The sequence below is a fragment of the Rutidosis leptorrhynchoides genome, chromosome 4, assembly GCF_046630445.1.
Source record: "Rutidosis leptorrhynchoides isolate AG116_Rl617_1_P2 chromosome 4, CSIRO_AGI_Rlap_v1, whole genome shotgun sequence".
In the NCBI taxonomy this organism is placed as follows: Eukaryota; Viridiplantae; Streptophyta; class Magnoliopsida; order Asterales; family Asteraceae; genus Rutidosis; species Rutidosis leptorrhynchoides.
Window position 1 is genome coordinate 602155214 of NC_092336.1, and position 72089 is coordinate 602227302.

General features: G+C 32.5%; 1 protein-coding gene and 1 non-coding gene across 3 annotated transcripts; one reads left to right on the forward strand and one right to left on the reverse strand.

Annotated features, from left to right (window-relative positions):
* Window positions 1-31324: 31324 nt before the first annotated feature.
* TRNAG-GCC (transfer RNA glycine (anticodon GCC)) lies at window positions 31325-31395 on the reverse strand. The gene has a single exon. It is a non-coding gene; the product is annotated as a tRNA-Gly (tRNA).
* A 36121-nt stretch (window positions 31396-67516) lies between these two features.
* LOC139839502 (26S proteasome regulatory subunit 7 homolog A-like) lies at window positions 67517-69292 on the forward strand. 2 transcript variants are annotated; one of them, XM_071829576.1, is made up of 3 exons: window positions 67517-67681; window positions 68320-68484; window positions 69206-69292. In XM_071829576.1, the coding sequence occupies exons 1-3, from the start codon at window positions 67580-67582 to the stop codon at window positions 69266-69268; spliced, it is 330 nt and encodes a 109-aa protein (XP_071685677.1). In that variant the 5' UTR covers window positions 67517-67579; the 3' UTR covers window positions 69269-69292. The 2 variants fall into 2 exon arrangements, with proteins under 2 accessions (XP_071685677.1, XP_071685678.1); XM_071829577.1 differs by having other exon boundaries at window positions 67517-67666.
* The last annotated feature ends 2797 nt before the right edge of the window (window positions 69293-72089 follow it).

The following is a 72089-nucleotide window of genomic DNA, read 5'->3' on the forward strand; positions in this document are numbered from 1 at the left end:
AGCAGGTGTTCACCATATGAATGATTTTTATCTCTATGTATGGGATGTGTATTGAAATATGAAATCTTGTGGTCTATTGTTACGATTTGATGTATATAGGTTAAACCTATAACTCACCAACATTTTTGTTGACGTTTAAAGCATGTTTATTCTCAGGTAAATACTAAGAGCTTCCGCTATTGCATACTAAAATAAGGACAAGATTTGGAGTCCATGTTTGTATGATATTTTGTAAAAACTGTATTCAAGAAACATATGTCGATGTAATATATTTCTATTGTAAACCATTATGTAATGGTCATGTGTAAACAATATATTTTAGGTTATCATTATTTAATAATCTACGTAATGCTTTTAAAACCTTTATTGATAAAATAAAGGTTATGGTTGTTTTAAAAATGAATGCAGTCTTTGAAAAACGTCTCATATAGAGGTCGAGAATTCGCAACGAAATCAATTAATATGAAACGTTTATAATCAATATGAACAGGACATTTCACAAAAGCCATCTGGGTTACTTCAACAACCCGAGATCCCACAATGGAAATGGGAAGGGATGACGATGGATTTCATCCCGAAGCTACCGAAAACAATAGACAGTTATGACACTATCTGGATCATCGTTGATCGCCTCACTAAATCTGCTCACTTTCTAACCATGAAAGAAACCGATACAATGGACAATGATACATAAAGGAAATTATATCCCGTCACTTCAGCAATTCAAATTCTATACTACCCAAGAATCTTATTTGATGCTCATTCTTATGCGACTCTGAATCCTAACTTATTCTGAGAGAATTCTTAATCGATGATAATCACACCATCACCCTTCTTACGTCGATATTAGTCATACCAGTTCGAGATTTCCAAAATCAATAGGTAGTTAATTCCCATCCTCATACTCTCCCTTTCGTAACTCACTTATAAGCAACAACTTTACATTTAAGCATTTTTGGTCGAAAGACTTATGCTCTACCAATAGTCATCAACCACTTTTAAACTCAATGGTTTTTATTACCTCAAAGATCACACGAAATTTTCAAAATCTTTTACTCAATCCTCATCAATTCTTTTCCAACTTGTAACCTCCGAAATATGAAAATTTTGTTTGCCAAAAATTTTTCACACACCATTTTACGGTACGATCCTTTCAAAGTTTTATAAAAGTAAATTTATTTTATTTGCCATTCGTGCAAATTTTTGAAATCGTATATGTTATATAAAATAAAGTAAATGATTACTTACTTTTGACAAATACATATGAAATTTTACTTTCACTTTTACAAACCAAATCTTTTATTTAAAAGATATTTTACTTTGAATGGTACGGGTTGTACGTAACCCTAGATTACTAAGAAGTTCGTTTCTTTTCTTACATTGTCACCCTAACGATTTCTATATAATTTTTATTGTTTATTATATAAAATTATTCATTGCTTATTCGTATCCAAGTCATCATGAAGACTTTACAACCGTCGAAATCTAGAGATTCATGTGTGTGTGTGTGTATGTGATGAACGCACTTACTACCACGTCATACAGAGCCTTCGGGCATCCACTAACACTTAAACCATTCAAAATTTTTGCGTTACCCCAGGGATCTTATTTGCCACACCTGTCAGAGCAATGATCTTTCTTACATAATTCTAAGTCCTGACTTATTCCAAGGGATTCTCATCTAGCGATATTAACATCATCAGTACTCCGATTTTAATATTGGCCATAACCTGTTTTGCATTTTGCAAAGTCAAGAAGTGATTAACTTCTCGTCCTCATGCTCTATCCTTCATACCTCACTTTTTAGCAACGACTTCACACGTGAACATTTTTGGTCCAAAGACTTATGTCCTTATAATAACGAAAACTACATTTAATTCATTAGTTTTCATTACCTAGTAACATGTCACCCGATGATTCAAAGATTTTCACTCGATCCTTTTCAACTCATAACCTCTGAAATACGAAAAACTATGTTTATCAAAATTTTTACACGTTGCTTATTTGTGCGGTCCTCACGAGATTTATGGACAAATGAAAGTACTAAAAACTTTTCGGCCACTTATGCGATTTATAAAATCACATATGTATGTATATGATTAAGTTAACAATTTACCCTTACTTATTTCGGTTAGTAAATACTAAGTTATACCTTTAAATTTATTTAAAAATCGCTCCTTTATTGAGCTGTTTAACTTAAGTCAAATAGTTTTGTACAAAATGGCACACGTTGTACATACTTCTAAATTTACTAGGAACTTCGTTCCGTTTATGTTCTCACATCAAACGTTTAAAGGTTTTTCAAAACTTCATTGGTTGATTTTATTAAAGGTTTTCGTATTAGACTACACCACGTATGGATCACACTTCTTCTCGCCCTCCGTTAGGGATAAGAGCTTACCATTAAGATCTTTGTTAAAAACTCTTGAGCCACTTTAGATGGCGGTTTTATAAAATTTATTAGGAAGTCTTTGCGCTCATAAAATGTTCCTTTTAAGGTTAGACATGGCAAAAATGCGGGTCGATAAATCAGTTTTCTGGGGTATACTTAGTGGTCACCCTATCGTAGGAAAGGCACTAGGCGGGTTTCTACTCTCAATGTTTCAAGACTAATCGCAACACCCTCTTAAACGTCATCTCTAGGATTCATTATTTTGAGGTACAAGAAATCATTTTTGGGGATTCTTTCCACTTGGAGTAAACCATTCTTTATGACCTAGGGTTCACATATCTTCTAATCCACGCATCCTTTAAGTATAAGGACAAATTCAGGATGAACCGCTTGGAGAGTTCACTCTCGTTCAAGGACCACACCTTTCGTGCGATTTTCTTTCAAAATTATAGTGTAATATACTTTAGGAATCTATAAATCTTGTTATCCTCTTGGAGGGGACTGCTTAAAACATCTACGACACTTATGTGGTTACTCTACATATTCCTTCCTTCATTGGTTACAACTATATGTTGTTCTAGATTAACGTTAACCCTAACTTCAACATGTAACTGAAAGGATAAAGTTACATTATGGAATTGTGCTTTCATTCCATCTAAGGATAAGTTCACCTGCAGTATGGTAAACTGGGTGATATCCTTCATTGTTCGTTCAGACTGTCCTGAAGACACTATAAATAATTATGGGTTGCATTGCATAAAAGTCCGATTAGTCACTTTCAGCTAAAATTTCAATTCATTTAGTCAAATAAAACGTTCTTAAATATCAGGTTTTTTATGCCTATGGTCTCCTTCCGAAATCTAGGGGTTAGTAAAATCTGTGGCTAACACTATCTAGACATCAAATCACATAGTTGTGATCACCATGTTTTCCATTCTACCTGTCAGCCTTGTATTGCGACATAAGCGCTCAATGTTTTAGATGAGTTTAATAACATTCATGATGTATCTCCTGCATCCAGCTTACTGAAGATGCCTATAGGGCTAAAAACGTCATCTTTCCTTTTGTGGGTATATATTCGGATGATATATTTGTGTTAACAAGAAACGAAATCAATTTGTTGATCTCTTAGGATAAGAAACTTAGTTAATGGCATATACCTATTCTTACTTTTATACGCCCAAGTACCTTTCAAGGTAAATAGTACACTTCTGAGCCCACGAGTCCCTCGAAACTTTGATACGCTCCTTCTTATTCAAACACGATACCACTATTGGTCACTCCTCAAAATTTCGGGACGAAATTTTCATTAACAGGTGGGTAATGTAATGACCCGACTTTTTCGACTTGCTTTTGTGCCTTGTGTTTTTGCGAAACTGCGTATTTTTGCGTACTGTGCTATTTTATACTCTGGAATCTTACTACACGTGGATTACTTTCATTTATATGTTAAAATGTGCCTTTAAGTACGTAGGTTACTTAACTTGGTCACCGGATGCCTTTATGACCGTTAGTGTCACTTGACGTTTCGAACAAACTGCGTACTGCGTACACGTTCAACTTTTGTCGTAAACAGAATATTATGACTATGAAATATTAATTGTTATTTTATAATAACAATTACTTGGGTTTTTAGATGCTTAATTACGCTTAGTAATTTACTTATGCTTACTAGTTAGTCTTGTTGGACTTTCTACCTTGTTGAACTTTAGCCCACCCTACACTAGTTAGTGGACTATTTAATTAGCCCAATTATAAGTAACTAATGACCCATTAATAAGTAAGACAAATGCCCATTTATTAGAGGGAACATGCTAGCATTTTTGTCAAGTATTATCCTTAATGTTGCATGGGATCCTAACATAAGCACCAACTTTAGACAACCATTAACCATAAAGCAAAAAGGTGTCCCCTTGTCCCCCTCCCCATGCCAACGGTTTTGAGAGCCTCCCCACACCCCATTCTCCTATAAATACAAGCCTTATTCAATCTATTTTACACTTGCTCTCATTTATATTTCACACACACTTACTCTCTTATTTCATCTCTAGTCTTTCTCACTCTAAAACTTGTAAGTTTTTGAATTTCTTCTTCTTCTTCTCTTATCATTTTTGTGTTCATCATCATCAATAAAGGATCAAGCTTTTTAGCTTTGATCTTGATTACATCTTGTAGATTCAAACTTGGATTTGAATCCTTCAAGAACATGGAAGATTCAAGCTTTCTAGCTTTGAATCTTCACCTACTTTGTAGATCTATATCTTTTAACTTTAATCTTGTTATTTTGTTATAAAGATTCAAACTTGTGTTTGTAATCTTCATGTAACTTAAAGATCCAAGCTTTATGCTTCAAGATCTTCAAGAACAACCAAGATGCAAGCTTTCTAGCTTGAATCTTCATATCTTTTGTTAGATCTAAGTTTCCTAACTTATAATCTCATTATTTTGTTATAAAGATCAAAACTTGTGTTTATGGTCTTCATGTAACTTAAAGATCTAAGCTTTATGCTTCAAGGTCTTCAAGAACACTAAAGGTTCAAGCTTTCTAGCTTTGTGACCTTATAACTTGTGTGAAAAGGATCCAAGCTCTCTAGCTTAGGGTTCCATCATTTCATTTGACTTAGATTATGTTCATACTTGTTTGATTGAAGTAAAGTTTGTAGCCTTAGTTGAAAATGTAACTTGTAATTGTGTTAAGACTAAGGATATGATGTAACCTTGGTTCATCATCCATCTAAGACTCTTAAATGAGTTGTGTTCTTACTTGGTCTTAACATATTGTGTGTTGATGGTAGAATCTTGGTGAAGGTGATGCTAACCCATCAACGAGTTGTACACTTGAAGCTACAAGCATCAAGAATGAGAACCGTGATGAGCATCAAGCACTAAGAACCCCACCGGAGCACCTTGCTTACTGTTTTCGAATCTGATCAGACCACCTAGGCTACTGGAAAGTTGATTTCCAGTTAGTTCGGTTCGAGTAGATGATTTTCCGTTTAGACCTCGTTTTAATTCGATTACGGTTTGGGATTTATGGCCTTCCGAAAGTCACTACACCCTATTAACGTTGTGCTGAAATTTCTGACCTACTCGCACTTAAACCGCCACCACGGTCAAACAAAGACGAGTTAGGTTCTAAAAATTTGTCAGAGGTTAGGGGACTCATATACGGAGCCATAGCCACTGACTACGCCTCTTTTCATTTTGTATAGAGGTCGTAGCAGCTGACCGAAGTCAGCCTATTGTTTCGATCTCTATTCTTGTCAAACTTACTTAGCTTTTATTATGATGAATGATGATGATGATGACACTTAAAGTTATTTTATGCACTATTAGAACTTATGAGGATAACATACTGACCTAGTAACCTTTAACTTAGGTTGACGACCTTTCGGACCGACTTACTACTTGCATACTTTCATTATCGACTTTACCGCTCTTATCACTGTGAGTTATAGCATCTCTTTTTACTTTAACTATTTTGGGACTGAGAATACATGCGCTTTTTACGTTTTACATACTAGGCACGAGTACTTAAACTTTATATATGTGTGGGTTATACAACGGCATAAACTTTCCCCTTAGCTCGGTAATGTTTAGTCATTGGTTTTTAAACCGGTGAACGCGAATCTTAGATATGGATCCATAGGGTTTGACATCCCCACTCGGGCTAGTCGCGCTAGCATTTAACGGGTGTTTAATACTTCGTAAACATACGCACTCGTCAAGTGTACTTTTAGGGGGTTATAAACGTTAAGTTAGTTACCAAGTGCCCACGGTTAAACATATACTTTATCATACTTGTGACGACCCGGAAATTTCCGACCAAATTTAAACTTAATCTTAATATGAAATTGACACGATAAGCAAAGTCTGTAATGTTGAGTCTCAAAATTTTTGAACTGTGTTCATAAATACAATTAACCTGTGACTATTCCCGACGATTCACGAACAATTAATTGTAAATAGATATGTGTCTATGTATATATAAATAATAATTCGAAATATAATTTGAAGTAATATATGTTGTTGTTATTAGAAATTAATAAAATAAAAATAGGATTTTATAATTATTAGTATTTAAAATATATCTCTATATATAAATAAAGTATATTAAAAATAAATATTAAATGATTGTAATACTCGTTTGATGTTTCGATTGATATTAAGCAAGATAAATTCAAACTTATGTAATTTTAAAAATAAACAGTGTTACGAAAATGAAATCTATAAATTTTAGGCTTGTTAAAAATATGTTTAGAAACTATTTGTTAAGTTTCAACAATTTTTATATTTTACCCAGAAATGAGAGGGACAGTTGATGTAAATTTTATTTAACAAATTTAGGATCGAATTTTATACCATAATGACCAAAATAAATATTTTTAATTAATCTGAAATTTTGGGATTTTTCTGAAAACATTTATCCGCCACCGAGTAAACAACGGGGCACGATATAATAGTCTGTTAAAACTGTCAGTAAGATATTGACAATTGACATTCACGAAATATAATCTAGATTACTATTAGGCACTGTTTTCTTTTTCAAATGATTCCCACTGACAACTTCTTTATGATATTTAGTAATTATATGTATATATATCTCGATGTCTTTCTATAAAACACAAAAACCCACTTGATCAATCATCACCCACTACTTCTATTTCCTATTTTCTATTTGGTTTCTTCTCTAAAAGTCACATGCATACTTGATTATATTATTGCTTTTAGGTACAATAAGTTGATAGTGATATATAAAAAAAAAACGCATGCATACAGAGATAGAGGATGAATCATATTGGATTCTTTCTTTTGTTATCCACTCATCAACCATTTTTACTACTTCTATTAATACACTAAAATGCAATTACATATCATCCAAAAGAATCCCTATATTTGCTCATCTTCATCGAAAACCATCTTGTCCAATGATCACCATTACCATCGACACTCTCAAACTACCTCCATCCGCCAATACAACCTTATACCGCCACCCTCACCAAATTGATCACCATATTGTGAGCCAAAGAAATCACCCATCTCCAAACTGTTTATACACATACATATTATTACATGAACAAAAATATATATATCATTATTTTTCCCCATCAAACCATCGGCCATCAACCACCGGCCACCACGCTAAACCGTTTCACCTCACCACTATATTTTTTTTCAGATGGATCGTTGCTATATGTTTTCTGTTTCTTCGATCGTTGCAGACAACCACCAAACGAAACCCAAGTTATTTCTTGTTTCTCCTTCGTGAACTCACAACACAACAAGACAAAAACACCTCCTTCTTCCTCATCTTTTCTTCCTCTCACTTCTGTTTTATGAATTGCAGTTTAACCATCACGAACCCACTCAATGAATGAAACCCTTTGCTACAGCTGCTACTATTTAATTTTCATTTAATCTGCAAACCGAAGCAAACACCATCACCTAATTACTACACCCATTTGTTGTTTCTCTTCGCTGATCACATCACCACCATCATCTTACAACCTCTACTGCTACTCTCATATTCCTGTTACAATGATGAAGTGATGAGAATGAAGAGTTCAAGATATAAATAATGATTCGATTGATTTCAATGAATATATGAAGATGAAATTGATACAGACAATTCTTGTCTTATTTTTTTTTCTCTTTTGATGTCTGACAAGCTTGGAACATAACCCACTAGCTTTTTATTAAAAGCTATTAAAATAAAAACCTCATAGCTGTACCACTATCTGTTATATATCGAATTATATATATCAAAAGCAATTAATTCAGTTCTATATTAAACCGTTAAAATTGGGATGGGATCCCTTTTGTGCTTGGGCCGAGAGTTTTTAATGGCTATTGGTCCTTGCTTGTTAATGGATTGCAAGAATTGGGCCAAAAGGTTTCCATCTGTTACTCCTATTTTTATTGTATCTGTTTTCACTCGATTGATACTGCTGGACGGTGATGATGTTTATGTCGAGATATGATGTTTATGCCGAGACATGATGATGATGATGTTTATGCCGAGACATGATGATGATGATGATGCCGAGAGGTGATGATGTTTATGTCGAGATATAATGTTTATACAGAGACATGATGAGGAAGATGGTGCTGTGGTGTTTAATGATAATGATAAAACATGGAAATGATAATGATAATGGTATACCTTTTATCATATTATTACTATGATTATTATTATTATTATTATTTTATAATATCTACTATTTATATTTTTTTTAATTATTTTATGATTATGGATTGAGTATGATGATGACGATAATGAAGATCATGATGATCATGGACGATGGTGATGATGAATGACGATTATGCTCTAATGACGTTTAGGAGGGTATAACTCTCATTATCAAATTTTATTATTGTTTAGTGGTATTATTATTATTTATATTAATTTTATTATTGTTATTATTAAGATTATTATTAATTGTGTTATTATTGGTGTATTAAGTATTATTATTTAGTATTATTATTGTTAATATTATGATAAGAGTTATTGTAAGGATTATAATTATATATGCATATAAACTATGAATTATGAATACAAATATGAAAATGGGTAAAACTATAATTAAGTCATGATCCAAATTAGATATTATCACTGATATTACTATTAGAAGTATTATTATTAGTAAAATCATTATTAATATCATTATTAGTAAGAGTATTATTATATTAGACATTATATTTATTAGTATTACTAATATTGTTCTTACTAAAAATATTAAAAATTATCATTTAAGTAAAGTTATCACTATTATTATTATTATTAATATTAGTCAAAGTATTATTTAATTTATTATTTTTCTATTATTATTATTAAAAGTATCATTTTTATTATTATTATGTATCATAACTATAATTATTATTAAAGACATTAGTATTAACATTAAGATTATTTTTATTTTTATTACAAATATTATTATAAGTATTATTATTACCATTTAGGATTAGTATTAAGTATTATTATCAAAATTATTATTTTCATTACCATTATTATTAAATTATCCATTTTATTAAAAACTACTATTATTATCATTATTGTGAAAATTATTATAAAAACTATTGTTAATAACATCATCAATAGAATTATTAATACTATGGTCATTATTATTAATATTAGTACTATCATTAATGCTATCCATTCAAATATTATATTGAATTATTAAAATACTGATTAAACAAACAAATGATATATATTTATATATATATATATATATATATATATATATATATATATATATATATACTAATTATATATATAACATAACAGAAATTAATATTTTTGCTTTATAAAATGAATATAAGTTATTGATATAAAAACGATTTCACTAATAATAATATTTAAATTGTCTGATTATGAATATACGTTTTAATATATATATATATATATACAAATGATATAGGTTCGTGAATCCGAGGCCAACCCTATACTTGTTCAATATCGTTCTATGTATTTTTACTACAAAATACATTAGGTGAGTTTCATTTGCCCTTTTTCTCTCTTTACATTTTTGGGCTGAGAATACATGCAAATGCTTTATTAACTGTTTTACCATATTTACATGTGTGAGTTTCATTTGCCCTTTTTCTCTCTTTACATTTTTGGGCTGAGAATACATGCAAATGTTTTATTAACTGTTTTACCATATTTACATGCGTGAGTTTCATTTGCCTTTTTACCCTTTATATTTTTGGGCTGAGAATACATGCGCAATTTTTATAAATGTTTTACGAAATAGACACAAGTAATCAAAACTACATTATATGGTTGAATTATCGAAATCGAATATGCCCCTTTTTATTAAGTCTGGTAATCTAAGAATTAGGGAACAGACACCCTAATTGACGCGAATCCTAAAGATAGATCTATCGGGCCCAACAAGCCCCATCCAAAGTACCGGATGCTTTAGTACTTCGAAATTTATATCATGTCCGAAGGAGGATCCCGGAATGATGGGGATATTCTTATATGCATATTGTGAATGTCGGTTACCAGGTGTTCAATCCATATGAATGATATTTTTGTCTCTATGCATGGGACGTATGTTTATAAGAAATGGAAATATGAAATCTTGTGGTCTATTAAAATTTATGAAATGATTATTTATGTTAAACTAATGAACTCACCAACCTTTTGGTTGACACTTTAAAGCATGTTTATTCTCAGGTATGAAAGAAATATTCCGCTGTGCATTTGCTCACTTTAAAGATATTACTTGGAGTCATTCATGACATATTTCAAAAGACGTTGCATTCGAGTCGTCGAGTTCATCAAGATTATTATTTAGCTAATTATAATTAGATATGTTATGAAATGGTATGCATATCGTCAATTTTTGATGTAAGGAAGTTTGTCTTTTCAAAACGAATGCAATGTTTCTAAAATCTATCATATAGAGGTCAAGTACCTCGCGATGTAACCAACTATTGTGAATCGTTTGTAATCGATGTGGACTTTGTCCGGATGGATTAGGACGGGTCCTTTCAGTTGGTATCAGAGCGGTGGTCTTAGCGAACCATGTCTGCATTAGTGTGTCTATCTGATAAGTCGTTAGGATGCATTAGTGAGTCTGGACTTCGACCGTGTCTGCATGTCAAAAGTTTTGCTTAGCATTTTGTGTCGAAAATTTCCTGCTTATCATTCTTAGAGAATCACTTGCTTATCATTCTTAGTCTAGACACATCTTATTGCATTAATTGCATGATTAGTGTATAGACAAAAATTTATATCTTAGCATATCTGCTAATTCATACCATAGCGTACCTGTTATTGTCACCGATGCCTGACAGCTTCCGTAGATTCCTCCGTAACTTATGGGATTTTAGTATTATATATGCATATGCAAATTATGTATTGCAGGGTACTAATCTACATCCTATAATCTATTTCTTATCGAAAAATCCTTCATTTGATCGTACGAGATGAATTCTTCCACTAATTCGAGTCCCTCGGATTTCGACAACTATTCCGATAGTTATCCCGACAGTTATTCCGAATGGATAGTCATCTAAGCTCCGGAAGCAACGTCAGCAGAATGAATCAACCAATCATCCATCCCCAATTCATCTGATGGATTCGTAGTCGACTTAATCAATGGAGACGCGTAGAAGGCGATCCCTTCCACTAACCGAATTCACCTCTTGACAATGAACCTGAAGCGTTTACCGGCGAACCTGTTCGAGACACCATTTTCAGTCTCATTTCCAGGGTAACTCGACAAGATCATATTCTATCCACAATTCTAAACGCTATTCATCTGCTCGTTCCGACCGACAATCATCCTGGAGTAATAAGTCAACGAACTTCGCGCTCGAGTAATCAATCTGGAGAATATGGTACAAAATGTACCAGCTTCAGCAACATCACCAGCACCAACAGTACAATCAGTAACAGCACCAGTACCATCAACAATCCATGCCTCAACATCTCATTATATACCTCGAGTATAATCATCGTTCTACATCAATTATCTTCGTTCTTCATGGAGATTATGTAATCTCTAATGTTTTAGAGATTATATATTCTTGCTCTAACGGTAAATCAAATGAGTTTAATATCATATTGACTCATTAAATCCATGATTACATCTGAAGAAAATATATATGTAAATATGTTTTCATAAAGGTTGTAATTTAAAATTCTTTTGTACAAACTGCTAATGGTGAAAATATTTTAACGGGTAGGTAATACCCGAGGAATATTTAAATTTCACATTAATAAGTTACACTGTATATTCTTCGAATCTGATTCCACAGTTATTCACTATCCTACTTACATCCACCGGTATCCGTATCCGTTCACCGCAGAGTAACCATTTTCATTAAATTTTAAATTTGGATTTTGACCTATCAGAATCCAGCAAGTGGCATAATGAAGAAAACATTTGACGGAATAAAATCTGTTAGAAACAAACAAATTAACTATGAGGAATTTTGTTAAGAATCCACGCTAACAAAATCCTAGCTAACTGTTCCTAGCTAACTGAACACATTTTAATTTATCGCAATTTTATTTATAGTCATTTAATTTCTATTATTTATTTTACGCACTTTAAATATCGGGACACGTATACAATGTTTTGACATATCATATCGACCCAACTATATATATATTTCGGAACAACCATAGGCACTCTATATGCAAATGTTGGAGTTAGCTATACAGGGTTGAGGTTGATTCCAAAATATATATATACTTTGAGTTATGATCGAGTCTGAGACGTATACGGGTCACATTACATATTAATTAATTCGAATATTATATATTAAATTATATATGAATTATTGGACTGTTAACTGTGGACTATCGACTGTAGACTAATAACATTCGACAATTAAAATGAATTAAAATATTGACTATAACATATGAAACTAAACAATTCTTCAAATTTGCCACTTGAGTTCATCCTAAACTTCATTTGTATCTTGACGATTACAATCTGCGTTCAAACCTTTTGTAATTCTTGAAAACACCTCAATCGAGAGGATGAACCAACCGCACTTCATCTACGGAAGAAAAGATTTATGTATATAGTATTGCACCTGAGAAACTCTCAACAACTGAGTAAAAGCTTAACACATAGCCGCGTCAGATCCTTTGGCATTTATTAGCAAAAATAACTTTGCGATCCCTTTTCAAAGTAGCAAATTTTGTCACAGCTCTAATAAGTCAACTTCGATTTTTCGTTCGAAACAACCTTATTATAACCTTGATATATATGCGTGCTCTTTTATTGTTACCGGGGAACCTTTCATATTCCATCATATTACCATCAGCGTTTAATCATCTAAAAACACAATTCTCCTGAAACCACCTCGAATTAATAACCGATGATTCAGATATCGCAGCATTAAATGCAGAGGAAACAGAAAAATGGTAGATGGTGTAAACGGCCAAAAGTTTGATGATAAAGAAGGGAGTGTTAGGAACGCTCGATAGAAAATTTGGTACTGAAAAACAGATTGAGCAAACCATGAAAGAGACCAAGGCCAAATACAAGGACCATACCATATATTCAAAGAATTCTGGTAATTCTGGATCTGATGAAACCTTCAACGAATATCTTGCTCCGTACTCATGTTAAAATCTTACGAAAAATCTTTCTTCATCAACCATCGAACTTAGAAATTCCAAATTATCATCATAAATGTCTTCGATATTTCTGACGATATTTTCATAAATATTCTCGTTCGAAATTATTTGTCTCTTCGTTCTATTTATATTACATAATAAAGGAAACTACTTTAGTTTCTAAGTATCTTTAAAATTCGAGTTTGAATTATGAATGATTTTGAAGTAGTTTTGGAAATTGATGCATGAGTTAGTACAATATAATGACACTTGATCAACGTGATTATATTACAGTAAGTCATGCTGAGTTTCTAATGGAACGTGATGATTCACAGACCTTACCGTCATCATGTGCCATGTTACACGACTCTTGCATTCTAATTGATCTTTAATTATATCAATAACATATTGCTTGATAGTTCTATCCTTTCCCTTGAATTCTGGTAATTTAACCAATCAAGATCGTGCTATTATGATTTATTTTTTTATAATATTAGTCATGTTCATTTGAAACTTCATACCTACAAATTCTGAACCATTATCCGCTTGACTTAAAGTCGAGAAGAGAAAACAAAAGTATGGAACTTCAAAATATAAAGGAAATGAAGAGGGTGGATTTATAGTGAAATATCAGACAGAGCAATCAAAACAGATTATCGCATTTAATTAAAGAGGATCCTAATTTCCTTAATTTCCGAAGAATCAAATCTTATTACGAAGATTTTCTTTAAATCCCTTAAGTTCCGAAAACTCACTGTGACTACGTCAAAAGTCAAATCTTATCTCAATCTTTTGTGACAGCTTCACTCGTACGCTTCACATAAACAAATTGTTTTATCCATAGTACTCACTGCTGAAAAAAAAACTCTAATTTCCAACTCGTATGCGTTATGAAAACATATTTATTGTCAGCCATGATAATCCCAATCAAATTTCGGGACGAAATTTCTTTAACGGGTAGGTACTGTGACGACCCGGAAATTTCCGACCAAATTTAAACTTAATCTTAATATGAAATTGACACGATAAGCAAAGTCTGTAATGTTGAGTCTCAAAATTTTTGAACTGTGTTCATAAATACAATTAACCTGTGACTATTCCCGACGATTCACGAACAATTAATTGTAAATAGATATGTGTCTATGTATATATAAATAATAATTCGAAATATAATTTGAAGTAATATATGTTGTTGTTATTAGAAATTAATAAAATAAAAATAGGATTTTATAATTATTAGTATTTAAAATATATCTCTATATATAAATAAAGTATATTAAAAATAAATATTAAATGACTGTAATACTCGTTTGATGTTTCGATTGATATTAAGCAAGATAAATTCAAACTTATGTAATTTTAAAAATAAACAGTGTTACGAAAATGAAATCTATAAATTTTAGGCTTGTTAAAAATATATTTAGAAACTATTTGTTAAGTTTCAACACTTTTTATATTTTACCCAGAAATGAGAGGGACAGTTGATGTAAATTTTATTTAACAAATTTAGGATCGAATTTTATACCATAATGACCAAAATAAATATTTTTAATTAATCTGAAATTTTGGGATTTTTCTGAAAACATTTATCCGCCACCGAGTAAACAACGGGGCACGATATAATAGTCTGTTAAAACTGTCGGTAAGATATTGACAATTGACATTCACGAAATATAATCTAGATTACTATTAGGCACTATTTTCTTTTTCAAATGATTCCCACTGTCAACTTCTTTATGATATTTAGTAATTATATGTATATATATCTCGATGTCTTTCTACAAAACACAAAAACCCACTTGATCAATCATCACCCACTACTTCTATTTCCTATTTTCTATTTGGTTTCTTCTCTAAAAGTCACATGCATACTTGATTATATTATTGCTTTTAGGTACAATAAGTTGATAGTGATATATAAAAAAAAAATGCATGCATACAGAGATAGAGGATGAATCATATTGGATTCTTTCTTTTGTTATCCACTCATCAACCATTTTTACTACTTCTATTAATACACTAAAATGCAATTACATATCATCCAAAAGAATCCCTATATTTGCTCATCTTCATCGAAAACCATCTTGTCCAATGATCACCATTACCATCGACACTCTCAAACTACCTCCATCCGCCAATACAACCTTATACCGCCACCCTCACCAAAATTGATCACCATATTGTGAGCCAAAGAAATCACCCATCTCCAAACTGTTTATACACATACATATTATTACATGAACAAAAATATATATATCATTATTTTTCCCCATCAAACCATCGGCCATCAACCACCGGCCACCACGCTAAACCGTTTCACCTCACCACTATATTTTTTTTCAGATGGATCGTTGCTATATGTTTTCTGTTTCTTCGACCGTTGTAGACAACCACCAAACGAAACCCAAGTTATTTCTTGTTTCTCCTTCGTGAACTCACAACACAACAAGACCAAAACACCTCCTTCTTCCTCATCTTTTCTTCCTCTCACTTCTGTTTTATGAATTGCAGTTTAACCATCACGAACCCACTCAATGAATGAAACCCTTTGCTACAGCTGCTACTATTTAATTTTCATTTAATCTGCAAACCGAAGCAAACACCATCACCTAATTACTACACCCATTTGTTGTTTCTCTTCGCTGATCACATCACCACCATCATCTTACAACCTCTACTGCTACTCTCATATTCCTGTTACAATGATGAAGTGATGAGAATGAAGAGTTCAAGATATAAATAATGATTCGATTGATTTCAATGAATATATGAAGATGAAATTGATACAGACAATTCTTGTCTTATTTTTTTTTCTCTTTTGATGTCTGACAAGCTTGGAACATAACCCACTAGCTTTTTATTAAAAGCTATTAAAATAAAAAACTCATAGTTGTACCACTATCTGTTATATATCGAATTATATATATCAAAAGCAATTAATTCAGTTCTATATTAAACCGTTAAAATTGGGATGGGATCCCTTTTGTGCTTGGGCCGAGAGTTTTAATGGCTATTGGTCCTTGCTTGTTAATGGATTGCAAGAATTGGGCCAAAAGGTTTCCATCTGTTACTCCTATTTTTATTGTATCTGTTTTCACTCGATTGATACTGCTGGACGGTGATGATGTTTACGTTGAGATATGATGTTTATGCCGAGACATGATGATGATGATGTTTATGCCAAGACATGATGATGATGATGATGCCGAGACATGATGATGATGATGATGCCGAGAGGTGATGATGTTTATGTCGAGATATAATGTTTATACAGAGACATGATGAGGAAGATGGTGCTGTGGTGTTTAATGATAATGATAAAACATGGAAATGATAATGATAATGGTATACCTTTTATCATATTATTACTATGATTATTATTATTATTATTATTTTATCATATCTACTATTTATATTTTTTTTAATTATTTTATGATTATGGATTGAGTATGATGATGACGATAATGAAGATCATGATGATCATGGACGATGGTGATGATGAATGACGATTATGCTCTAATGACGTTTAGGAGGGTATAACTCTCATTATCAAATTTTATTATTGTTTAGTGTTATTATTATTATTTATATTAATTTTATTATTGTTATTATTAAGATTATTATTAATTGTGTTATTATTGGTGTATTAAGTATTATTATTTAGTATTATTATTGTTAATATTATGATAAGAGTTATTGTAAGGATTATAATTATATATGCATATAAACTATGAATTATGAATACAAATATGAAAATGGGTAAAACTATAATTAAGTCATGATCCAAATTAGATATTATCACTGATATTACTATTAGAAGTATTATTATTAGTAAAATCATTATTAATATCATTATTAGTAAGAGTATTATTATATTAGACATTATATTTATTAGTATTACTAATATTGTTCTTACTAAAAATATTAAAAATTATCATTTAAGTAAAGTTATCACTATTATTATTATTATTAATATTAGTCAAAGTATTATTTAATTTATTATTTTTCTATTATTATTATTAAAAGTATCATTTTTATTATTATTATGTATCATAACTATAATTATTATTAAAGACATTAGTATTAACATTAAGATTATTATTATTTTTATTACAAATATTATTATAAGTATTATTATTACCATTTAGGATTAGTATTAAGTATTATTATCAAAATTATTATTTTCATTACCATTATTATTAAATTATCCATTTTATTAAAAACTACTGTTATTATCATTATTGTGAAAATTATTGTAAAAACTATTGTTAATAACATCATCAATAGAATTATTAATACTATGGTCATTATTATTAATATTAGTACTATCATTAATGCTATCCATTCAAATATTATATTGAATTATTAAAATACTGATTAAACAAACAAATGATATATATTTATATATATATATATACTAATTAAATATATAACATAACAGAAATTAATATTTTTGCTTTATAAAATGAATATAAGTTATTGATATAAAAACGATTTCACTAATAATAATATTTAAATTGTCTGATTATGAATATACGTTTTAATATATATATATATATATACAAATGATATAGGTTCGTGAATCCGAGGCCAACCCTATACTTGTTCAATATCGTTCTATGTATTTTTACTACAAAATACATTAGGTGAGTTTCATTTGCCCTTTTTCTCTCTTTACATTTTTGGGCTGAGAATACATGCAAATGCTTTATTAACTGTTTTACCATATTTACATGTGTGAGTTTCATTTGCCCTTTTTCTCTCTTTACATTTTTGGGCTGAGAATACATGCAAATGCTTTATTAACTGTTTTACCATATTTACATGCGTGAGTTTCATTTGCCTTTTTACACTTTATATTTTTGGGCTGAGAATACATGCGCAATTTTTATAAATGTTTTACGAAATAGACACAAGTAATCGAAACTACATTATATGGTTGAATTATCGAAATCGAATATGCCCCTTTTTATTAAGTCTGGTAATCTAAGAATTAGGGAACAGACACCCTAATTGACGCGAATCCTAAAGATAGATCTATCGGGCCCAACAAGCCCCATCCAAAGTACCGGATGCTTTAGTACTTCAAAATTTATATCATGTCCGAAGGAGGATCCCGGAATGATGGGGATATTCTTATATGCATATTGTGAATGTCGGTTACCAGGTGTTCAATCCATATGAATGATATTTTTGTCTCTATGCATGGGACGTATGTTTATAAGAAATGGAAATATGAAATCTTGTGGTCTATTGAAATTTATGAAATGATTATTTATGTTAAACTAATGAACTCACCAACCTTTTGGTTGACACTTTAAAGCATGTTTATTCTCAGGTATGAAAGAAATATTCCGCTGTGCATTTGCTCACTTTAAAGATATTACTTGGAGTCATTCATGACATATTTCAAAAGACGTTGCATTCGAGTCGTCGAGTTCATCAAGATTATTATTTAGCTAATTATAATTAGATATGTTATGAAATGGTATGCATATCGTCAATTTTCGATGTAAGGAAGTTTGTCTTTTCAAAACGAATGCAATGTTTGTAAAATCTATCATATAGAGGTCAAGTACCTCGCGATGTAACCAACTATTGTGAATCGTTTGTAATCGATGTGGAATTTGTCCGGATGGATTAGGACGGGTCCTTTCAATACTGATTTGAATTACTGATTTAAACTGCTGGTTGAATCACCGAAATCTCGTGGCCTACATTACATTACTGATTACAAACAAACTATAGCTCACCAACATTATTGTTGACGTTTTTAAGCATGTTTTCTCAGGTGTTTAGAGGTTTGTTGCTTCCGCTGTTTAGACTTGCTGTCTTGGTGTTTAAACTTGCTGTTAAGGACCTGCTGTGCTAGAATTCTGCTGCATTACTTAGAGATGTCTCAATCATGAAATTTTTCTTTTGCATTCGTAGTTTATGTTATTTTCAAATAATGACTTTGTAACGACCTTTGTGTCACGTTATCTTTTGTAAACGCTATCTTTTTATGAATGCAAAACTGGTTTTCAAACAGCATATAGTGTTTGACCTTGTAATGATCCTGTTGTTGATGATCCATACACGATGGTTTTGTACGGGGCGTCACAATTAATGATTGATCTTCATCGTCAATTTTCACACCAATATTATTCAAGTCTAAAATTATTTTATTGAACTCATCGATGTGATCATTTAATGAACATTCTTTCATCCGAAGAGTATACAACCGTTGTTTCATATACAACCAGTTCATGAGACTCTTAGTCATATATAGAGATTCTAGCTGTTTCCAAAGTCCAGCCGGTGTGGTTTCTGCCGCAACTTCTCTAAGCACACAATCGGCAAGATTTAGAATAATCATGCCATGTGCCTTTTTCAGAAGTTCATCATTCTCTTCATCTATCAACTTTTCGGGTAGATGTTCTCTCCCTTTCAAAGCTAACAAATTAACCTTGTTGGCTCAGTAGAGCCCGCATCTTCATTCGCCAAAGGCCAAAATCGTTCTGGCCATTAAATTTCTCTACGTCGGACCTTATTATTGTCATCTTGAATATTTAATCACAGCTACGCTCTGATACCAGTTTGTTATGATTTACGTACTTTCAAGACCCGAGAAATTAATAGAACAATTAAGCAATAAATAAAGACACAAGGATTTACGTGGTTCGGCGTGAGGCCTAGTCCACGGGCGGAAGCAGAGATGGATTTTACTAGCAAATATGGCAAACCCGAGGTTACAATGTATCACTCAATCTAGGCTCCGAAAATACTAACAAAGTATTTGGACCACTCACTAGATTATTACACTTCCCTCATAACTCACTCGTATAGAATTTTATTTAACAATTCTATACTCTCTCTATTTCTTACAATACTCCTTACAAGAGTTATTAGTAAACTCTTTCAAGTATTTTTATATGAGATTTTAGATGTGAAGAATGGGATGATTCAAATGAGGCAAATCTCATTTCCTTATATAGGAGAAAATGGTTGGTGAATACTTGTGTGAATTAGGGACTTTCCATGCATGAGCTCCTTCAATTACCATGTGATGAAGAACCAAGTTTCAACCAATATTGTAGGCTACCATTGAATTCCATGCATCCCTTTGTTGAATAAGAATTTTGCCAACCAAAAAACATGGGGTAAATAACCTTTTGGTAGGTGGCCTAACATTACAACTCAAAATGGAATTGAGTTATATCCTTTACTGTCCAACACAATATAAATCATATTTGAACCAAATACGTAGGGGTATTTTCGGTTTGGTTTTATTTAGTTTCAGTAATTTTTGAGAATTTTTAGATCAAAACTGAAATTCAACTGGAAAATCAAAGTCGGGATTTGAACTGAACCGAAAATGTAATCGAAAATTGCATTCAAATTCGGTTTGGTTTCGATTAAGTAATAGTAATTTAATATATTATTACGGTATATAAATATTATTACTAGTTGAATTCAATTTTAGTTTTACTTTTTTTTTTAATTCGATTTAACCAAAAATCGAATCGCATTCTATTTTAAAACCAAATCAAACAAATTAAATTCAGTTTGATTTTCTTATTCCAAATCAAATACCGAACAACTTTGGAAATATGATCATGAAATACAATTGTGCGAACCAAAATGGAGAGTTGTAAGAAAACGTACATTAACGTACTTTGCTAGATGTTAAAGTTGAGCTCGGTGGTTTGCGTGTTGTAAGTTTGTTTAGGGTTCATTCTTCCGATGTGTAACGACCCGGAAATTTCCGATCAAATTTAAACTTTACTCTTTATATGTTTCCGACACGATAAGCAAAATCTGTAATGTGGAGTCTAGAAAAGTTGAAATCTATATTCATGAAATCTGTTACCCTTTAACCATGCTCGATGATTCACGAACAACTATTTGTAAATAGATACATGTATATTTAAATATATAAATATATATATAATAGTTTGAAATATTATTTGATTAAGTTGTTATTATTACTTTCATTATTATAAATATTGGTACTAATATCAGTATTAGTAATATTATTAATTTTTAAAATGTAATATATAGATATAAAATTTGATACATAAGATTTGTTATTACTACTTTATAATTATTATTATCTCTAAAATTATTTTTATTACAATTAAAGTTAACAAATATTATTAAACTTAAAATTTTATCAACTTTTGTTATTATTAAATATCTTTGTTATTATTATTATTATTTTTATAATATTAAAGGTATTATTATATTAATTGTTATTATTATTATTATTATTAATTAAATACAAATCAATACGTATTCTGTTGCATGTTGTTTTCAAACTGTAGTGACTGGTTTGTTGTCTAGTTAAATCGTACCAATTTAGTATTGTGGTTACATGAACGAATCCAAAATTTGATTACCAAACTCTGCAGCTTTTAATTATTTTATTTATTTTCTGTACGAGAAGATTCCTGCTGTCTTGCTAGAAAACAATCAATTGTCCTGTTATTCCTACCACAATCATTCAGAAACCAACAAGAAAACACTCGATACATTTTATCTACTGCAATAAAAGAGGGAAACAGAAACTAAAGAAGAAAAAGGCTCGACACTCTATATATACAACACAACACATACACAAAACTGAATTAGAAAACTCCACTGCATCTTTCATCTCCAATTGTGATTAACCAACACCAATGAAAATGAAACCAAACCCATTTGACCAATATCGAAATCACTCTTCTCTCTTTATACCTCTTTCTTACACTATAACCACACACCACCTTCTTCATCACCACTTCCATCACCCTACCACCACTTAAAACCCGCCACCATCACCCACGAATTTCTGCAACTGCAGTTCTCATACTTCTATTATGTTTCTGTACCGACACCATATTCAAAAACCCACGCACTATTCGAGCCAAGCTACTACACAATGAAATATTTTTCAACTACAATTGTCTTCGCTGCTATCTTTACTCCTTTGAATACTTCTCGAACAAGAATCATCATCACTATCTTGATTGCTTCTTTGCTATATTATTCAATCACCCTAATCAACAATCCGTTTCACCACTTTTATGATCGAAACCCATCAACCCATTTCATCTTCACTTCTGTTTCTGGTTATTGTTGCCGAAATTAACTTTATCAAACCAAGATGATTAACGTATTTTTTTTCCTTTTGGCCGATATATATACAAGCAATATTATAAATCTAGTTGTCAAGTTATTATTGTTGTTTGTCCCCTACAGCGTTTTTTTAAAACAAGTGGGACTAAAAGATTTCTTTTATGGCCGACCAAGTTGTTTCCCATGTGTGTTTTATATACCTTTAAAAAAAATAGACATCGAAATATATATTTTTTTCTCTTTCGCTATTTGTATCAAACGGGACCAACAACCATCTTTAATGGGTCTTAAAATACTTTTGGGCTGTATAAAATTTAAATGGAGTTTTTGGCAGTTGGGCCGTTTTTTTTTTTTTTTTTTTGACTTAGACTGCTAGTTGGGCCGAAAAATGAGAGAAGGAAACTGATATCATACGGGTTACATAACTTTTATGTGAGATATAAAACGCAAAAATGGTAACAGAAGGATGGTGATGAGTGTTGATGGATTTTCGAGAGGTCACGGGTCCAAGTCCCGTCTTGGACAGTTTAAATCTTGTTTTTAATGATACAAAGGTATAACATAATATTATCATTATTTTATTTTTATTATTATTATTATCATTATTATTATTATTATTATTTTCTTTAAAAAAAATATATTATTTTGTTATCATTAAAATTATTATGATTATTATCAAGAAATATCTATATCATTATTATTAAGCTAATATTATTTATGAAAATAAAAGTTTTTAGATGATGTTGTTAAGATTATAAATATTAAAATAAAGGGTATAGATATAGAGTCATAACTAAAATGCATAACTTAACTATATTAATAAATATATATTTTTAAATGAAATTCTAGGAATAATTAATAAAACCTATAAAACATTACATATAGCAGGTACATCACTAAAAATTAATATATAAACTTATTCGATTACAAATACGTGTATTAATTTATCCACAATTGATATAGGTTCGTGAATCCGAGGCCAACCTTATACTTGTTCAATGATGTTATATGTATTTTTACTACAAAATACATTGTGGTGAGTATATAGTCCCACTTTTAAACTCTAAATATTTCGGGATGAGAATACATGTATTTTATGTTTTACGTTATGGACACAAGTAACTGAAAAATATATTCTACGTTGAGTTGTACCACTGGCATACTTCCCTGTAGCTTGGTAACTAATATTTACAGCGGTATTGTAAACGCGAATCCTGTTGATAGATCTATCGGGCCTGACAACCCCAACCGGACTGGACGACCAGTATTCAACGGTTGCACAGTACTTCGTTTCGTGATTACACTTGGTACAGTGTAGTAAGATTTCATAATAAAGGGAATATGCGACGTGATTAATTGTTAAGTATGGTTACCAAGTGCTCAACCACTTAGAATATTTTTATTAAATGTTTATATATTAAATCTTGTGGTCCATTGTTATTACGCTGCTAGCATTAAACCTATATATCTCACCAACTTTATGTTGACGTTTTAAAGCATGTTATTCTCAGGTACGAATTAAGTCTTCCGCTGTGCATAAGCTCATGTTAAGGACATTATTAGGATTCGATCAACGCAATGGGACCAACTACTGAAGATTCCGTCCGGGAGGATTAGTCGCGGATATTTCAGTTGGTATCAGAGCGTTGGTCTTAGTGAACCAGGTCTCCTATTAGTGTGTCTAACTGATAGTTGTTAAGATACATTAGTGAGTCTGGACTTCGACCGTGTCTGCATGTCAAAAAGTTTTGCTTATCATTCTAGTCGGAAATCATCTGCTTATTATCCTTAGGAATTGTCTGCTTAGTATTCTTAAGTCTAGACACGTCTTACTGCATTTAGTGCATCGATAGTGTATAGACAAAATTTGTATCCTAGCGTATCTGTTGCTATAGACATTGCCTGACGAATTTCAAAGATTCTCCGCAAATCACGGGATTTTGAGTATTATAAATACATATGTAAGTTATGTATTGAAGAATATCAAACCCAACTCCTATAATTTATCCCAAACCAAAAATTCATTCCTCGACTATACAAGATGAACTCCGCGTCCAGTTCAAATTCCTCCGACTCCGACAGCTACGCTGATATGGATTTTCATTCGGGCTCCGAAGGCAGCGTCACTGGAATGGATCAACCAATTTCCCATCATCTATTCTGGATGAATTGGGGATGGGTTCGTAGTGTGCTAAATTATTGGAGACAAGAAGAAGGTGATCCCTTTCACCCACCGAATTGCCCTATTGATGACGAACCTGAAGCACTTACCGGCGAACCTGTTCGAGAAACCATTTTCTCTCTCATATCTCGAGTATCTCGTCACGATTATATCCTATCCCATATTTCGGATCTTGTTCATTCGCTCACCCCAACCGCCAATCATCCTGGTGTACTAGCAGAAATTAACGAACTTCGCGCTCGTATGACGACTTTGGAGAACACGGTGCGAAGGTTACAAACATCAGTAGCAGCACCAGCAGCATAATCTGTATCATCATCATCAACGCCGACAATACTCTTGTAAATCTCAACATCACGATCTGTATCTTGGATATCAACATCACGCGCCTCAATATCATCATCTGTACTTCAAGTATAATCTTCGCTCTATATATCGTTTTACATCGATTACCTTCTCTTTATGTAACGTTCTACCTCATACATTTTCGTTCGACTTGGTGATTATGAAATCTCTAATATTTTAGAGATCATGTAATCTAGTATTAACGATAAATCAAATGAGTTTAATATTTAATCGACTCATTAAATCCATGATTACATTCGATGAAAATATATATGCAAGTATATTTTCATAAAGATTGTAATTAAAAATTCTTTCGTACAAACTGTTAATGATGAAAATATTTTAACGGGTGGGTAGTACCCGAGAAATATTCAGGTTTCACATTAATAAGTTACACTGTACATTCTTCGAATCTGATTCAACGATCATTTACTATCCTACTTACAACTACCGATATACGTATCCGTTCACCACAGAATAACCATTTCTATTCAAATTTCATATTTGGATTTTGACCTATCCGAATCCAACAAGTGGCATAAATAAGAAACATTGGACAGATTAAAAATTGTTAGAAACACACGAATTAACTAATTGAAAATCTGTTAAGGATTCCACGCTAACTGTTCCAGCTAACTGTTCCCAGCTAACTATTAATTCCGTATTACATTTTATCGCAATTTAATCTATTGTCATTTAGGTTCTGTTATTTATTTTACGCACTTTAAATAACGGGACACGTATACAAGGTTTCGACCTATCATATCGACCCATCTATATATATATTTCGGAACAACCATAGACACTCTATATGTGAATGTTGGAGTTGGCTATACAGGGTTGAGGTTGATTTCAGAATATATATATGGTTTGAGTTGTGATCAATACTGAGACTGGTACACGGGTCACGATACGTATTAATTAATTCGAATATTATATATTAAATTATATATGAATATATTGGACTAGTGGACAACTGGACTATTGGACTGCTAACTTTAGACAATTAAAATGAATTAAAATATTGATTATAACATATGAAACTAAACAATTCTTCAAGTTTGCCACTTGATTTCATCCTAAACCTCATTTGTATCTCGACGTTTACAATCCGCGTACAAACCTATCAGGATTCTTGAAAATACCTCAATCGAGAAGTTGAACCGACCGCACTTCATCTACAGAAGAAAAGATCTATACACATGAAAAACTCTTGAACCCAAAGTCATAGTTTAACACGTACCGCGACGAATTCTTTAGCATTTATTAGCAAAAACAACCTTACGATTCCTTTTCAAAGTAGCCAATTTTGTCACAGCTTCAGCAGAACAACTTCGACCTTTCATTCGAAAAAGTCTTATTATAACTTTGATATATACGATTGGTTTTCCTCATCGTTACCGGAGAACCTTTCATACTCCGCCATTTTATCATCAGCATTTAATCATCTAAAAACACAATTCGCCCAAAAACACCTCGGATTGATAATCGACGATTCAGATATGACTGCATTAAATGCAGAGGAAACAGTAAAATTTTAGATGGCCTAAATGGCCAAAAGTTTGATGATAAAGAAGGGAATGTTAGGAACACTCGATAGAAAATTTAGTGCTGAAAAATGGATTGAGCTAACCGTGAAGGAAACAAAGAACAAATACAAGGAAAGAACCTGCCTTCAAATAATGCAAATGATTCAGTGTCTGTTGAAACCGTCAGTATGAACCCTACTCCTTATTCTAAACTTTTTCAGATGATATTATTCATCATCATCTTATCTTAGATATTATAAGATATCTTCATATTTTCCGCTATACATATTCTCCATATTTCTAAAGATATTTTCACAACTATTCCTATCTGCAATCATCTATCTCCCCGTAATATCTGCGTTACAACATAAAAGAAACTGTGGTAGTTTCTAAATTCTGAAATCTTCAAGTTTAAAATATGAATGTTTTGAAGCAGTGTTGGGAACTGATGCGTGAATTAGTATAATATAATGAAACTTGATCAACTTCATTATATTACAGTAAGTCATGTTGCGTTTCTAATGGAATGTGATGATTCACAGTACCATCATCATGTGCCATGTTACACGGCTCTTACAATCTATCCAATCTCTAAACATATCAAGAAAATATTCTCTTGATGATTCGGTCTTTTCCAGGATATTCTGGTAATTTGACAAATCAAAAATCGTGCCATTACCAATTCTCTCTTAGGACATTAACTATATTCATTTCGAATTTTATACCTACGAATTCCGGACCATTACAAAAGATGCTTAGTTGAAAAGGAGGAAAAGAAAAAGAATGAAGCTCCGAAATAGAAATTGGAGTATAAATCGCAGTAAATGGAAGAGAGTATTAACTGTGGATGATAATGATTATAGAAAACAAAAGCAAGGACATCGAAGTATAAGGGAAGATATAAAACCCAATAATCACCCAGAAACTACAAACCGTGTATATCAATACGTATTGCGACGTAAAGACACGGGAGAATAAGAAACATTATAATTCCAAGAAAATCATAAAAGTAAATAGATTCTTCTGGCGGCAAATGAAAAAGAAGAATGAAAGATATGAAGGTTAGAAGTATAATAAGAATCAGGATTGGATGGAACATATTAAGAATGAGTAGAGGAAGAAAGAATAAAAGGTGTGGAGAATAAGGAAAACGAAGGGGGTGGATTTATAGCAATATATCCGACAGAGAAATCAGGAACAGATTATTGCATTAATTAAAGAAGATTTTGATTTTCTAAATCGCCGAAGAACCAAATCTTATTACGTAAGATTTTCTTTAAATCCCTTAAATCCCGGAAATCAACAGTAACTACGTCATCGGTTGAAACGAATATATTTATTTACACATTTCGCTCTTTTGTGATAGCTTCACTCGTGCGCTTCACATGATCGAATCGTTTAATCCATATCTTTCAATAATGATAAAACTCTATTATTACCTCATATTCGTCATGAAAACATTCCTATTGTTATTTATGACAACCTCTACCAAATTTCGGGGACGAAATTTCTTTAACGGGTGGGTACTGTAACGACCCGGAAATTTCCGATCAAATTTAAACTTTACTCTTTATATGTTTCCGACACGATAAGCAAAATCTGTAATGTGGAGTCTAGAAAAGTTGAAATCTATATTCATGAAATCTGTTACCCTTTAACCATGCTCGATGATTCACGAACAACTATTTGTAAATAGATACATGTATATTTAAATATATAAATATATATATAATAGTTTGAAATATTATTTGATTAAGTTGTTATTATTACTTTCATTATTATAAATATTGGTACTAATATCAGTATTAGTAATATTATTAATTTTTAAAATGTAATATATAGATATAAAATTTGATACATAAGATTTGTTATTACTACTTTATAATTATTATTATCTCTAAAATTATTTTTATTACAATTAAAGTTAACAAATATTATTAAACTTAAAATTTTATCAACTTTTGTTATTATTAAATATCTTTGTTATTATTATTATTATTTTTATAATATTAAAGGTATTATTATATTAATTGTTATTATTATTATTATTATTAATTAAATACAAATCAATACGTATTCTGTTGCATGTTGTTTTCAAACTGTAGTGACTGGTTTGTTGTCTAGTTAAATCGTACCAATTTAGTATTGTGGTTACATGAACGAATCCAAAATTTGATTACCAAACTCTGCAGCTTTTAATTATTTTATTTATTTTCTGTACGAGAAGATTCCTGCTGTCTTGCTAGAAAACAATCAATTGTCCTGTTATTCCTACCACAATCATTCAGAAACCAACAAGAAAACACTCGATACATTTTATCTACTGCAATAAAAGAGGGAAACAGAAACTAAAGAAGAAAAAGGCTCGACACTCTATATATACAACACAACACATACACAAAACTGAATTAGAAAACTCCACTGCATCTTTCATCTCCAATTGTGATTAACCAACACCAATGAAAATGAAACCAAACCCATTTGACCAATATCGAAATCACTCTTCTCTCTTTATACCTCTTTCTTACACTATAACCACACACCACCTTCTTCATCACCACTTCCATCACCCTACCACCACTTAAAACCCGCCACCATCACCCACGAATTTCTGCAACTGCAGTTCTCATACTTCTATTATGTTTCTGTACCGACACCATATTCAAAAACCCACGCACTATTCGAGCCAAGCTACTACACAATGAAATATTTTTCAACTACAATTGTCTTCGCTGCTATCTTTACTCCTTTGAATACTTCTCGAACAAGAATCATCATCACTATCTTGATTGCTTCTTTGCTATATTATTCAATCACCCTAATCAACAATCCGTTTCACCACTTTTATGATCGAAACCCATCAACCCATTTCATCTTCACTTCTGTTTCTGGTTATTGTTGCCGAAATTAACTTTATCAAACCAAGATGATTAACGTATTTTTTTTCCTTTTGGCCGATATATATACAAGCAATATTATAAATCTAGTTGTCAAGTTATTATTGTTGTTTGTCCCCTACAGCGTTTTTTTAAAACAAGTGGGACTAAAAGATTTCTTTTATGGCCGACCAAGTTGTTTCCCATGTGTGTTTTATATACCTTTAAAAAAAATAGACATCGAAATATATATTTTTTTCTCTTTCGCTATTTGTATCAAACGGGACCAACAACCATCTTTAATGGGTCTTAAAATACTTTTGGGCTGTATAAAATTTAAATGGAGTTTTTGGCAGTTGGGCCGTTTTTTTTTTTTTTTTTTTTGACTTAGACTGCTAGTTGGGCCGAAAAATGAGAGAAGGAAACTGATATCATACGGGTTACATAACTTTTATGTGAGATATAAAACGCAAAAATGGTAACAGAAGGATGGTGATGAGTGTTGATGGATTTTCGAGAGGTCACGGGTCCAAGTCCCGTCTTGGACAGTTTAAATCTTGTTTTTAATGATACAAAGGTATAACATAATATTATCATTATTTTATTTTTATTATTATTATTATCATTATTATTATTATTATTATTTTCTTTAAAAAAAATATATTATTTTGTTATCATTAAAATTATTATGATTATTATCAAGAAATATCTATATCATTATTATTAAGCTAATATTATTTATGAAAATAAAAGTTTTTAGATGATGTTGTTAAGATTATAAATATTAAAATAAAGGGTATAGATATAGAGTCATAACTAAAATGCATAACTTAACTATATTAATAAATATATATTTTTAAATGAAATTCTAGGAATAATTAATAAAACCTATAAAACATTACATATAGCAGGTACATCACTAAAAATTAATATATAAACTTATTCGATTACAAATACGTGTATTAATTTATCCACAATTGATATAGGTTCGTGAATCCGAGGCCAACCTTATACTTGTTCAATGATGTTATATGTATTTTTACTACAAAATACATTGTGGTGAGTATATAGTCCCACTTTTAAACTCTAAATATTTCGGGATGAGAATACATGTATTTTATGTTTTACGTTATGGACACAAGTAACTGAAAAATATATTCTACGTTGAGTTGTACCACTGGCATACTTCCCTGTAGCTTGGTAACTAATATTTACAGCGGTATTGTAAACGCGAATCCTGTTGATAGATCTATCGGGCCTGACAACCCCAACCGGACTGGACGACCAGTATTCAACGGTTGCACAGTACTTCGTTTCGTGATTACACTTGGTACAGTGTAGTAAGATTTCATAATAAAGGGAATATGCGACGTGATTAATTGTTAAGTATGGTTACCAAGTGCTCAACCACTTAGAATATTTTTATTAAATGTTTATATATTAAATCTTGTGGTCCATTGTTATTACGCTGCTAGCATTAAACCTATATATCTCACCAACTTTATGTTGACGTTTTAAAGCATGTTATTCTCAGGTACGAATTAAGTCTTCCGCTGTGCATAAGCTCATGTTAAGGACATTATTAGGATTCGATCAACGCAATGGGACCAACTACTGAAGATTCCGTCCGGGAGGATTAGTCGCGGATATTTCACGATGAATTCTCCATTCGGTTCTAATATATTGGAATTTTTCCCTGGAAAAAAAACTCACAAAAAATAATTGCTCAGATGCGATTTAAATTTGAAATATCGAACACCTGTGATGACCCAACATCACAATATACGCATTTATCCTCATCGCTATTAATTTATATGCACCAGCCGGGAATCAAACCCGGGTCTGTACCGTGGCAGGGTACTATTCTACCACTAGACCACTGGTGCTTCTTGTTTCATTAGTTTATCATCTTCATATAACCTTTTGTATAAGTGAAAACATCAAAAGGGTTATGAAATATTGTACAAAAAGGTTAAACTACAAAATATTGTTCAAAAAGGTTATATTGTATAAGTAGTAAATTTATGAAATAACGACAAAAAGGTTAAACCACAAAATATTGATCAACAGTAAAATAGTTGAACTTGACTAACAACAAAAAACTAAAGCACTGATAATGCTAAAAACGAACATATATTTCATAGCAATATCCCTCAAGAAAGACAAGCTTTTAGTTGAAGTTGTCCTATTTACAAGTAATATTCGTTTAAATAATAAAAGGTGAAGACAAAAGACAGATTCGACGAATTAAAGACGCAAACGACCAAAAAGCTCAAAAGTACAAAATACAATCAAAGAGGTTCCAATTATTGATAAGAAACGTCTCAGAATTACAAGAGTACAAGATTCAAAACGCAAACTACAAGATATTAAATTGTACGCAAGGACGTTTGTAAAATCCGGAACCGGGACCAGAGTCAACTCTCAACGCTCGACGCAACGGACTAAAAATTACAAGTTAACTATGTATATAAATATAATATAATATATAATTAATTATATAAATTATATATATATTATATTTATATATTAAAACCGTCGGCAGACTAGGATCCGAACTTGTGTGAGCTGGATTTACGAACTCCGTGACTCGCGGAGTTTGTAGTGCAAAAATGCCGCAACTCGCGGAGCTGTCCTGGACAAAAATGCCTATAAAAGCTCGCGCATTCTGAACGTTTTATATATCCATCCATCAATCTCTCTATCTATATGTAAACGTATATATATATTTATATTTATATTTTAATTTTAATTTTAATTTTAATTTTAAATCCTAATAATAAGGGTATGTTAGCGAATGTTGTAAGGGTGTAAGTCGAAATTCTGTCCGTGTAACGCTACGCTATTTTTAATCATTGTAAGTTATGTTCAACCTTTTTAATTTAATGTCTCGTAGCTAAGTTATTATTATGCTTATTTAATTCGAAGTAATCATGATGTTGGGCTAAAAATATTAAAATTGGGTAATTGGGCTTTGTACCATAATTGGAGTTTGGACAAAAGAACGACACTTGTAGAAATTAGACTATGGGCTATTAATGGGCTTTATATTTGTTTAACTAAATGATAGTTTGTTAATTTTGATATAAAGATTTACAATTGGACGTCCCTATAAATAACCATATACACTCGATCGGACACGATGGGCGGGATATTTATATGTACGAATAATCGTTCATTTAACCGGACACGGGAATGGATTAATAGTCTATGGAATTATTAAAACAGGGGTGAAATTATGTACAAGGACACTTGGCATAATTGATAACAAAGTATTAAAACCTTGGGTTACACGCAGTCGATAACCTGGTGTAATTATTAAACAAAGTATTAAAACCTTGTTACAGTTTAAGTCCCCAATTAGTTGGAATATTTAACTTCGAGTATAAGGATAATTTGACGAGGACACTCGCACTTTATATTTATGACTGATGGACTGTTATGGACAAAAACCAGACGGGCATATTAAATAATCCAGGACAAAGGACAATTAACCCATGGTCATAAAACTAAAATCAACACGTCAAACATCATGATTACGGAAGTTTAAATAAGCATAATTCCTTTATTTTCATATTTAATTGCACTTCTAATTATCGCACTTTTATTTATTGTTATTGTATTTAATTGCACTTTTAATTATCGTATTTTTAATTATCGTAATTTTATTTTATCGCACTTTTATTTATTGCAATTTCATTATCGTTATTTATTTTACGCTTTAAATTAAGTCTTTTATTTATTTATTATTTTACATTAGGTTTTAACTGCGACTAAAGTTTTAAAATCGACAAACCGGTCATTAAACGGTAAAAACCCCCCTTTATAATAATAATATTACTTATTTATATATTTGTATTTTTATAAATTAAAACTAATATAGCGTTAAGCTTTGTTTAAAAGATTCCATGTGGACGAACCGGACTTACTAAAAACTACATTACTTTACGATTTGGTACACTGCCTATAAGTGTTGTAGCAAGGTTTAAGTATATCCACTCGATAAATAAATAAATAACTTGTGTAAAATTGTAGCATATTTAATAGTATTTAGTTGTAAAAATAAAGCTATTTCATATACACCTCGCACAGCATCAAGTATTTTTGGCGCCGCTGCCGGGGAACGCCGAAGCGAAACGCCACACACGAAAAAAAATAAAAATTTTATTAAGTTTTATTTAGTTTTTGTAAAAATACATTTTTTTAAATATCAAAAATAAAAAAAAATAAAAAACCGAAAAAAAAATTATATATATAAATCTATTTTTAAGATTTTTATAAAATTATAAAGTATTTCTATTTTTATTTTAGTTTTTAAAACATAAGTTTTTATTTAATTTATATAAATATTTTATTTAATTATTAAAACGGAAAATATAAAACAGAAAAATATAAAAAAAATATAATAAAAACTGAACCTGTCAAATTTGAACCTGGTACACGTTGAACCTGCAATCTCTGCGACTTGCGGGGATTTTGAACTGGGTTCACCGCGACTCGCGGAGCCGCCCAGACAGGTCACACAGAAACCCTAAACTGCATTAAATACGGAGTAATTATTATTATTATTTTTTAATTATAACCCTAATTAGGTTAGTGTTTTAATTTAATTTTTAATTTAGTTTTTATTATTATTTTGTATTATTTAGTTTTAATTAGTTATTTAATTTATATAAACTTAATAGTTTTATAAAATAAATAATATAAAAATAATATTTTTATAAAAATTGTAATTTTTACAACTTTTAGTTTATTTTTATATTTTGTTTATTTTTAATTATTTAATCGTAATATTTGTATTTTTATTGTTCGTAGTTAGTGTTAAATTTAGTTTTTGCCGTAGCTTATTTTTATTTCTAGATTTTTAGGCATTGCCGTAAAATCCCTTAAATGCTTATTCCTTAGACTAAGATTTAGGTACTTTAGAATTTTGTGACGCCGTTCGACGCGCTACTTTCTTATTTTTATTTTTCGACGCCTTTTACCTATGTATCTGTGATGACCCGAAAATTTCTGACCAAATTTAAACTTTATCTTTAAATGATTTAATGTTTCTGACACGATAAGCAAAGTCTATGAAGTTGAATCTTAAAACTTTCGAACTGTTTCATGTATTAAATTACATTTGACTACTCTCGACGATTCATGAATAATTATATGTATGTATATATATATATATATATATGTACAAGTAAAAACAACTTTCCTACCGTAAAACACTATTTGCTACAGTAAAATGACTTTCCTACCGTAAACCACTATTTGCTACAGTAAAACACTATTTGCTACAGTGAAACCGTATTTTGCTACAGTGCTACAGTGAAACCTAAATCTACCTTCAAAGAATCCAAATGATTCAGAGTCTGCTGAAATAATTAGCGAATACCTTGCTCCTTACTCTAAAACCTTTGCGGACAATATTCTTCATCATCATCTTATCTTAAATATTCTAAGATATCATCGTATCTCCCATTATAAATATCCTCCATATTTCTGAAGATATTTTTCGAAACCATTCTTATCTAAAATCATTACCTCTTCACGCTATCGTTGTTACATCATAAAAGAAACTATTTTAGTTTCTAAAATCTGAAAATTTCGAAAAAAAATGGATGTTTTGAAGTAATGTTGGGAACTGAAGCATGAGTTAGTATAATATAATGACACTTGATCAACGTGATTATATTACAGTAAGTCATGCTGAGTTTCTAATGGAACGTGATAAAGGTTCACAGATCCCACCCTCATCATGAACCATGTTACATAACTCTTTCATTCTATATAATCTCTAAATATATCAAGAAAATATATTTCTTGATGATTCGGTCTTTTTCGAGGTATTCTGGTAATTTAACAAGTCAGATTGTACTATTACCATTTCTTTCTTAGAACATTAGTTATGTTCATCTGAAACTTCATACCTACGAATTCTGGACTATTAACCGCTTGACTTAAGGTCGGGAAGAGAAAACGAAAGCATGAAGCTCCGAAATATAATGGAGAATATAAAGCCCGATAACAACCCCGAAATTACAAACCGTGTATATCAATGCGTATAGCAATATAAAGACATGGGAGAATGAAAAACACTATAACCCCAAGGTAATAGTAGAAGAAAATAACTTCCTCTGGTGGCAGATGAAAAAGAAGAATGAAGGATACGATAGCCAGGAAAATATCAAGAATCGGAACTGGATTAAGCATTTTCACAATCTATTGGGATGTATGAAATAAGAAAGAAGATTATAGGAGTGGTGAAAATAAATGAAACGGAAGAGGTCAATTTATAGCAATCGAGACAGATTACGCATTTAATCAAAGAAAATCCTAATTTCCGCAAATTCCGAAGAATCAAATCTTATTTAGATTATGAAGATTTTCTATTCCTTAAATTCCGGAAATCAATCGTAACTACGTCAAAAGCTAAGACGAATCTCTATTCTTTCATTTCACTCTTTTACGATAACTTCTCTCATACGCTTCGAGAAATCGGATTGTTTTATCTATATAATTCAACGATGATAAAATTCTATTTATCAACTCATATTCGTCATGAAAACATTTCTATTGTTAGCCATGACGACCTCACTTAAATTTCGGGACGAAATTTCTTTAACGGGTAGGTACTGTGATGACCCGGAAATTTCTGACCAAATTTAAACTTTATCTTTAAATGATTTAATGTTTCCGACACGATAAGCAAAGTCTATGAAGTTGAATCTTAAAACTTTAGAACTGTTTCATGTATTAAATTACATTTGACTGCTCTCGACGATTCATGAACAATTATATGTATGTATATATATATATATATATATGTACAAGTAAAAACGACTTTCCTACCGTAAAACACTATTTGCTACAGTAAAACACTATTTGCTACAGTGAAACCGTATTTTGCTACAGTGCTACAGTGAAAACACTATTTACTACAGTGATTTGCTACAGGGTTAATAGGGTTAAATGAATTCATTGTAGGGTTAAAATAATAATAGGGTTAAAAATGATACTTTTTAATAAAAATAATAGTGTTTAATAATAGGGTTAAATGAATTCATTGTAATTGTAAAAATAATAATAATGATAATAGGGTTAAAAATGATACTTTTTAATAAAAATGTTAATTTTCATAGTAATAAATAATAATTATAAAAATAATGATTTTACTAATAATAATAATGATGCTAATATTTATATTAATAACTATAATGATAATAATACTAATAATGATAGTAATACTTTTGACGATAATAATTATGATTTTATTATTTAGTGTTAGTTTAATAATAATAATAATAATAATAATAATAATAATAATAATAATAATAATAATAATAATAATAATAATAATAATAATAATAATAATAATAATAATAATAATAATAATAATAATAGCAATAAAATAATAATAATTGTATTTGAAAGACTACCTTAATGAAATGAACTTCAAAAATATAAATGACTCTGTTGGGTCTCGAACCCTAGACCTCTCGCAAACCCGAACACCCTTCTAACCATCCCTCCAATTCTGTTTTCTATGATTAACTCCACCCATTAATTTTTTAACCCGTTTGATTCTGTTTCCTATTTCTTTTTCTAAAAACCCTATTAATTATCACAGCTCAAAGAAATAATCCTAACATTGACATGGCCCAAATCGTGTTACAAGTCCAAGAATATAGTTGATCCAAACATTCACCGGCCAAGAACACATTTTAAACTGAATTGCTCGATGTAATTGTGGTGGGGCTTGTAGGGTTTCGACAGAAGAGTAAATGGAAAACAGCTCGATCATCATCAATTATTATCTTCATCATCTTCTATCTTCTCATCATCATCATAATCTTTATCAATTAAAAACAGAAAAATAATGTAACAACAGCAACAATCCGTGTGTTTTGATTCGGTTTACTGGAAATCAGCTAACAGTTAATGGTGGTGACGGGTGTGAGACATGATCATGATGTGAGGAAGAAACAGAAATAGGAAAGCATTGCAGTAGTGTACACGAGCAGCACCAATAGAAAATTTAAACAGAAATAAACAAGAGTTTACAAGGCGATGGTTGCAGGTGGTTTGATTCACGAAGAAGAAGAAGAAGAAGAAGAAAGGAGAAGAGTGAGAGAGCTGATGAGAAAAAGTGGTGGTGATCGGATCAATAACAGAAGAAGATTTCGTGGTGATCTAGTGTTGGTTTTTCGATGGGTCGGAGGGTGGAGATCGATAGTGGCAGTGATGGAAGATAGGTTCACAAAAATTATGAAGGTGGTGATGAACGGCCTCGGTTGACAGGAAAACAAAGAGGAAGAGGAAAGTGTGTTGGATGGTTGAATCTATATCCCTCAGTATATATATATATATATATATATATATATATATATATATATATATATATATATATATATATATATATATATATATATATATATATATATATATATTTGATATTGTGAGGAAAATAATCAAGAAAGGAAACGTAGATAGGGATGGTTCGTGTGTGGTTTTCGACTAGTGGTTGTGAACCATGGTTGTTTGTGGTGGTGTTTGGGTCTATAAAGCGGAAACGATAATAGTAGCAAATTTATGGGTTTTGTTGTGATTCGAACGTGTTAGAAGGAGCAACAATAGTATGATCGAACAGTGGCCGACAATAGGATTAAACGAGTTGTATGTGAGTCCTTGGGTGGTGACCGGAGCCGAATGCTAAACAGAAGCAGTATCAATTTCAAGTGGTGATTATAAGAGTGATGGGTGTTCGGTTTATTGTGATGATGGGGACAATGTTTTAAGGTGGTGCTAGGTGGTTTGAAAGGTGGGACTATGATGGTGGTTGACCGTCTGTGAAACAAGAAGAGGAGAGTGATGGTGAGGATAGATGAAAATGAGGGTTGGCGTTGATTCAGTTAACAAAGCAAGAAGGAGAGGAGATTAAAAACATAAGTTTTCTACTTTCATAACCATATGTGTAGCGACCCCGACAAATCGTCAAGTGACGGCGTCGGCTACGTGGGTCCCATTACCTGATTATAAGTCTTTAAGATAACGTTTGACCAAAATATGTTGCCTTCATTTCAAAATAAAGATTGTTTCAAAGTTTACAAGAATTGTTCAACCAAAAGTTAAGTTACAACGTTATAGATACGATTGAAATCTAGGCGACACGGTTTAAAGTAAAGTCAAAAGACGCTCCATGAAATGCATGTATACTCGACATCGGATGCAAGTATCAAATAGTAAGCGGAAGCATGTTTCACATATCGTGCAAGACCTGAGAAAAACATAGAAATCTGTCAACGAAAACGTTGGTGAAATCATAGGTTTAAGTAAGTAAGTACAAGTGAACCACAAGATTTGCATCAATGAAATAATAGTAATACATTCCAAAAGTTTGTTTCACGAGCACCCAATTATCAAAGCTTAACATTCCTTCCATTGTATACCCCATCACTTAGTGCTAGAACAAACACTGATTCTCGAAATTATATTTCATCCGTAGACGGTAGCGAACCGTCAAGGATGAGGGTTGTCAACCCATATGGCCATATAACATAAGTTCTCGCTTACACCCGGCAAGTGTAATTAATGATAATCGAATTGAGGATTTTGTTCTAAACTCGTATGTAGAATGTTTGTTTTCCCGTTCTTGTGTTCACTTAGTTCAAAAGAATCGTTTATGTTTTCTCATCCCAATATAAGTTCAAAAAGAGTAAAAGTGGGACTATGATCTCACCTTTGATTGCAAGAGTAAATAAGTACTTCAACAAGTAACGTGCGTAAAGAACAACGCTAGTCTCGACCTAAACAAATAGGTTGTATCAATAACGGTAGTCACGAAGGGTCAAAGTTGTTCAATTAGTCCTATGGCTCGTTAAGACTCGATCCTAATAGCATGTGAATCAAATTGTCATGTTTCATGCAAGGTACAAGTATAAAAACATGTTAGAACGATTGCACAATTATCTGGTTAAGTTTGATTAAAAGTCAACTTGGTCGGGTCAAAGTCAACAGAAAAGTCAACGGGGTCGGGTTGGATCTCCGACAATTTTTCTAAGTTATATAATCATATATGAGCATGTTGGCCAAGTTTCATGTTAATCGGAGGTCCGTAGCATAGCAAACATTTTCATGTCAAATGACCAAAGCAAACAGCCAGTTTTAGCCAAATGGGACGGCGTCCCAAATGGCTAGACGGCGTCCCGGTTCAAAAGGTGGGACGGCGTCCCAAGTATCTGGACGGCGTCCTGATCTTTTCCCAGGCCCTGTTTGCTGTATTCCTCAAATGGACGAACCAAAACACAAACAATCACATTTTATGATCCGCAAACAATTATAATATGTATTTTATATCATCGGAAAGCTCTTTCGACAAGGAACGCAACTAAGCACTTTTCATCAAGCAAAAACATCATATACTATAACCGAAATCCCGTCAAGTGATCAATAGAGGTTTATTTTCAAGTTTCAAGTTTATCAATTGAAATTTAAGTTTCGGGAATCCAATTTATACATATGATATGCCGTTTTGAAGGTAATGAAACATACATTACAACTAAACACTAATAATTAACATTCCATGACATTCAAGCATCCAAAAATTCATGTCAAGAACTATCAAACCCTAGTCAAACATCTTAAAATCAATAATCATGTTTTTGAAGTTTTCTTAATCAACCTACGCATTAAAACGAAGCTAGTGATACTAGTAACACAATTAAAACATGCACTTTAACAATCTAACAACATTAACTCATCCAAAATCAAGGATTAAGCACACCCATTTCAAGTTCATGCTAGTTACTCCAAAAACAACAAATCGAGCAAACCAAACATATATTCATGTTAGACTCGAGCCATAGACACTAACTAACACCATTTCAAATCAAAAACACGAATTTATAGAAACCTAGAGTTTTAGAAATGTTACCCAAACGAGATGAAGTTGGTATCAAATTGTAGAGGATGAAGAGAGGATTCCAAATATGTAATCGGATTTGTTGTGAGCTTCCAAGATTGAATTTAGATGATGAATGAATGGAATGGGTTTGTGTGTGTGTTCTTGAGATGGAGAGAAAAGGGATGAGGGAGATGATGGAATGGATGAAATGGGTTGACTAGTTGACCTAGTCAACTAGTTTGCCCATTTGGCAACTCCGGTCCCTCGAGTTTCAAAGCGGGTGCGGGATTTAACCGATCGAATATTTTTAAAACGCAAGTTAACGAGAGATGTTATAATTAAATGACGGAATTATTATGAACGTTAGTCAACGGAAACTACGAATTTAAATAACGAAAGGTATTATTTAAAAGAAAAAGACGGTGTTAAAAATAAATTTAACGGAAAAACGCGGGATGTTACATTATCCACAACTCAAAAGAAATTTCGTCCCGAAATTTAGTTGGAAGTAGTAGTCGATATCTCTTACTCGAGACTTTACGTTGTCAATGCTATGAATAAGTGAAAGTACGTTCTTGAGGGTTCTCATGAATTTGGATAGTCAGGGTTTTACGTTGCATTAAGGTTCGGTTTTTACGATCCCCAGTTTCAACTGGTTTTCCTATGAAGAGAAGTTTGTCATCGATAGTTGATGTATCCAGCAGGATTGCACGTTCCTGTTCCGCAGGACACGTTTCTAAGTTTGTTACACGAAATGTAGGGTAAACGGAAACTTAATTGAGTCGGAAGTTCTAAACGGTAGGGAGCGGTTCCAATACGCCCCAAGGTTTCAAAAGGGTTAACAGGTCGCGGGTTTAACTTTCCCTGATTCCCGAAACGGATTACACCCTTCCAAGGTGCGGGTTCTCAATACTACGCGGTTACACACTGGGATTTGTGAGGTTCTCCTCTAAGTTTGGTATAACTCTTCTGGCGACAATGTGTTGTCTCGAGCCCTTCTCGGACTTGAACGATCTCAATTGTTGTTTCTTGATGGAGTTCAGATTTCGGTGGTTGATGCTTTGGTTAAATGAACAGGGGTATGACATTAGCGGTCATATAAGGTTTCGGAAAGTGCGCGTGAACACACGAGTGGTAACTACTGTTGTAAGAGTGATCTACTAAAGGTGACAATACGAGTTTGTGAGATGTCTTTCCAAGACGTAAATCGTTCGTTTGCTCGGTTTGTCAGTTTGTGGGTGGTACGCGGTACTCATGTCTAAGCGGGTTCCCAAGGTTTCTTGTAAAACTAGAAGTGAAACGAGTATTTCGATACAGAATAATTGACAAAGATACACCGTGTTGGAATAGAATCTCTTAAGATACGTTTGAACAAGTTAGTTAGGGTTCGAAAAATGTTCGTTAGGACTATTCACCCTCGTGGCGAATACTTATGTAATATGAGGAGTTTCTCTATCCATGGAGAAATGTTACAAGGAGTTTCTTTAAACGGAAATGCGAACGGTAAAGATAGTAGTGAAATGAGGACTTAGAATAGGATGAGTTTACATCTCGAGGTTGCTATAACGTGCCTCTAGTTGTCAAAAGTTGAAGTCTGAAAGAGAAACGAGGTAGTACACGTAGTTGTATAGTTCGGGGTTGAATAATAGTTGACCGATTATCAGAAACACAAGGGCGTTAAGTCAAAGAAGAGTGAAGTATCGTTGGATTGTGTGTTATCTTAATTTCCAGTAATATCAGACGGTAACGGTGAAATAACAGAGGTATGTAGTGTGGTACGTGATGACAAGAATATTGATCGGATCCACAATTTAGTATTCGAATTCTTCGTGCAAAATAACGAATTTCCGTCCCGTTGATTTCGAGTCGAGGGAGTATGCCTTTCGGCATTCAAGTAGAAATATTCCCATATTTGAGTTCCATCTGTTGCTATACGATTTTAACTAGAAATGTTGGTGTGAAGAATCACGCTCAAGGTTCGAACACGGAGAGGTTTAAATTTTTCCCTTAGTGAGTTAACGAGGTTGGAGTCGTGTAACACGAGGAAAGTCAGAAATGAATCTTCGGTAATAACAGACGAGGTCTAAGATTTTACGAATACAAGTCTGAGTGGGGAGAGTTTCCTGATTACATGTGGCTTGATTTTGAGATTGATTGAAATGCCTTGATCATTAACATTATGGTCTAGAAAATTGGACTTCGTTCAACAGAAATTCTCACTTGGAGAATTTGGTATAGAGTTGCTCTTTTCTCAAAAGTTCGAGCGTAAGATGGTGATGTTGTTCGTTTTTCTTTCTTTACTTGAATAGGTTAAGGTGTCATCTATAAATACGATAACAGATTTGTCTAGATAAGTTTGCATACGTGGTTTAGGAGGTTCATGAATACGGACGGAGTCCTAAGTGAATCGAACGGTACTAAGAGAGATTTACAACTAACGTTGCGAGTTCGAAAAAAATGGCTTAGGAGACATCGTCTCCCTTAACCCCCAATTGATGATAACCGGAACGGAGGTCGATTTGGAACATACGGGATTCGTGCAAATAATCATGAGGTCATGGATGCGAGGGAGAGGGTATCGGTTTCCAACCGAAAATTACTCAGTTCACAATAATCTATACAAGATGATGGGGAAACATTTTTTTTTTTTTTTTTTTTTTTTTTTTTACGAATAGGTTCCGAGCTCCCTAGTTCTATATGTGTCAAGTCAAAAGTCTTAACGTATTTCCTCCAATAAAATTTATAGGCACACAATATTTTTTCCGTCGGTCACTTAAATCGTCTAAGTAGTATCTGGGGGAAAGAGGTGGAATATAAAGAGCATGAGTCAAATCCTTGGTTATAAAACGTCTAGCGGTAATCGAATCGAACAAGTATGAAATATACGGTTTGTTGTGAAGAAACGTACCCGTTACTAGTCCATCGTCGTTCCGGGCATCCTTGGTGTCGATGTCGAAGGTTCAACGGCGTGCGTTGGGGTTGACTTTCTTATTTGGGCACACATTCCTAAAATGACCCAGTTGGCCACATTCGAAGCAAGCACCCGTTCTGTGTGCGTTGGGCATCTTTCGAGCGACGGGTCCTTGGCGCCGGTGGCGAAACCTGCCACATCCTTCAAAGTGATGCTTGTGGCATTCGTCACAAAAAGGCAGTTTTCCGGCATAGCCTTTCTTGTCGTTGGAGGTAAAAGGCTTCTTGGCGGGGTTGTTGTTATTGTTGTGGTTGCTTGATTGAGAGGCTTCCCATGTTCTTTTGTTGTTACTCGGGTGGTTCTCGACCATTGATGCCGGTGCTTCCATTTCATTCACCGTTTCTAAGGCTTGGCGGGCCATTGTTAAAGCCTCTTGTAGGTTAGTGGGTTGAGATGTCATTACCTTGTGTTGAATGCTCTTAGGGAGGCCATCCATGTAAAGTTCGACTCTTAGGGATTCGGGAGTCATGAGAATTGGACACATCGAGACTAGTTCGGTAAACCGTTGATTATAAGCTCCGAGGTCATTCCCGACCGTTCTTAAATTTCTTAGCCCTTGCTCGAGCCTTCGAGTCTCATCGCGCGGGAAGTATTCGGTGATCATTCTTTCTCTTAATTCGGTCCAAGAGAGTGTAAGGGCTTCATCGATACCCACTGATTGTACATACGTGTTCCACCATGAGAGTGCGATACCGGTAAGAGTGAGGGTGGAAAACTTGACCTTATCTTGGTCTCGACAACCGCTTGTGTTAAAAACGGTCTCCATTTGTTCAAACCATCGGGTGAGAGTAACCGGTCCTCCGGTTCCATCGAAAGTGGGAGGATTGTACTTCATGAAGTTCTTGTAGGAGCAACCCTCGATTGAATTACCGGCTCCATGATTGTTGTTGTTAGAAAAGTGATCGGCCACGGCCGTACCCACGGCGGTGGTTATCATTCGTTGAAGAGCTTGTTCCAGAGTTTCGAGAGGAGTATTGTGTTGACCTTGGTGAGCCATTGTTCCTTTATGAGACAAGAATATCGTTGGTTAGTATTTTCAACAATACTAACCGGAGTATGGAAATAGGATAGAGAGGAAATTTTTCCTTGACTCGCCTTAAATTCTTTACGTCATAATGTCGGAACGTCCATGTGAATCACCGTAATATAATCCCGGAAATTATATTACCCTGATTCTCATGTACATTTAACATTACTTCATAAAGTCAAGGTGGCGCATCAACAAAATTTATCAACGTAAGATCAAGATCGAATACGAGTTAGATATGATAGAAGAGTTCGAGTATAAATGCACAATTAGTCAAATAATTCCTACTTCAGTCTATATGCCGGTTGTAGTCTAGATTCACCTATGTACCCTATGACTCGGGGTGGACACAAATGAACTCTAAATCCCTACAACCAAGGCTCTGATACCACCTGTAGCGACCCCGACAAATCGTCAAGTGACGGCGTCGGCTACGTGGGTCCCATTACCTGATTATAAGTCTTTAAGATAACGTTTGACCAAAATATGTTGCCTTCATTTCAAAATAAAGATTGTTTCAAAGTTTACAAGAATTGTTCAACCAAAAGTTAAGTTACAACGTTATAGATACGATTGAAATCTAGGCGACACGGTTTAAAGTAAAGTCAAAAGACGCTCCATGAAATGCATGTATACTCGACATCGGATGCAAGTATCAAATAGTAAGCGGAAGCATGTTTCACATATCGTGTAAGACCTGAGAAAAACATAGAAATCTGTCAACGAAAACGTTGGTGAAATCATAGGTTTAAGTAAGTAAGTACAAGTGAACCACAAGATTTGCATCAATGAAATAATAGTAATACATTCCAAAAGTTTGTTTCACGAGCACCCAATTATCAAAGCTTAACATTCCTTCCATTGTATACCCCATCACTTAGTGCTAGAACAAACACTGATTCTCGAAATTATATTTCATCCGTAGACGGTAGCGAACCGTCAAGGATGAGGGTTGTCAACCCATATGGCCATATAACATAAGTTCTCGCTTACACCCGGCAAGTGTAATTAATGATAATCGAATTGAGGATTTTGTTCTAAACTCGTATGTAGAATGTTTGTTTTCCCGTTCTTGTGTTCACTTAGTTCAAAAGAATCGTTTATGTTTTCTCATCCCAATATAAGTTCAAAAAGAGTAAAAGTGGGACTATGATCTCACCTTTGATTGCAAGAGTAAATAAGTACTTCAACAAGTAACGTGCGTAAAGAACAACGCTAGTCTCGACCTAAACAAATAGGTTGTATCAATAACGGTAGTCACGAAGGGTCAAAGTTGTTCAATTAGTCCTATGGCTCGTTAAGACTCGATCCTAATAGCATGTGAATCAAATTGTCATGTTTCATGCAAGGTACAAGTATAAAAACATGTTAGAACGATTGCACAATTATCTGGTTAAGTTTGATTAAAAGTCAACTTGGTCGGGTCAAAGTCAACAGAAAAGTCAACGGGGTCGGGTTGGATCTCCGACAATTTTTCTAAGTTATATAATCATATATGAGCATGTTGGCCAAGTTTCATGTTAATCGGAGGTCCGTAGCATAGCAAACATTTTCATGTCAAATGACCAAAGCAAACAGCCAGTTTTAGCCAAATGGGACGGCGTCCCAAATGGCTAGACGGCGTCCCGGTTCAAAAGGTGGGACGGCGTCCCAAGTATCTGGACGGCGTCCTGATCTTTTCCCAGGCCCTGTTTGCTGTATTCCTCAAATGGACGAACCAAAACACAAACAATCACATTTTATGATCCGCAAACAATTAGAACATGTATTTTATATCATCGGAAAGCTCTTTCGACAAGGAACGCAACTAAGCACTTTTCATCAAGCAAAAACATCATATACTATAACCGAAATCCCGTCAAGTGATCAATAGAGGTTTATTTTCAAGTTTCAAGTTTATCAATTGAAATTTAAGTTTCGGGAATCCAATTTATACATATGATATGCCGTTTTGAAGGTAATGAAACATACATTACAACTAAACACTAATAATTAACATTCCATGACATTCAAGCATCCAAAAATTCATGTCAAGAACTATCAAACCCTAGTCAAACATCTTAAAATCAATAATCATGTTTTTGAAGTTTTCTTAATCAACCTACGCATTAAAACGAAGCTAGTGATACTAGTAACACAATTAAAACATGCACTTTAACAATCTAACAACATTAACTCATCCAAAATCAAGGATTAAGCACACCCATTTCAAGTTCATGCTAGTTACTCCAAAAACAACAAATCGAGCAAACCAAACATATATTCATGTTAGACTCGAGCCATAGACACTAACTAACACCATTTCAAATCAAAAACACGAATTTAGAGAAACCTAGAGTTTTAGAAATGTTACCCAAACGAGATGAAGTTGGTATCAAATTGTAGAGGATGAAGAGAGGATTCCAAATATGTAATCGGATTTGTTGTGAGCTTCCAAGATTGAATTTAGATGATGAATGAATGGAATGGGTTTGTGTGTGTGTTCTTGAGATGGAGAGAAAAGGGATGAGGGAGATGATGGAATGGATGAAATGGGTTGACTAGTTGACCTAGTCAACTAGTTTGCCCATTTGGCAACTCCGGTCCCTCGAGTTTCAAAGCGGGTGCGGGATTTAACCGATCGAATATTTTTAAAACGCAAGTTAACGAGAGATGTTATAATTAAATGACGGAATTATTATGAACGTTAGTCAACGGAAACTACGAATTTAAATAACGAAAGGTATTATTTAAAAGAAAAAGACGGTGTTAAAAATAAATTTAACGGAAAAACGCGGGATGTTACAATATGCGTATGTATATATTATTATATATATAGAATGTGACAATGAAAAAAAAATATAGATTGACATCTAACAAGAAAAGTATCCGTATTTTATGGTTGATTGTAATAATTTACAGACAAGAACAAATTCTGGTTACAGTTCGATTGGGACATTTAACAGATAAAGCTTTTATCATTTTTTTTTTTTGATATTAATAATTAATATTAATCATTAATAAATATATAAATCTATTAATATTAATAATAAGACCATTAATTTTAGAACTAAAAATTATCATAATAATATTAACAATATTAAGAACAATGATACTAATAACATTAATAATGGTAGTAATACTAATTATTAATAATAGTGTTTATAATGATATTAATAATAATAATATTAATGATAATAATAACATAACTCAAATTTTGTATATATATATATATATATATATATATATATATATATATATATATATATTTGCAACACTTGTTCGTGAATCGTCGGAAATTGTCGAAGGTCAATTGAATATGTGAAACAGTTCATAATTTTTGAGATCCAACCTAACAGACTTTGCTTATCATATTAAAAAAAACTAAATCGCATTGAGAGTTTGATTTAAAATTAGTCGAAAATTTCCGGGTCATCACAGTACCTACCCGTTAAAGAAATTTCGTCCCGAAATTTGAGTGAGGTCGTCATGGCTAACAATAAAAATGTTTTCATGACGAATAAGAGTTGACAAAATAGGGTTTTATCAACCTTGTGTAATATTGATAAAATAATTGAGTTACTCGAAGCGTATGTGTGGAGCTATCATAAAAGAGTGAAAAGTTTCGTCTTAACTTTTGACGTAGTCATGGTGGATTTTCGGAATTCAAGGAATTTAAAGAAAATATTCTAATTAGAAAGAAAATGTAATAGCACGACTTATAGCAATTTGTTGGAATTACGGAAGAACGGAAATATCAAGGAAATATTTCCGTGATATGCTTAAAAATTAAGTAGAATGAAAGAGTCGTGTAACATGACACATGATGAGGATAAGATCTGTGAACCATCATCACGTTACATTAGAAATTTAGCATGACTTACTGTAATATAACCACGTTGGCCCGGCGTCATTATATTATACTAACTCATGCTTCAATTCCCAACATTACTTCAATAGCATTCATATTATTAAGCTCGAAAGTTTACAGAATATAGAAACTAACAGTTTCTATATGATGTAACACTGATAGCACGAAGAGATTAATGATTTCAGATAAGAATAGTTATAAAAATATCTTCAGAAATATGGAGGATATTTATAATGAAAGATATGATGATATCTTGGAATTTCTAATATCGAAGGATGGTGAAGAATATCGTCCACAAGGGTTTAGAGTAAGGAGCAAGATATTCGTTAAAGACTTCAGCAGACATTGAATCATTTGGATTCTTTGAAGTCAAACTTATTCTTCGTGATCTGTCCATGGCTTCCTTCATAGTTTCGCATAATCCTCTTTTCGGTACTAAATTTTTATTGAGTGTTTTCATTACTCCATTCTTTATCATCAAACTCTTGGCCATTTAGGCCATCTACAATTTTACTATTTCGTCGGCATTTAATGCAGCCATATCTGAATCGTCAGTTATCAATCCGAGGTGGTTTCAAGGGAGTTGTGTTTTTAGATGATTAAATGCTGATGGTATTATGGTGGAATATAAAAGGTTTCCCGGTAACAATAACAATAAATGAGCACACATACATATCAAAGTTATAATAAGGTTGTTTCGAATGAAAAGTCGGAGTTGACTTGTTGGAGCTGTGACAAAATTTGCTACTTTGAAAGGGATTACCAAATCATTTTAGGTAATAATAACACTAAAGGAATTAGTACAGCTACGTGTTAAACGTTTACTCAGTTTCCGAGGGTTTTTCAGGTGTATAACTATATGCATCAATTTCCGTAGATGAAGTGCGGCTGGTTCATCCTCTCGATCGAGGTATTTTCAAGAATCGTGAAAGGTTTGAATGCAGATTGTAATCGTCAAGATACGAATGAGGTTTAAGATGAAATCAAGTGGCAAACTTGAAGAATTATTTAGTTTCATATGTTATAATCAGTATTGTAATTCATTTTAGTTGTCCAATATTATTCGTCCATAGTCGATAGTCCACATTTAACAGTCCAATAGTTCATATATAGTTTAATATATAACATTCGAATTAATTAATACGTATCGTGACCCGTGTACCGGTCTCAGTATTGATCACAACTCAAACTATATATATATTTTAGAATCAACCTCAACCCTGTATAGCTAACTCCGTCATTTGCATATAGAGTGTCTATGGTTGTTCCAAGATATATATATAGATGGGTCAATATGATATGTCGAAACCTTGTATACGTGTCCCGTTATTTATAGTGCGTAAAATAAATACAGAAATTAAATGACGATAAATAAAGTTGTGAGAATGTAAATTGCGATAATTAAATTGCAATAAATAAAATGTAACCAGTTAGCTAGGAACAGTTAGCGTGGATTCTTAACAATATTTCAATTAGTTAGTTCATTTGTTTCTATCAAATTTTACTTTGTCCGATGTTTTCTTCATTATGCCACTTGTTGAATTCTGAGAAGTCAAAATCCAATATGAAATTGAATGAAAATGGTTATTCTGTGGTGAACAGATTTGTATATAAGTAGGATAGTAAATGAATGTTGAATCAGATTCGCAGAATGTACCGTGTAACTGATTAATGTGAAATCTAAATATTCTTCTGGTATTACCTACCCGTTAAAATATTTTCGCCATTAACAGTTTGTACAAAAGAATTTTTAATTACAATCTTTATGAAAATATACTTGTATATATATTTTCTTCAGATGTAATCATGGATTTAATGAGTTAATATAATATTAAACTTATTTGTTTTACATTAGAACAAGAATATATAATCTCTAAAACATTAGAGATCACATAATCGCCATAATGAACGAAGATAATTGATGTAGAATGATACGTAGAATAATGATTATACTCGAGGTACGGAACGAGATGTTGTGGCGTGTGATATTGAAACTTAGGTTGTTGGTGGTACTGGTGTTTCCGGTGCTGTTGCTGAAGCTGGTAGGTCTTGCACCACGTTTTCAAATTAATTACTCGAGCGCGAAGTTCGTTGACTTCTTCGATTACTCCGGGATGATTGTCGGTAAGAATGAGCGAATGAATAAGGTTTAGAATTTTAGATAGAATATAATCGTGGAGAGATATTTGGGAAATGAGGGTGAAAATGATGTTTCGGACTGGTTCGCTGATAAGTGCTTCAGGTTCTTCGCCAAGAGGTGAATTCGGTTGGTGGAAAGGATCACCTTCTTCTTGCCTCCAATGATTCAGTCGACTACGAACCCATCAAATGAATTGGAGATGGATGACTGGGTGATCCATTCTGGTGACACTGCTTCCGGAGCTTAGGTGAAACTCCATATCAGAATCCGAGAGACTTGAACTAGTGGTGAGTTCCATTGCGTACGAGTGAATAAAGGATTTTTCGATATGAAATGATTTTTGGATATCGGATGATATTCTAATTATATAGAATACCTATACATAGTACAGAAGATCCCGTAGATTATGAAGGGATTTAAGGAAACATGTCAGATAAAGTCTACAGTAATAGATACGCTAAGATATGAATTAGCAGATACGCTAAGATATGAGTTTATCTGTACACTATCTATCAAATAAGTGCAGGAAGTCGTGTCTAGACTTAGAAATGATAAGCAGGTAATTTTTCACTAAGAATGATAAACAATACTTATAATATGCAGCTAAGGTCGAAGTCCAGACTCGCTAATGCATCCTAACAACTATCAGTTAGACACACTAATGCAAGACCTGGTTCGCTAGGACCAACGCTCTGATACCACCTGTGATGACACGTCCTTATCCACCTGAACGAAATCATCAACATCTGGTCCCATTGCGATGTTCGACTCCAAGTAATGTCCTTAAAATGAGCTAATGCACAGCGGAATACTTTAATTCGTACCTGAGAATAAACATGCTTAAAAGTGTCAACCAAAAGGTTGGTGAGTTCATAGGTTTATCATAACAATCATTTCAATATATTAATAGACCACAAGATTTCATATATGCATAAACATAATACACTCGCAAGTGTATGTAAAGCATTCTAAGTGGTTGAGCACTTGGTAACCATACTTAACATTTAATCAACGTCGCATATTCCCTTTATTATGAAATCTCACTACACTGTACCAAGTGTAGCCTACAAAACGAAGTACTGTGCAACCGTTGAATACTGGTCGTCCAGTCCGGTTGGGGTTGTCAGGCCCGATAGATCTATCAACAGGATTCGCGTTTACAATACCACATGTAAATAGTAGTTACCAAGCTATTAGGGAAGATATGCAGGGTGGTACAACTCAACGTAGAATATATATTTTAAGTACTTGTGTCTATCTCGTAAACATTTATAAAAGCAGCGCATGTATTCTCAGCCCAAAAATATATATTGCAAAAGCAATTAAAAAGGGAGCAAATGAAACTCACCATATTGTATTTTGTAGTAAAAATACATATGACGTCATTTAACAATTGTAGGGTTGATCTCGGATTCACGAACCTATATCATTTGTATATATATATATTAACACACATTATTGTAATCGAACAAACTTATATATATATAAATTTATTAGTTATATTATTTTTATATTATTAACCTATATGTTTAATATATTCATTTTATATATTCAAAATAAATAAAAATATAAATTTTGTTATGCTATATATGGTAAATATATTATATATATATATATATATATATATATATATATATATATATATATATATATATATATATATATATATATATATATATATATATATATATATATATATATATATCGTTTGTTTGTTAAAATTATAGTAATACTAAAATAATATTAGTAATTGTAAAAATAATAATAATGATAATAGGGTTAAAAATGATACTTTTTAATAAAAATGTTAATTTTCATAATAATAAATAATAATTATAAAAATAATGATTTTACTAATAATAATAATGATGCTAATATTTATATTAATAACTATAATGATAATAATACTAATAATGATAGTAATACTTTTGACGATAATAATTATGATTTTATTATTTAGTGTTAGTTTAATAATAATAATAATAATAATAATAATAATAATAATAATAATAAAAATAATAAAAATAATAAAAATAATAATAATAATAATAATAATAATAATAATAATAATAATAATAATAATAATAATAATAATAGCAATAAAATAATAATAATTGTATTTGAAAGACTACCTTAATGAAATGAACTTCAAAAATATAAATGACTCTGTTGGGTCTCGAACCCTAGACCTCTCGCAAACCCGAACACCCCTCTAACCATCCCTCCAATTCTGTTTTCTATGATTAACTCCACCCATTAATTTTTTAACCCGTTTGATTCTGTTTCCTATTTCTTTTTCTAAAAACCCTATTAATTATCACAGCTCAAAGAAATAATCCTAACATTGACATGGCCCAAATCGTGTTACAAGTCCAAGAATATAGTTGATCCAAACATTCACGGCCCAAGAACACGTTTTAAACTGAATTGCTCAATGTAATTGTGGTGGGGCTTGTAGGGTTTTGACAGAAGAGTAAATGGAAAACAGCTCGATCATCATCAATTATTATCTTCATCATCTTCTATCTTCTCATCATCATCATAATCTTTATCAATTAAAAACAGAAAAATAATGTAACAACAGCAACAATCCGTGTGTTTTGATTCGGTTTACTGGAAATCAGCTAACAGTTAATAGTGGTGACGGGTGTGAGACATGATCATGATGCGAGGAAGAAACAGAAATAGGAAAGCATTGCAGCAGTGTACACGAGCAGCACCAATAGAAAATTTAAACATAAATAAACAAGAGTTTACAAGGCGATGGTTGCAGGTGGTTTGATTCACGAAGAAGAAGAAGAAGAAAGGAGAAGAGTGAGAGAGCTGATGAGAAAAAGTGGTGGTGATCGGATCAATAACAGAAGAAGATTTCGTGGTGATCTAGTGTTGGTTTTTCGATAGGTCGAAGGGTGGAGATCGATAGTGGCAGTGATGGAAGATAGGTTCACAAAAATTATGAAGGTGGTGATGAACGGCCTCGGTTGACAGGAAAACAAAGAGGAAGAGGAAAGTGTGTTGGATGGTTGAATCTATATCCCTCAGTATATATATATATATATATATATATATATATATATATATATATATATATATATATATATATATATATATTTGATATTGTGAGGAAAATAATCAAGAAAGGAAACGTAGATAGGGATGGTTCGTGTGTGGTTTTCGACTAGTGGTTGTGAACCATGGTTGTTTGTGGTGGTGTTTGGGTCTATAAAGCAGAAACGATAACAGTAGTAAATTTATGGGTTTTGTTGTGATTCGAACGTGTTAGAAGGAGCAACAATAGTATGATCGAACAGTGGCCGACAACAGGATTAAACGAGTTGTATGTGAGTCCTTGGGTGGTGACCGGAGCCGAATGCTAAACAGAAGCAGTATCAATTTCAAGTGGTGATTATAAGAGTGATGGGTGTTCGGTTTATTGTGATGATGGGGACAATGTTTTAAGGTGGTGCTAGGTGGTTTGAAAGGTGGGACTATGATGGTGGTTGACCGTCTGTGAAACAAGAAGAGGAGGGTGATAGTGAGGATAGATGAAAATGAGGGTTGGCGTTGATTCAGTTAACAAAGCAAGAAGGAGAGGAGATTAAAAACATAAGTTTTCTACTTTCATAGCCATATGCGTATGTATATATTATTATATATATAGAATGTGACAATGAAAAAAAAATATAGATTGACATCTAACAAGAAAAGTATCCGTAATTTATGGTTGATTGTAATAATTTACAGGCAGGAACAAATTCTGGTTACAGTTCGATTGGGACATTTAACAGATAAAGCTTTTATCATTTTTTTTTTTTGATGTTAAATTTAATATTAATCATTAATAAATATATAAATCTATTAATATTAATAATAAGACCATTAATTTTAGAACTAAAAATTATCATAATAATATTAACAATATTAAGAACAATGATACTAATAACATTAATAATGGTAGTAATACTAATTATTAATAATAGTGTTTATAATGATATTAATAATAATAATATTAATGATAATAATAACATAACTCAAATTTTATATATATATATATATATATATATATATATATATATATATATATATATATATATATATATATATATATATATATATATATATATATATATATATTTATTTATTTATTTGCAACACTTGTTCGTGAATCGTCGGAAATTGTCGAAGGTTAATTGAATATGTGAAACAGTTCATAATTTTTGAGATCCAACCTAACAGACTTTGCTTATCATATTAAAAAAAACTAAATCGCATTGAGAGTTTGATTTAAAATTAGTCGAAAATTTCCGGGTCGTCACAAGTACATACTAAATTCTACACTGAGTTTGAACCGAAAATCCCTTAGCTTTGGTAACTGTTAACTGCCAGTTATAAGAACTGGTGGGCGCGAGTAGTAGTATATGGATCCATAGGGCTTGATATCCCCGTCCGAGCTAGAGCACTAGCCTTTTAACGGACGTATGCTATTTGAGAAGCGTACACGTTGGTTTGCGTGTATTTATTAAGATGATTATACAAAGGGTACAAATTATATATACGTTAAGTTTAGTTACCAGGGTGCTCAATTTCGTAGAATATTTTGATAAACGTTTTTGGATGAAATAACTGAAATCTTGTGATCCACCTTTATGTACAGATTATGCAAAACATTAAAACTATGAACTCACCAACCTTTGTGTTGACACTTGTTAGCATGTTTATTCTCAGGTTCCCTAGAAGTCTTCCGCTGTTTGCTTACATGATATACAAGCTATGTGCATGGAGTCTTGCATGCTTTATTCAAGAAAACGTTGCAATCACAAAACCATCATCATGTATCTATTTTGATTGCATTGTCAACGGAAGTATTATTGTAAACTATTATTTACGGTGATTGTCTATATGTAGAAATCATCAGATGTCGAAAACCTTGGAATTAAATATTCATTTATGGTATGCCTTTTCAAAAGAATGCAATGTTTACAAAACGTATCATATAGAGGTCAAATACCTCGCAATGAAATCAATGAATGACGTGTTCGTCCATATGGATTTGGAGTGATCGTCACAGTATCAATTATCACTCCAATTAGTAATCTCAATTTGCAATTTTAATTTTAAGTTAGTGATAATAATAAGGTTGGGATAGTCGAGTGTTTTAAAGTTTTATAAGTCGTTCTTTTTCTTCTTATTTCTCCAATTTTAATATCGAAGCACTCTTTTTCTTTCTTATTTCTCGCCATTCTAGTTTTTAGGACATAGAATTTTTTTTCTATTTCTTATCTAAAACTTCTTAAAATTTCGAAAATTTATTTTAAGTGGTTAAATTGATAGACATCAAAATTTTCTGGTTCGTGGTAATAGTTGGATTTGTACGTGGACCGGGTTATTGGAGCCAAACAGTACTCAATTATATTGAGACCAAACGAATCATGCCCTCCTGCTGCATCTTTTGGCTATTCGAAACGTGGGCAAAATCAGAAAAGTCTATTAATTGGATAACTTATATAATTTTTCTTTCCTTTTAAAAACTAATAGGATATTCAGTGAATGCACCGAGCAAAACGTTCACCACCTTTTGTACGTTCACCACCGGTAACTCAATCAAGATATCTAGCAAATATTGTCACCGTTGATTTTTCTTTAGAATCGTCATCCAGTCGACCAAGTACTCCAATTCAAATTTCCGATAATCCATTTTTTGAACCCGACCTCACAATTGAGAATCCGGAGAATATTCAGGGACGATTCATAGATCCTGAACCACTAATCTTTCCTCCGGAACCACCAATCATTCAAACAGAGATTGTTGAGGAACGAACCATTAAATCAGAATCCTCTAGTGATTCAGATTCAACAAATTCAATCATGGAGAATCTGGAACCTCTAAGTATGGAAGACCCAATGCGAGCTAAACACACTGGCCAAGGTCACGCAATTACTCATCCAGACATTAATGCGCCAGATTATGAAATCAAAGGACAAATTCTACACATGGTGACTAATCAATGCCAATTTAGTGGTGCGCCGAAGGAAGATCCAAATGAACATCTTCGTACATTTAATAGAATCTGCACTCTATTTAAAATAAGAGAAGTTGAAGATGAACAGATATATCTCATGTTATTTCCCTGGACTTTAAAGGGAGAAGCCAAAGATTGGTTGGAATCGTTACCTGAAGGGGCGATCGATACATGGGACGTTTTAGTTGAAAATTTTCTTAAACAATTCTTTCCGGCATCTAAAGCCGTGAGACTTCAAGGAGAAATTGTTACGTTCACACATAAACCAAATGAAACTCTATATGAGGCATGGACAAGATTTGGAAAGTTATTGAGAGGATGTCCGCAACATGGTTTAGACACTTGTCAAATAGTACAAATATTCTACCAAGGATGCGACATCACTACAAGAAAAGACATAGATATAGCAGCTGGTGGTTCTATTATGAAGAAAACATAAACTGATGCTTACAAAATTATTGATAACACTGCTTCCCACTCACATGAGTGGCACCAAGAAAAAGATATCATTAGATCATCTAAAGCAGCTAGAGCCGATTCTAGCCATGACTTAGATTCCATTTCTGCAAAGATAGATGCTGTCGAGAGACGAATGGAAAGGATGACTAAAGATATTCACTCAATACGAATTAGTTGTGAGCAGTGTGGAGGACCACATTTGACAAAAGATTGTCTCAGTATTGAACTAACAATGGAACAAAGAGAGAATATTTCATACATAAACCAAAGGCCTGGAAATAATTATCAAAATAATTATCAACCGCCAAGACCGATTTACAATCAAAACCAGAACTATAACCGAAATCTTCCATACAACAATCAACAAGGTCCTAGCAATCAACAAGTATCCAATAATACTTACAATCAGCAAAGACCTAATTTTCAAAACAAACCACCACAAATCGATGATAAAAAGCCAAATTTAGAAGATATGATGACGACGCAAGTTGAAACTCAAACGCAGTTTTTCACATCTCAGAAACAAACCAATGAACAAAATGCTCAAGCATTTAGAAATCAACAAGCTTTTATTCAAAATTTAGAACAAGAAGTAAGTAACCTAGCAAGGTTAATAGGTGAAAGAAAATCGGGAAGTCTGCCTAGTGATACAAATGCTAACCCCCGGAATAAAACAGCTAAAGCCATTACCACAAGAAGTGGTATTACACTTAAACCACCTGAAATACCTATAACTTCTGATGAAGCTATTCCTACTCCACAAGAACCACAATCTGAACAAGATAAGGAAACAGAACTGGTAGTTGAAAAGGTTAATGAAGATAACAAAGTTAAGGCTAAACCTTATGTTAAACCATACCAACCACCACTTCCTTACCCGAGTAAGATGAAAAAAGAGAAACTTGAAGCCGAGCAATCCAAATTTTTGGATATGTTTAAACAAATAAATGTCAATCTTCCTTTCATTGATGTAATTTCAGGAATGCCTAGATATGCTAAATTTCTGAAAGATCTAATCTCAAATAGAAAGAAAATGGAAGAACTCTCTGCTGTTACTATGAATGCTAATTGTTCAGCAGTGCTGTTGAATAAGATACCAGAAAAATTATCTGATCCAGGAAGTTTCACAATTTCATGTTTTCTGGGTAGTCTTAGTTCAATAGAAGCATTGGCAGACTTAGGTGCTAGTATAAATTTAATGCCGTATTCACTATACGCTAAACTAGACCTTGGAGAATTGAAACCAACAAGAATAAGCATACAACTAGCCGATTGATCAATAAAATATTCTAGAGGGATAATGGAGAACATGCTAGTTAAAGTTGGTACTTTAGTATTTTCAGTAGATTTTGTTGTTCTGGACATGGAAGAAGATTCTCAAGTTCCTCTCATATTAGGAAGACCATTCTTAAACACTGCTAAAGCAATGATAGACGTGTTCAGAAAGAAACTGACCCTAAGTATAGAGGACGAGAGTGTTACCTTTTCAGTTGATAGAGCAATGCAACAACTGCAATCTGCAGATGATACATGTTATTATATTCAAAGTATAGAATCACATGCAGAATTGTTAGAAGAATTTCTAGAATTACAAGGAACAGGAGAATGTCTTTAGGAGAAGGAACTGAACCAATTGATGAAACTGAAATGTTAGCTACACTAATAGCTAATGGATATGAACCAACAACAGAAGAGATTTAAATGCTAAAAGAAAAAGACAGATATCGATACAAATCATCAATAGAAGAACCTCCGACATTAGAGTTAAAGCCACTTCGAAACCATTTGGAATACGCTTATTTACATGGTGAATCTGAATTACCTGTAATAATATCGTCTTCGCTTACTGAAAATGAGAAATCACAACTCATTTCTGTGCTAAAAGCTCATAAACCAGCTATTGCATGGAAGATTCATGATATTAAAGGAATAAGTCCTTCGTATTGCACACATAAAATCCTTATGGAAGAAGGTCATAAAACATATGTGCAACGCCAACGAAGACTAAATCCTAATATGCAAGATGTTGTTAAGAAAGAAATTATTAAACTGCTTGATGCAGGTTTAATTTATCCAATTTCTGATAGCCATGGGTAAGCCCAGTTTAATACGTGCCTAAGAAGGGTGGCATCACTGTCATTACAAATGAAAAAAATGAGCTTATTCCTACTAGGACTGTAACAGGATGGCGTGTATGTATTGATTATAGAAAATTAAATGACGCCACCAGAAAAGATCACTTTCCCTTACCTTTCATTGATCAGATGTTGGAAAGGTTAGCCGGAAACAGTTACTATTGTTTTCTTGATGGATTTTCCGGATATTTTCAAATTCCAATAGCACCCGAGGACCAAGAGAAAACCACATTCACGTGCCCTTATGGTACTTTTGCTTACAAACGCATGCCATTTGGACTTTGTAACACCCCTGCAACCTTTCAAAGGTGCATGATGGTGATTTTTCACGACATGATAGAAGAATGCATGGAAGTTTTCATGGATGACTTTTCAGTCTTCGGTGATACTTTTGAAACATGTCTAGCTAATCTTGAACGAATGCTGATTAGATGCGAACAATCAAATCTAGTTCTTAATTGGGAGAAATGCCATTTCATGGTTAAAGAAGGCATCGTTCTTGGACATAAAATCTCAAAGGAAGGAATTGAAGTGGATAGAGCTAAAGTAGATGTAACTGCTAAACTTCCACATCCCACCAATGTTAGAGGAGTTAGGAGTTTTCTAGGGCATGCCGGTTTTTACCGACGTTTCATTAAAGATTTTTCTAAAATTGCCACTCCTATGAATAAACTCCTAGAAAAGGATGCTCCATTCATCTTTTCAAAGAAATGTATCAAATCTTTTAATATTCTTAAAGAAAAACTCACTAATGCGCCGATCATGATAACTCCAAATTGGAATCTACCGTTTGAACTAATGTGCGATGCAAGTGATTTTGCAATGGGAGCCGTTTTAGGACAAAGGATTGAAAAACGATTTCAACCTATTTATTATGCTAGTAAGACGTTACAAGGAGCACAAACGAATTACATAACTACTGAAAAAGAACTCCTTGCTATTGTCTTTGCTTTTGACAAATTTCGTTCATATCTCGTTCTAGCTAAAACGGTGGTCTATACCGACCATTCTGCTCTTAGATACCTATTTTCGAAACAAGATGCTAAACCAAGATTAATCCGTTGGATCTTACTCTTACAAGAGTTTGATATTGAAATTCGAGATAAAAGAGGAGCAGGAAATCTCGCCGCTGATCATCTTTCTCGTCTTGAAAATTCTGAATTAGAAGTTCTAAATGAATCGGCCATACAAGACAACTTTCCTGATGAATATCTATTGAAGATAGATTATAATGAAATTTCATGGTTTGCAGACTATGCAAACTACTTAGTTTGTGGATTCCTTGAAAAAGGATTGTTGTACCAAAAACGAAAGAAATTCTTTAGTGATATAAAACACTATTTCTGGAAAGATCCAAGTCTGTTTAAAAGTTGTCCCGATGGAATAATACGCCGATGTGTATTCGGAGATGAAGCCAGTAAAATTTTAAACCATTGTCACACAGGACCAACAGGAGGGCATTATGGGCCTCAACTCACAACAAGAAAAGTTTATGATGCTGGATTCTATTGGCCTACAATTTACAAAGACGCACACCTTCTTTGCAAATCATGTGATGCTTGTCAAAGGGCCGGAAAAATAAGTCAACATGATGAAATGCCACAAAATGTCATTCAAGTATGTGAAGTATTTGACATTTGGGGTATTGACTTTATGGGTCCATTTCCAAAATCTCATAATAATCTATATATTCTCGTAGCCATTGATTATGTATCTAAATGGGCGGAAGCACAAGCTCTACCAACTAACGATGCACGAGCTGTAGTCAACTTTTTAAAACGTCTTTTTGCAAGGTTTGGAACACCGAAAGCTTTAATAAGTGATCGGGGTACTCATTTCTGTAATAATCAACTTGAGAAAGTTCTTAAAAGATATGGAGTAACTCATAAAATCTCCACTGCTTATCATCCACAGACAAGTGGACAAGTTGAAAATACCAACCGAGCTTTAAAACGTATTCTAGAAAAAACCGTAGGATCAAATCCGAAGGAATGGTCCATAAAATTGGAGGATGCACTCTGGGCTTTTAGAACAGCCTACAAAACTCCAATTAGAACCACACCTTTTAAACTCGTTTATGGAAAAGCATGTCATCTTCCAGTAGAAATTGAACACAAAGCATTTTGGGCTTTGAAGACATGTAATCTTGATTTACATGAAGCTAGACGTCTACGGTTAAGTCAACTAAACGAATTAGAAGAATTAAGACATGAAGCATACAAAAATTCGTTAATCTATAAGGAAAGAACGAAGAAATGGCATGATAAAAGAATCAGAAGTTCAAAAGAATTTAAAGAAGGAGACAGAGTTCTTCTTTTCAATTCACGATTCAAGCTATTTTCTGAAAAATTGAAATCAAGATGGTCTGGACCATTCATAGTCAAAAGAGTTTTCCCATACGGAACGATAGAATTGATAAATTCAAATGGGATTGAATTTAAGGTTAATGGTCACAGAGTTAAACATTACATAGATAGTCCGATGGAAGTCGACAACGAAGTTAATCACAATTTCGATACCACAGCTAACTAAGTGTGGGGAGAATGAAGTCTTTAAAGGATAATATGTATTTCTGTTAGAGTTAGATTTTCTGTTTTCGTGTAGTTCTCGAAAATGGAACCCGAATGGTCTTTCCCTAGCAGACCCTAAAGAACTAGTCTTCTCCCCCCCCCCCCCCATTCTGAATTTTTATTTTTTTAGGTTTTTACGAAATGAAGACTTCCTGTGAACTGAACCATGGTCTAATGCTACACGCTTTGATTACTAAACGTAATAATGACACACTTCCAAGTGAACTGGTATCAGTAATCAGAGAAAAATTGGACGGAGTAAGAAAAGAATCCAGATGCGAAAATAATAAGTTACAATTTGGTAAAGAAAAATCAAAATTCGCAGCGAAAAGAAGAGCACGACACCTTGAAAAATGTCACAAATGCGGAAAATGGTCACACGAAGGTAAATGTTCAAATAATCAAACCTATTCAAACACCGAATTTGTTACTTTATGCAGAGATGGACCGTTCATATGTTTAGAAGAAAAAACATTGAATGCTCGAGGTTACGCCTATGTAGCAATGGAAAACCAACTAGTCCGACTATCTTATGAGTGGGCTAGAGCATATCACTAAGAAATCTATTTCACAGGTACGTATGTACAGTTTTTATTTTTATTTTTTTAACCTTTTGATAATAAACGCTAAATCGTTCGCTATAAAGTATTAAATTGGTATTCGATAAAATTAGGTCTTGCGACCGAAATTATTAATATCATACAAAAATTTATTACAACACTGCGAAATTTACCGTTTATTCTTAAGGTATAAATATCTTTAATCAATCAACCCAAAATATTTCAAAAATTCGTCATGAGTTAAATTAGGTTATAAAACCGAAATTACTTTACCGAAAAGAGGGGCGTATATTTTTGATAATATTTGATTGATTAAAGTGGGATAAAAGACCAAAAAGATTTTTAATTTTATTTTTACCATATTTTTAAAATTAATATATTAATATTAAAATAATATTGTAAACTTGTTAAAATTAATATATATTTAAAATTGTAAATATTTGAAAAATTAATATTTTTAATATAAGTTTGTATGTATAAAAACAAAAATTAAATTTAAGTTTGGTGTGAATTTTTAATATTAATTTTTAATTTTATGCATTTTAAATTTAAGTTTGGTGTGAATTTAAAAAAACAAAAATTTACTTTATTTTGCTAAGTTAAAAATATGATTTTTAAAAATTCGACGTAAGTTGAAGACTAGGTCGTTGAACCAAAATTGCTTTACCCAAGGGAGGGACGAGAACTTTTATTATCATTATTTTTAATCTTATTTAAACTAAAGTATGTCAAAATCATTTATCATTCAGCAAACAAACGCCAATATGTTTGGAAATTTTGGTAAAATTTAATCATTTTTCTACGCTAATCACCCTCAATAATTTAAATTGTTACTGATTTCTTGCAAATGAGGGCATTGCAAGATCTTAAGTGTGGGAAGGGGTTAAATTCTTTCGGATTTTAAAATTTTTTTATTTAAACACTTGGTTACCATTAAAAATACTAGTAACGCAGTAGTTGTATTAGAATCTAGTGCTCTCTGATAATAAAGAACAGCCCTAGTCTTATATACTGACTACACAATTCTAGTAAAATTTTTCAAAATTTTTAATTAAATGAACTCAAAATCATGTTTATACATATTTATGAACGATAAAACTAGGTGTTAACACCGAAATTATTGTTACCTTGGAAAGGACATAAATTGAGAAACAAACCAAAATGTTAAAATTCATTTAAAATGGAATAGAGGACAATAAAAAGGAAAATAAAAGCCAAGTGTGGAAAAATATTTACCAAGTTATTCAAAACATATGTCACATATTTCTGTAACAAATAACTGAAAATACTTTTGCTTTGGACTAAACTAAAAAAGTTTTACCCGATTTACTGTAAGAAAGATGGATCTACACGATGAATCAATTCCATCATTTAAAGGAAGTAAAGTCTTCCGAAAAAGACACGCGCTTCTTGATTTAGGTCAAGAAGTTGTCGTTCAGACCAGCTGTAGGTTGACGAAAAATCTAGAAAAGTCATCACTAAAATCAGCAGGAAATCCACGGACCTCAGCATCAAACAGGGTCACCAAGTGGTCAGATTTATCCTAACCATGAGAAGGATTTATCTCGTACAATGGGGGGCACCGTGCAAATTAGCTTGATAAGACTAATGAATCAGATTCCCAGAAAGGATAATCTCCTTAAAGATCGAAAATTAGCTTTTAAGCCTGATATTACTCAATCCTAGAGATTGACCTTAAAGATTGAGAATTACAAACTCATGGAATTCAATGATATCTAAACTCGAGCTTGAACGAGAAAATATTTTGATCAAAAAATTACAAACCGATTTATTTTCTGAAAACTCATTTTCAATGCGTTCATTACCATTGAACGTAAAATCCTAGGAATTCACCTGGAATTCATTAGGTCACCTGAACCAAATCGGGTGTCAACCGTAAGAACGGTGGTTGCATAGCATGGTCAAAGACAGGACCTTGTGCCAGACCGAAAAATTATAAGGGTGAGCTTTACTATTGCTCCTACAAAGGATAGTAATTGCGTCCGACACGTTATAGACCATAATTAAAAGAATGTCAGGGGACATTGCCTTAACAGTTGCTTGTTCAACGCTTTCCTTTACAACCGGAAGGTAGTTTATCGAAAGGTAATATACGGAGCAAGTATACTGGACGTGTTGCTTTTTCAATACAAGGTTAGCAAGTGGGTGACACAAAACCACAAGTTTTGAGCTAAAAATTTCAAATATGAAACCCACCAAACCCACAAAAAGAATTTGCAAACACCGGTGAAGGGTTATTCCGGAAAACTTATCTAGGGTAAAAGCTAGATTTAATTTTCAAAAGATCAAATGTTTTCATAAAGATCCAATTTCCTTAATGGATTTAAATTTTTATAGTCATGTGAGACTGTAAACCATAATGTTACTACTATTGTTTATACCACCGTATAGAAATCACTGATGTACAAAGTGTGAAGAATAAAGAAGTGATTCTAGTATTTTAAGACTATATTGCTTGAGGACAAGCAACGCTCAAGTGTGGGAATATTTGATAATGCTAAAAACGAACATATATTTCATAGCATTATCCCTCAAGAAAGACAAACTTTTAGTTGAAGTTGTCCTATTTACAAGTAATATTCGTTTAAATAATAAAAGGTGAAGACAAAAGACAGATTCGACGAATTGAAGACGCAAACGACCAAAAAGCTCAAAAGTACAAAATACAATCAAAGAGGTTCCAATTATTGATAAGAAACGTCTCAGAATTACAAGAGTACAAGATTCAAAACGCAAAGTACAAGATATTAAATTGTACGCAAGGACGTTCGAAAATCCGGAACCGGGACCAGAGTCAACTCTCAACGCTCGACGCAACGGACTAAAAATTACAAGTTAACTATGTATATAAATATAATATAATATATAATTAATTATATAAATTATATATATATATATATATATATATATTATATTTATATATTAAAACCGTCGGCAGACTAGGATCCAAACTTGTGTGAGCTGGATTTACGAACTCCGTGACTCGCGGAGTTTGTAGTGCAAAAATGCCGCAACTCGCGGAGCTGTCCTGGACAAAAATGCCTATAAAAGCTCGCGCATTCTGAACGTTTTATATATCCATCCATCAATCTCTCTATCTATATGTAAACGTATATATATATATATATATATATATATATATATATATATATATATATATATATATATATATATATATTATATTTATATTTTAATTTTAATTTTAATTTTAAATCCTAATAATAAGGGTATGTTAGCGAATGTTGTAAGGGTGTAAGTCGAAATTCTGTCCGTGTAACGCTACGCTATTTTTAATCATTGTAAGTTATGTTCAACCTTTTTAATTTAATGTCTCGTAGCTAAGTTATTATTATGCTTATTTAATTCGAAGTAATCATGATGTTGGGCTAAAAATATTAAAATTGGGTAATTGGGCTTTGTACCATAATTGGAGTTTGGACAAAAGAACGACACTTGTAGAAATTAGACTATGGGCTATTAATGGGCTTTATATTTGTTTAACTAAATGATAGTTTGTTAATTTTGATATAAAGATTTACAATTGGACGTCCCTATAAATAACCATATACACTCGATCGGACACGATGGGCGGGATATTTATATGTACGAATAATCGTTCATTTAACCGGACACGGGAATGGATTAATAGTCTATGGAATTATTAAAACAGGGGTGAAATTATGTACAAGGACACTTGGCATAATTGATAACAAAGTATTAAAACCTTGGGTTACACGCAGTCGATAACCTGGTGTAATTATTAAACAAAGTATTAAAACCTTGTTACAGTTTAAGTCCCCAATTAGTTGGAATATTTAACTTCGGGTATAAGGATAATTTGACGAGGACACTCGCACTTTATATTTATGACTGATGGACTGTTATGGACAAAAACCAGACGGACATATTAAATAATCCAGGACAAAGGACAATTAACCCATGGGCATAAAACTAAAATCAACACGTCAAACATCATGATTACGGAAGTTTAAATAAGCATAATTCCTTTATTTTCATATTTAATTGCACTTCTAATTATCGCACTTTTATTTATTGTTATTGTATTTAATTGCACTTTTAATTATCGTACTTTTTAATTATCGCAATTTTATTTTATCGCACTTTTATTTATTGCAATTTCATTATCGTTATTTATTTTACGCTTTAAATTAAGTCTTTTATTTATTTATTATTTTACATTAGGTTTTAACTGCGACTAAAGTTTTAAAATCGACAAACCGGTCATTAAACGGTAAAAACCCCCCTTTATAATAATAATATTACTTATTTATATATTTGTATTTTTATAAATTAAAACTAATATAGCGTTAAGCTTTGTTTAAAAGATTCCCTGTGGACGAACCGGACTTACTAAAAACTACACTACTGTACGATTAGGTACACTGCCTATAAGTGTTGTAGCAAGGTTTAAGTATATCCACTCGATAAATAAATAAATAACTTGTGTAAAATTGTAGCATATTTAATAGTATTTAGTTATAAAAATAAAGCTATTTCATATACACCTCGCACAGCATCAAGCACTAAACAATATTAAAAAAACATCCAAAATTGAAGTAACCCAAACTGAACATAATATACAACGTATTTTGTACATACTAAATTGATGAAACCTAAAACGAAATTAAACAATGATCAAACCTTTAGAAGCTATACGAATTTGAGAAAAAATCAAACGGATTGCTCAACTGAACAAGATGTGTGAATTTGAGAAGAAATCAAACGGACTGCACAATTGTACATATATAATACTTTAACTAAAACTTAAGATATACGACATTGTACAAAACAATTGAACATAATCAAAAAAACTATTAGAAATGAAATCATACCTTTAGAAACGGTGCAAATTTGAGAGAAAACAAACAAATTGTACAATTGAACAAGGGGTGCGATTTTGATCAAATTTGACTTTGATCATTTTCTCTCTATTTTTACCGAACTTTGACGGTATACAAAATAGAGTTACTTTTCTAATACAAAGTATTTCTATTTCTATTTATATTTATACAAAAATCCTTTACTATCTCTTCAAGAACACGAGAAAATAATACTAGAATGTTAGTTGTACGCGATATTTCTTTTTTTATTATTTTATAAAGATCCATTTATTATCTATTCAAAAAAACTATTATTGTTTTGAGATTTTTCATTTGCAGCTGTCGTTAAACTCATAAAAGTATTTTACAGTAATATAATTAAATAAATATAAATATAAATATTACTCCTTATATATATAAATATAAAACTTTACTATATATGAAAAGCCTTTTACAAATATAAATACGCGCTACCCCAACAGCCTTTCCTTTTAATATCTCTGTTTATTTGCTCTTCAAGAAACCTATTGTTGTTCCTTGTACACCATCCATCTCCGGCGACAAAAAATTTGTAAACTCAAGATGCCGACTGACATTGAAGACGAGATCAACGACGAGAAGAACCTTAAACCTCTTGATGAACATGATATTGCTCTTCTCAAGACTTCTGTAACCAATTTTCCAGTTATTCATCGTTCTTATTATTCCATTGTATTAACCAATTTTGATCTTTGATTAGTTTCTGTTGTTGTTACTATGTTAGATCATGCCTGCTTCTTTCCTGTGATTGTTGTTGTTGTTTACTATCCAGGGTTACAAAATTCAAAAATATAATATTTGTTACTCTATTACTATTAGATAAGCTTTATCTATTAATCTAATGTTAGTTATCTGAATAAAATGTGTGGATATATGAATAAGGTGGACTTAAAATTCTTTTTAGCTGTGGGTAATTGTGCGAATTTGTATACATGAACTTTAACATTTGTTATATGTTATTCAATGGCAAATTACTTTGCAAAGTGGTCAACTTTAGTGATTAAACCCTTTGGTTTATGTTATGGTTATTTAAGTTTTTATATGACTTAATGAAAGTGTTTTTGCCCCTAACTTGTATACAATGGACATTTCAACCTAATTAATTTAATACAAGGACTTTAATACCAGACGGAGTTAGATAATTATAATTATCTAAGTGGACCGTTTTGCAAATTACAACGCTGTTTGCAATTTCCAATTTACAATGCTGTTTTGTAAATTGATAAAGGAAGGGCAGATGATATTGCTATTCTCAAACTAATACGAGACGATTCTTCATGTAGGGATTGGGACCTTATTCCATCAACATTAAGGAAGCCGAAAAGGATGTGAAGGACAAGCCCAAAAGGATCAATGATTTATGCGGTATCAAGGAATCGGACACCGGTTTAGCTGCACCTAGCCAGTGGGTGCTTGATGAAGATGATATTGCTATTCTCAAGGCTTATGTAACCAATCTAATCCCTCCTATTTTCCTACAATATAGTTTACTTTTTTCGATTTATTCATCGTTCTTATTATTTAATTGGATGAAAAATTAGATCTTTTATCAATTTCTATTTTTATTATGTTAGATCTTTCCTCCTTGTTACTTGTTATTGTTGTTTATGTAGTACTACTATATAGGGTTGTAGAATTTGAAGATATAATATTTGTTACTGTATCATTTGACGATTGTTTTTAATCCAATGTTAGTTATCTAAATAAAATGTGTGGGCATATGTATAAGGTGGACTTGAAATTCATGTAAGCTGTGAAAGGTAATTTTATTGCCCAAACCTGGTATATAGTTGACATAATAAACCCAATTAGCACAAAAACTTCAATATCAGATGGAGTTTTATACATAATTACCTAAGTCGAATATTTGCAAATTACAATGCTGTTTGGTTACTTCAGCCATCAATTGTTTAGATAGAGATTAGTTACAAATTTGATAGAAGGAAGGTCTTTGTAGCTTCATGGTTCTATAATGATGCATGTATGTCTGCTTTCTTTTTCAAGAATATGAAGGTTGGCACAATCTAATTTCGTCTATTTGTCCATTCGTGTATTGATAACATATTTACCTTTTTTGTGTGAAATATTTCGTCTGTTTTGGGCACTAAATTTGGAGATTTCTTATACGGAGTATCACTTTAAACTAACACGCGTGGATTCTTCATGTAGGGGGTTAGATCTTATTCCATCAGCATCAAGAAAGCGGAAAAGGATGTAAAGGACATGGCCTAATGGATCAATGATTTATGCGGTATTAAGAAATCGGACACTGGTTTAGCTGCTCCTAGCTGAATATTATTCCATAATGTCCGTTTTTGTGTGTGTGTGTGTGTGTGTGTGTGTGTGTTTTTTTCTGTCTCTTCCATATTCTGGTGTTATTACTCGGTTTTATGTATGTAATGATCGATAGAATCAAAAACTACAACTATATTACAATATTATAACCATGTACTTGAACAGAACAATAACAAAGGGCTAGTAACAATTTTGTTAGTGCTGATGCTTCACAAATTATTCATAAGGTTGTTGTGGGCTCAATGTAACCGAAAAATTGTGTGGTTGTTGTGGCTAATACTGTATACTGCCTACCTACCTTTGATATGGGAAAACTGTCTTAGTGCAATTGTATACTAGCGATAATGCCAACCAGTTCGTGTTATTTACACGTTCCGACTAAGAACTAAAAATCACTTGCCAAAACCGGCAGATACTAGTAATATATTGACAAAATATATGTAAACAAGTGTATGAAATCTAAGGATAGAAACATTCAACTGAAAGTAAGACATCAGTGCGTTTTGTTTCCGAAATGTATGAAATGCCAATTTTGTGAACTAAATGAAGAGTTAGAAAAAAGCTCCAACATAAGTTGTTCGCGTAAAAAATCAAATCTAGCAGAAGTATAAACGCGAAAAAGTATTGCTCAGTTCCGCTGTGAATTCAAAATATCGAATAGATGTGATGACCCAATATCACAAGTGGCGCAGTACGAAAGCGACCCTTCCATTAAAATAAAAAGGCATGTTCTTATCAACTACACATACTCTATTTTAATACTCTAAAGAGTTGTGCTCTGACTCTCCATGTTGTGAACGTGTACACTTCATGGGACTTGATCTCTCATGCACATGTGCATGGACTTGGTATAGTATCCCACTTACCCATAATTTTAGGTGATTCCAAACTTGAAATTCAACAGCCGGGTAGAATGAGTATTTTTTTTGGACAGCTCTTAGGATCACCCAGGAGGACTTAACCACTCTCGCGTTCATCTCCTACACAGTTATACCCGCACCCCAACTGCGTGTCAAGGAGGAAACCCGCACCAATCTCATACGGGGCATGGACGGTAAAACCTCCCTCCCCTTTACCCCCAACACGATGTGGAAAATGTGTCATGGGTGGGGAACTTCATGGCAGAGATGAAATTGTGAGTTAATATGTAGCGAACGGAGGTTGAACTCCTGACCTCCTCTAAAGGAGACATGCCACCAACCGCTGAACCACATCACAACATCGGTAGAATGAGTATTTGGTTAATTATTCGCTTGCATAATCTTCCACCTTTTAAGGATAAAGACCATCACGGATCAACGACCTTTTTACATTCCTATCCATTCGCTATTGGTATTGTTGTTTCTATGCTATTGGTATTGTTGTTTCTATCAGTAGTGACCTTATGGTGTGTGTATTAAAAGGTAACACTGAAATTACCAAGAAGAACCCAAATTATTTTTGTGTTTATAAGAATCCAAACTACCATATTGATTAGATTTAGTACTCAAATCACCAAACATAAACTGAAACTCAAACCCTAAATCTGAAATCAACGACCTTCATTTACTGTTGACGTCATTTTCAAAACTAGCTTCAAAATCTCAGAAAAAACCGATCTGTTATGGATTATTTTCAAAATTAGGTTTAACTTCGGGGTTTTTTCCGGCTTCTAAAAATATCTAAAAGGAATGGGCGGGCAAAGGAAAGTAGAATATGAAATCAAAATATGCTTTGGGAGTGTTGAAATGTACCGTTCTTATTGATTAAAAACGTTCCATATTAATTGATTTCGTTGCGAGGTTTTGACCTCTATATGAGACGTTTTTCAAAGACTGCATTCATTTTTAAAACAAACCATAACCTTTATTTCATAGATAAAGGTTTTAAAAAGCTTTACGTAGATTATCAAATAATGATAATCTAAAATATCCTGTTTACACACGACCATTACATAATGGTTTACAATACAAATATGTTACAACAAAATAAGTTTCTTGAATGCAGTTTTTACACAATATCATACAAGCATGGACTCCAAATCTCGTCCTTATTTAAGTATGCGACAGCGGAAGCTCTTAATAATCACCTGAGAATAAACATGCTTAAAACGTCAACAAAAATGTTGGTGAGTTATAGGTTTAACCTATATATATCAAATCATAATAATAGACCACAAGAGTTCATATTTCAATACACATCCCATACATAGAGATAAAAATCATTCATATGGTGAACACCTGGTAACCGACATTAACAAGATGCATATATAAGAATATCCCCATCATTCCGGGACACCCTTCGGATATGATATAAATTTCGAAGTACTAAAGCATCCGGTACTTTGGATGGGGTTTGTTAGGCCCAATAGATCTATCTTTAGGATTCGCGTCAATTAGGGTGTCTGTTCCCTAATTCTTAGATTACCAGACTTAATAAAAAGGGGCATATTCGATTTCGATAATTCAACCATAGAATGTAGTTTCACGTACTTGTGTCTATTTTGTAAATCATTTATAAAACCTGCATGTATTCTCATCCCAAAAATATTAGATTTTAAAAGTGGGACTATAACTCACTTTCACAGATTTTTACTTCGTCGGGAAGTAAGACTTGGCCACTGTTGATTCACGAACCTATAACAATATATACATATATATTAAAGTATGTTCAAAATATATTTACAACACTTTTAATATATTTTGATGTTTTAAGTTTATTAAGTCAGCTGTCCTCGTTAGTAACCTATAACTAGTTGTCCACAGTTAGATGTACAGAA

Excerpts from the sequence above, each read along its gene's own strand:
- LOC139839502 (XM_071829576.1), top strand. The coding sequence starts at position 67,580 with ATGCCGACTGACATTGAAGACGAGATCAACGACGAGAAGAACCTTAAA. Across the intron at positions 67,682-68,319 it reads CTTCTGTAACCAATTTTCCA|GGATTGGGACCTTATTCCAT; the intron begins GTTATTCATCGT and ends TTCTTCATGTAG. Across the intron at positions 68,485-69,205 it reads TTGCTATTCTCAAGGCTTAT|GGGGTTAGATCTTATTCCAT; the intron begins GTAACCAATCTA and ends TTCTTCATGTAG.